This window comes from Vigna radiata, unplaced genomic scaffold (genome assembly GCF_000741045.1).
Source record: "Vigna radiata var. radiata cultivar VC1973A unplaced genomic scaffold, Vradiata_ver6 scaffold_223, whole genome shotgun sequence".
NCBI lineage: Eukaryota > Viridiplantae > Streptophyta > Magnoliopsida > Fabales > Fabaceae > Vigna > Vigna radiata.
The window spans coordinates 51,074-121,702 of NW_014543246.1; the positions used below are offsets into that span (position 1 = coordinate 51,074).

Here is a 70,629-nt window from a genome sequence, read left to right on the forward strand (position 1 = left end):
AAATGGGTCGGGTTTTAGGCATAAAGGTAAGTTGTTGATGATAAATGTGTGATTAACATCTTTCACCCGGTGAGTTGTCTCATTATACCTTTTCATAAAAGCCTTCAAGGTTTCTTCCTTCTCCTTCTTCGTATCAATCAACGTCACTTGCATTAATTCTTGTACTCGGCTGGAAGCATACTGCCTCCCAAAAAAGGACTCCACAATGGCAAAACAGTCCATTTTGTTTGGGGGAAGGGTGTTATACCATGTCAATCCCTCTCCCTTAAGTGATAATGAAAAGGTTCTACACATAATTGGGTCGCTGGACAAGTAAAATGCCATTGCATTAACAAACGTTCTGAGATGATCATCCGAGTCTATGGAACCATCATACTTTTCTAGTACAGGGGGAGGCTTCTCTGGCATAGGGACTTCCATAATCCTTGTTGTGAAAGGAAGTAATCATGTTGACCGTACGATTTGTGGAGGTTTTGGTAAGGGTATGACCTTGTTGTTTTCTCCTTTTCCTTCCCTACCGTCCGGGTTGACATGGATGGATGATTTTTGGTTTCAGCTCGCCCCATGGTCGACCACACTAGGGTGTTCTTCACGTTATGTGTTCCTTTAGGCCGTTGAGGCTAGTGATGCCGAATGCTGCGCAGAATGCTCCCGACGGGCAGCAGCATGCTCCGCTCATAATGTCACAATCTACTCTGCATGCTTCCTCTGCATCTCCAACAATTGTGCTTGCAATTACCTTGCATATCTTTAATTAGCTCTCTTGTACTTTGTTGCTCCTCTATATTTCTTGTGGTCACCATTGGGTTTCCTCTGATACTATCGAGCCACACGATAGGTACCAAAATATTTCTGTATATAATTAAGTGAGACCAAGAGATATCTTTTCATCCTAGTCTTCCTATCCTTCTGACCTTAGAACATTATGCTTCAAGCACTTCAAATCTGGACTAGGTAGAATTTACCTGCAAAAGCACTCTGACACTAAAGTCAATGACTTTGCGTGATAATAGTGATAATATTCAATAGAGAGTAAGTACTCAAAATTAGTTCAAAGCTCTTTACCTTTGCGACTTAGCCTTCTATTTATAAGTTATTTCATGGATCCTAAACTGTCATAAGTCCATCAAAACGATTTTACCTTTATTCTCAGTTTTTACTCATTAACAACTTCCTTAACCTGCAATGAATTTTCAATATCTTTAATCATTTTGTTATTAGTTTATTAATTTGTTTTATTTGCTCAATCCATTTATCCAATAACAAAATCTTAAATACTAATCCAATTATGACTTAACATAATCTCTTTGAAGATCTGATAACAATAATTTAAACATGAACTCAACATTTAACTTACTTAACCATATAAAAAAAAAAAAACAAATCAAACAATTACAAATGTTATCCGTTCCACCTATCCTTGTTATTATACAAAGCTAATTTTGAAGAAGTGCTGATTTATACAAATAGTGGGAATGAAAGCATGCGTAGTACTATGATATATGTCAGACGTGGTTTTATCTAGAGTTTGTGGTTGGAAAACTTGTGGAGATAGCATTAGTTTCAAATTGTAAAGAAAGTGAACCTCTGGTCCTACATTCGTCACTCAACTCATCCTCAAATTAAGCGCTTCTCTTCGTCAGCAGGCAGTCCCTTCAAAGCTGTAGACAGACTTTCACCTGTTTCTGCTTTCCGGTAATGGCCAGAGAAGTTAATGAGAAGTCATCAATTTAAGAGAAATGGTAATAGAATCATGAGTATACGGTCCTATTCTTTAATGCTGTCTGACAGTGAATTCTGATCATTGTGATTGTCTACTTTGTAAAAGATGTGATGTGATTTCGTGGAGATATTTAAAAAAGATGGTTTCCTCGAAGGATGGCGCTCTCTTGATCCATGATATGGAACATAGCTTAGTGGAAATCTAGCTCTCGCTGCACTATCTTTCGTACGCACTACTGTCACTATTATCCAATACTCAAACTCTCTTCTATCAACTTGTAATCGTATCATTGCTTACAACAAACACACCACAACACGTGTCATTACTTTCTTATAAAGTACTTCCAAATTTGCCTATTCAAACTTAGAACTTCTACCGTTTTAAGCTGTACTTCTCTTTCTTTTTTAGAAGACCAGGAATAAAAGTGTTACAATTTTAAGTATAAGTGTGAAACCTAAATTAAATAAAAATTAGGAAAGTAAGTCAATTTATAATTTATTATTTTCTTTTGGATTGGAATTAATATCATGTTATATATAAGTAGTTTTAATTTAACAAATCACATTACACATTCTATTCTCATTTATTTCACTATTTTGTGAGTGACTTGATTGAAATTTTGGTTCATGAAAGACAACAAGAGATATCCATTTAAATTATATTATATAATCTATCTAGTCAAAATCACTTTTTTAATTATACTCTTAAAATTCACTTCCCCCTGTTTTTTTTTTTTAACTTCGTCAATCACATATTTATTTGGCATAGAAAAATAAACTTAAAGTTTCCTATAATTTGATTATATTAGGTTTAGTTATACAACTAAGAATAATTAAAATATAGTATAATAAAACACTTTAATTCGTTAGTTTAGTTTAAATTTTGTTCATAATTAAGATAATTAAACATATTTAATAACTGTCACATGTATTTATTAAAAAAAATAATATATAAGCAATTAAGTTTACAATTATTTAATAAAGCTTATTGTATATTAATATTAGTTTTTTAATAAATAATTACTAAATATCAAACATATCTATTAATAAAATTAACTAAATTAAAGTTAAATTTATAATAAAATTTTTCTTATTTTTATTATACTATAGACGTGTTATAAGGATATTTACTTTAGGGTTAAATATGTTTTTAGTCCCTATATTTTGGGACGATTTTGGTTTTAGTCCCTCTTTCAAACTAAGGTACAATTTAGTCCTTTAACTTTATAAAACTCTGGTTTTAGTCCTCTTTACCAAATTTTTTTAAACTTTATTTGCTGTTTCAAGCACGTTTCATTATAGTATTTAGATTGTTTACACTGTTTGACACATTTTTGCTTCAATATTAAGTGAGAAACGCGTTTTAAACCGCAAATAAAGTTAGAAAAATTTGGTAAAAAGGACTAAAACCAGAGTTTTCTAAAGTTGAAGGACTAAATTGTACCTTAGTTTTAAAGAGGGACTAAAACCAAAATCACCCCAAAGTATAGGGACTAAAAACATATTTAACCCTTTACTTTATAATTAATGTGTACTTTTATTTAAGTTAATGCAATTATGTTTAATGTAAATATATTTTATTCTCAACTTTTAATATAGGCCCATTTTATCCTATTAATGTTGTCATCTTTTCTTTTCTATCTTATTTTTATTAAATTCCAAATAACAATAACACCTTTTAACCATTTTAACTATCAATAAGAGAATGTTTAGATGATATACAACTTAGTCAGTGAGGTGTTATTGTTTATAGTGGATGTGAACTTTACGTTGAACTTGATTTAGAACTTCTATACCTTTTTTAACTAAAAAAATCAAAATAATAAATTATATTAAAATATAGTCAATTATCGTGGAATATTGTCAAATATTTATATATACTCAATTATCTTAACTCATATTTATGATACAATTTATATAGGAAAGTGAGTTTTTAAATTATTTAAAAATAAAACAATCAATTGTCATTTAAAATATTTAATTAAAGTCATTTTAAAAGAATCTATAATTATATCTATATTTCTTTTGTCTACATTTGGTTTTCAAATTTATTCTTTAAACAAAAGTTTTTAAATCTATATATAAAAGAGATTTTCTTTTTTAGTTTCCACGTTTTATAAATTTATTTTTAAATATTTTTTTAAAATTGAAATAATTATTTTATCATTTTATCGTTTATTTAAATTTAATTATGTTTTTATCAATTTAATCATTTTTAAACTTAATATCTTTTAATTATAAAACTATCTATAAAATAAATAAATTCTATTTACATTAAAATTATAAAAATTATTTATATTTAATTATGTAATTATAATTTTATCATTTTTTATTATCATAAAAAAAATTATGTGTTGGATTGTGTTTAGCAGCTTTAATACAAGACTTTGATATTTTAACAAACGAAGTTAAATTTTATTGTTAATACTTATATAAATAGGTACTTTATCAGTAAACACATATAATTATTTTATTGATATTTTAAAAAATAATACAGAATTCCAAATTTTGAAATCTAACCATTTTTTTTTTAATTTTCTAATTAAAAATAGTAAATATTAATAATTAAAGAATAGCTGAGATATTTTTTTTAACTTGAAAGGCATATTATAGTACGGGAGAGTAAGCAGTGAGTGTGATGAAACCAGTGGATGGAATCGGTGGAAGAAGAAAAAAAAAGCGATCTTTGGTACTAACGATGCATCGTGTAAAACGTGTCAGATTTAGGGCACTAATGTCCTTCAATGCAAGATCATCTTAGTGTTGAATGGTGCGGAGTGGAAGAACAGTGAAGACAACATAGAATCGCGTTGGCGCGTGCGAACACGATGATGAGACCAAAGATAGTGTTGTTTGGAGATTCCATAACAGAGCAATCGATCCGAGAGAATGGATGGGGTGTTCCGCTAGCCAATGCCTATTCCCGCAGGGTAACATTTCTTCTCAGTCAAACACTCTCACGTCAGATCCGTTTTCTTAAATTATTAATTTATGTCACAGTTAATGATCTGCATTTTCAGGCTGATGTACTTGTTCGTGGTTATGGTGGATATAACACTAGGTGGGCTATGTTCTTACTCAACCACCTTTTCCCTCTGGTATCTTATTCTCACCTAAATCATGTTTCTTCCTGTTGGTGTGTGCACATTTTCCCCTTTTTAACCTCATTTGATCTTTTCTTTATGCTGACTTTATATTTGATAATGAAAATAACTAAATGGTATTTGAAGTTATGTCTAAGCCACTACACTAAGTTTGTATAACTTAAGGCCAATGTGGGTTGACAAGTGAGTGACTAAGGATGAAATCTTACCTTTCCCATGGCTGTGGATCTCTTGTCACTTTCCCCATTTGATAGACAACCCTAATAGAGAAATCTCCTATCCTCTGGAATTAGTCGAGCAACTACTATGGGTAAAACATGCTACGGTATAACATGATGAGATCAAGTAATTACTTTACTTTTTTTAAATATAGGTTGCTTAATTATGTTTTAAATGCTTTATAAATTTTAGGATTTTGAACTGAGGTCTCATTAAAAGTTTTTGTTCTGTTGAGCGTATACAACTTTTTTATTTTTATTTAAGTATATTACACGGTTTCCCGCAAAATCAAGCAATAGGTATTTAGACAAAAATGAAAGGAAAATTGGGCACCCAATAAGACAAGAATTCTAACAAGGACATCAATTGATAATACCAAAACTTATTTAAGCCAATATAGTTCATTACTTTGTTTTGTCAATAGGGTGTCTGCGAAAACTTGAAGAATGTTAGGTAACAGTTTTTGCATATGAACTTAACTCATATCTTGAAATTTGTAATTGAAAATTAATCTGTTTGAGCATTTAGGGTGATGGGCCAGAGTAGAAAACCAAATTTGATTTGACAGAACTTTTCATAGGTTTACATAACAGTTTTGGAACAGTAAGGGTCCACATCACCAAGCCTCCCCGCCCCAATCCAAAAAAAAGTCTTCTATTGCCTAAAAATAAGGCCTTCGTTTATTTTTGCTAATTATTGTATCGATCTTGTGAATTTTTAGTTGTTTGTATGACTTCATCTCCAGGACTCCACTACACCACCTATTGCTACCACAATCTTCTTTGGTGCTAATGATGCAGCTTTGTTAGGAAGAACCAGTGAAAGGCAACATGTACCTATTGAAGAATTCAAAGACAACCTTAGAAAATTTGTTCGACACTTGAAGGTTACGTTTAGTTGTTTAATAGTTTTAGATTTAAATTTCACCAGTTTCTGAATTATCCATCCAACATGTTAACTCTAATTTTTCTCTGCATTATCTGCAAAATTTTGATTTCATGTAAGCATTGAACTCATCGAATTATTCTGATGATTTTCTATCTTGTGCTTTCAATGGCCTGTGATTTCTTCTAGCTTTGTTGTTTTTTTTCTTATTTTTTTCACTGAGTGGCCTATTGTTGGTTGTTTTAGTACTTTGTATTGGTAAAACGGCTGCGCATAGCAGGACATTTGAGAACTTGTTCAGCAAGCTACTTTTACATGAAAGATTATGTCACAACTTTTACCATGAAACTTATTGAAATAAACCAAGAGCTTATAGGGGATCTTTCCGTTGTCATGAGTCCTCCAAACAAGCTCTGTTAGAAGCTTTCCCATTTTCCTCCCAAGTGCTCATTATATTATCTGTTGTTGATGTAAATGTTATAATTTGTTTCAGGAATGCTCACAAACTATGCAAATTGTGCTCATTACTCCACCTCCAGTCAGCGAGCAAGGACGCCTGGATTATGCAAAGTACTTATGAATTGCTTCTGTTAGATTTAGTATTCATAATCTGCCTCCTTATAGACATCTTATGTGCTATTATGTGCTTGACTATTTATAACACCAAATGGAATTGTTCCTCCTCATTGACTAGTAGATTACTTTTTGGGTAAATCCCTATTTTAGTCCCTGAAGTTCTAAGCGCAGGTTACTTCCTACTTTACAAAAGTCACTGATTTTTATCAAACATTGTGTACTGTAGTACTTAATGTTGGTGGAAAATGATTAAATTGGATGAGACTTGCACGATCAAGAACTAAAATGATCAACATTTACAATCTCTGCGGCTAAAGTGGCGGGTGTACTCCTTTTTTTTTCACAAAATAAATGCAGTAATTGTTACATCCACAGCCATTATAACTGCTAGTGTGCCCTACTCGATATTTTCCAAACATCCATTTGATTATTTATGTTCATGTCATATACACCTGAAGTCCATGCCATTGTAGTCTATAGCTATACCACCCACCTAATCTCACAGTATGCTAGTGACTATCAGTATCTAATCGGGAAAGATTTTGCTGTAGCTAATATGATTAAAGCTTCTGTATTGAAACTGTCACATTACTGTTTATGTTAAAGCTTATGTTAGTTTACAATTTACATTTACATTGGCTTCTAAGTGTTCAACAGAAGTTAACTTCATGTTTGGGATGATTTTGTTGGGTCTTGCAGATCCCAATATGGTGAGAACGCTACCAAAGTGCCTGAAAGAACAAATGAAGTAACTGGTCAATATGCTAATGCCTGTGTTGAGGTCGCAAATGAATTGGGCGTGTGGTATATCAATCTGTGGTCCAAAATGCAAGAAACAGATAACTGGCAAACGAAATTTTTGAGGTTTGTTACTACCTGGCCTAGAAAAATAGTGACTCTGATATAAGTGTGTCCGAGTTTTAGTTAGATCTCAATTGTATCAAGGATTACATTTGTCTCAGATTTCTTCATAAATACTTTTAGGTGAAGAAAATAAAAATAAAAGTAAAGTAATTTTTTTTCCATAAACTACAATTAATTTATATACAAACTAATTTTAACTAATGGAAAAAAAAATTGTTCTTATTTTATTCTCTTAGAAGTGCATGTTGAGAAGTCTTTCTTGAAAGACCCTAAGTCTAAATATGATAATTTGATTCTGTTATCTGGTTAAGGGCGTCATGAATTTACTTTTTAGTCTGTTAAAGGACATGGTAAACTGCTTTCTTATATTTATGTATGAAAATTGATAATTACAAAAGAGAAATACACCCCGTTCAATTCCCTCCAAATGGCTTAATGAATAAAATCAACTCCAATATCTTTCTTGAAAATTATGGGAGATTTTACCTGACATTGATGTTTTTGCTGTGTAAGGGATGGGTTGCATCTGACAACAGAAGGAAATACAGTACTTTACGAAGAAGTGATAAAGGTGTTCAATGAAGCAGGACTTTCTGTTGATAACTTGCCATTTGATTTCCCTCACCACTCAAAAATTGATTCGGAACATCCTGAGAGAGCTTTCCAGGAGGTTTGTGATGTCCCAGTGTGATACTCTGGTCTAGTTTTGCTCTATTGTACTCTGTTCTACTTGATGATCTAAGATTTTCTTCCAGAACTATATTTGAGTCCAATGCTTCAATGGAACCATAATAATGAATATTTCTCCAAATGAGGTTTTGGGATTGATGTAGTTGATCTCATAATGGGATATAATTGTAGTTGTGTTACTTTAATAAATCTATCGTTGTAATAATACTCACGTTGAGATGCTTATGTATGCAAACATTTATAATTTGATTCAGTATTTTTGTTGGGTGATCTTGATCTGGTAATTATGAGTGCTAATACACTAGAAAAAATTTATGGAGATGCAGGAAGAAATTGCCACCTAATACAGTTCTACACCTTAAATTTAAGGTTAATTTGTGATGATTTGAAATTTCGTTTTCGATTAATATAAATAGTCACAAAACATGATATAATTTTTTTTCTTGGGTTTTTAAATAATAAATAAATAAATAACTCTAATTTTTTCCAAGAGCGTGTTCTTCCCCATCTTATTGACTTTTTCCTTAAATTTTGGTTCTTACTCACGGCTTTTGAACCCATCTTAATGTTGAATTCATTGTTTTTCTCTTATGTATCAAAATTACAAACTATAATGCAACAACTTTTTCATAGCACCTACATGCAACAACTTTTTACCCACAAACTAAAATTTTGAACCATGCCACTTTCCCTATTTGGTTTGACAATGAAATGAGATTTCATCAGTTGCAAATTTCACATGCCCACATTCATTTAAGTTCCAATAGACCAGTTCTTCAAATTGAAAACAAAACAAGTATGGTTTTCCACATGTAAAAAGCCACTTATATTTTTACTTTTACATGGGAAAATATGGTTTTGCATATGCTATTATCAGTGTAAAATAAATTGCAAATTAAAAATATAGTAAAGATGACTTTGTTAAAAAACGTTATAGTTGAACAAATTATTAAATTAAATTGTGAACATTTATTTTATCAGTAAGTTATATTAATAGTAAGACAGTAACTGTGCTTTAACCTTTTTTTTTATAAAGAAATATATCCAAAGTTTATCCTTTATTGGCTTTTCTCTAGTTTTATATTTTGAAGCAAAACCTATAGATTTTCATGTTATTTTCACCAAAATACAATATTCTCACATCTAAAATTATGAGTATATTGATGAGTGTTTTGAGATATGTATTATTATATATTGTAGATCACATTATTCACTTACAGGTTTGGGTATTATTTCCTAATTAAAGCATAAGATTATGTTGTAAACATATATAAATATATCTAAAATATGATAATTCTTATAATTTTGATGCGTTAAATCTTGTTTGAAGAATCAAAAGTTATAATTAAGAGAGATTTTATTTGTTGTAGTGAAGTGAATGTTGGAGTACTTCACTACTTTGCATAAAATGAATTTTATTTATTTGTTGTTGGATGAAACGATTTAGATTACTTGATAATGATTTAGTATTCTTTTCTTATCAACTAGTCTCTCATATGTATAAAGATGGGACATATGCTTACTCTCCACAACAAAATTTCTTCTTTTTTATTTTTACTAGTATAAAATAAAGGATAAAACTTTTCTTTATTTACTAAATAAGGACTTATATTCGAATCATTCATCTATTAATTGAGATCAGTATGAAACAAGAAAACTCTTAATACTTAATTTAAATGACTTAAGAGTTTTTAATTTATTTTCTAATATATTAAATTAGTACTGTAATTTAGTTGTTTCTTCAAAATAACTTGTTTTCTTGTAGTTTATAAGTTATAAGTACAATATACACATGCACAAAATGTAAACATGTTTCTGTAATGAAAACTATTTGTGCAAACAATATTAAAAAAGTATTACATTATTATACTCATGTTAAAAAAAAGTATCCACAAAAACGAGAGAAAAAAAAACTTAAAAAAACAGTATCCAATGCTTTAACTCCATTATGAATGAGGATTTAAGAGAAAAAATCAAGAATTAAGAAAATAAATTACAATATAATTGTCTAAGAAAAAGTATACAAATTATATATTTTTTATAAATTATCTATAAAGAAATTTAATGAATATAAAAGAATTAATCACTCTATTAAAAAAAACTACAAATATAAAAAAAATCAATTGATTTAATTAAATGTCATGAATCCTTAAAAGAAATTCAATACAGCATTAAAACACACATTGAGTGTGATATGAATTGATCAAAGAAGTTAGTAGTAAACACGCAATATAAATATCTTCTTTCAGAAAAAAAAATACAATTTTACTTTTGTAAAAGTTTAAAAATATTATCTGAAAGTGCGTTTTACAAATCAAATTACCTAAGTTGATTTTAAGTTTCCAAGTTTTTCTCAAGTTATGTCTTTATAAAAACAAGCTTTTGTCAAAGTATTGTAATCATTTCTAAACCATAAAATATACACGTATTGCTCAAATTATACATTTCAAACACATTTTTAATATATATATATATATATATATATATATATATATATATATATATATATATATATATATCACCGTTATCAATAGTTAAAATTTATTAAAACATTTCAAGTATAATTAATCATACAAAGAATATAATATTTAATGAATTGTAAATAATAGTAATAAGATTGTTAAAAATGTATTAAATAGTATGTTATTATTTTAACTTTAAGTAATGGCACATATTGACTTTCATTTTATTGTAGGAATAAAATAGTTATAAATAAGAACTTCAATATGTGTAAAAGAAAAGAAAAGAAAATAGTAAAAGGTAATGAGTGGTATTGAGTTTAGTATCATATTTTGCATAGGCCTAGGTGTTTATGAATTGTACGAGACTCATTGTTAAATGTTATGTTTTTAATTGATTATATTAAATGATAAATTTTATATGTATTTTAATGTTAGTATTAGCTTATTTTCTTTTGTTTGTGATTGTATGTTTTATTTTCTTTTGTGATGATATCATTTTCACATCAAGAAGGAATGTTTTAGGAATTAGTGATAATAAATAATAAAAGTGGATGTGCTTTGAAACAGCGTCTGTTTCCTTGATTTGATAAATGTATATAATATATAATTTTTGTAGTATAATTCATGATTGCTTCTTTAAAAATGAAGATTTTTTATATAAGGTTTATTGAGAATTTAATTGTGAAATTAATACTATAACTTTGTATTTGTGTATATCCGAATTTCATCTTTATATTGGTCGGTTCCATATTCAATTATGTAATAACGTGAACTGTTATTTTCTCAGTTTAAATGAATGAAAAAATAAATTTGTTTGAAATATTATTACTCTTAACTTTAATATCAAAAACAGCCCTTGGCATGTTCCCTTCTGCACATGACATTTACTCCACATATCATAATCTATGTTACTGAAAAAGATGACAGGAAAATTCATCTTTATATTATCCTTTTATTACTACCTTTATTGTTTCTTTTGTCTGGAAATGAGCAAATCCTTCCAGTATGAGAGCTGAGTCCAAGCTCTCTTATATAATAAAAACTCCAAAACATGAAAAAATGAAATTATTCTACATGGAGATTGTATACTATAATGCAAGCAATAGCTTATATATTACTACTTTCATTAACGTGATGTGACATCATCTCCACCAAATCCAGTTCCTTCTTAACTTCAATCGCCATAGTTGGTGCCATCATCTCAGTGTGATGATGATGAGATTTTTTTCCCTCCACAGTAGGAGCACATTCTACTTTTCCATCAAAATCTTTGTCATCCATAGTAGAACCACTTTGTATATCATCTAGCAGAGAATCAATGCTACACCCCTCTTCAAACAAGTTATCATCCAAACAAAATTCTGGAACCTCGTTAAAATCATACTTTGTCACCAACTGCCCATTGGAACAGAATTGATCACCACACAGGAGCTCAGCTGCTGCTTTGCCGTTATTGTTTGTCTTTGCATTTGCATTTTTAACAGATTTTTTACGATAGTCCATTGGTGGATTTTGGTCTAGGTTCAAACTCTTGATATATTCCTGAAGAAGAGAGCCTCTAGGGTACTTTGAACGACATTTTCTCTTGGAATATTGTCTTCTCTTTGTTGCGTTCCAATGGTTTTTGATGGAGTTCTCAGTTCTTCCAGGCAACTTTTTTGCAATCTCTGCCCACTTATTTCCTATCTCTGCGTGAGCTTGGATCAGTATTTTATCCTCTTCTTCAGTCCATATGTCCTTCTGCAAAATGTCACAAAAACTAGTGTCTTTCTTTTATACAATTAATTTCAAGAGTATAATATATTTAAAAGTATATCAAGTTCTTATGTCGGTTAAGAGGAATAAACATCAACAATTCGTAGTGAGAAGTGTGTCATTATTATTTTTATGACAAATAAATGGAAACCTTAATGTCTGGCCTTAAATGGTTATGCCATCGTTCTCTGCATTGTTTCCCTATTCTCCCAGGCAACGCCTGAGCTATGTGTGACCACTTCCTCACTCCATATTGGTCGACCAGTTGAATCAACAATCTGTTTATGGAAAGCAGTATGTGGTTTTTCCAACAGAAACTGGTCAAATCCATTGTGTGGGGAAAAAAAATATGTAACGAGATTATATAAATAGCCATTAAAAGCAAAGGTTTAAATCCATTATGCACCTGTCTTCATCTGATGTCCATTGCCCCTTCACTATGTTGGATTTCTTCCGAGCTTTGAATGTTCTCCTAGTGCTAGGGGATTCCCTAAGGTTTTTATTCAAACCAACTTTCTTATAAAAATTAGGTGGGGTTATGCATGAGATTTCATCTGGTGCAACAAAATTCAAAGGTTTCGTTTCTAGAGCACTGAAGGGCAGGAATCTCTGGTTTGCCACCACCATATCCAGTTGATTCGTCCGAGGGAGGTTCAAACTATAACCTACATATTGGAAATTGTGCATCAGATGAGCATGTGCACTACCATTGCTCTCAGCAAAAGGCTTGCACTCAAAAACTTCAAAATCAGGAGGTGCAGACTCACAGTTTACATTGTGATCAAAGGGAGTATGTACCCCGAAAATGGGATTGGATGAGGAACCATCATTCACAGGAAAGTGATGAATATGATGAAAATCTTGCAAGAAACCCTGTGAGGAAGGAACTCCAAAAGGAAGCTGATCCCCCATGCTGGGTTTGAGGCAGTTTTCTTGCACATGCATTGGCTGCGAGGCATAGTTTTCTGTGAGGTTACCTTGAATGTCCATGAGCGGAGTAACAGAAACTGCGTTTCAAGCCATCTCCGTTTGTGTTCCTTAATAGGAGAGAGAGATTGAGAATGCATTAATTGCATGGCAATTGATACGAAGCATCAAATGGCCAAGATTGTTTCACACATCTAGATACTTGACCATATGTTACAGTTCAAGTATAATAATATTCTTGCGGTTACTTCATTGCCATGGTTATGGTCAAACCTTCTGTGACTAGATATTATGCAGTTGTATGCAATTAATCCATGAATTCTACAAAGCCCACATTACCATTCGTAATTTGACTCCATTTAGATTATTATTATTATTTTTCATTGTTAATTTCTCTTGTAGGGATAATGTCCAAAAACATTTCAAGCTGTTCTTTTTTCAGGCTTGAAGAGGGACAAGTCCTAAAAAACACAGTTACACTATACAACTATGATCAAGATCTCCTACCAGAAAAGTCCTAGATTGAGAATGTTCTGAAGCATGAATAACAAAGTTATCATGTTCCTAATAACCCTAAACCTTGTTGAATGGCTTGTAAATAAGGGAGCACTTTCACTCCACTGATATTCTGAATTTCCACTCATTTATTAGTTTGATGTTGAAGAATAGGTACATGCTCATTTATTCTGAATTTCCACTCGTTTTTATAAAGAAGAACACTCTACAAAGTTTTAATCGAAACTTATTTTGATGCAAAATAAATTAATTCAAATATAGAATGAACATTTTCTTAGTGAATCTTTTTGGAGAAATAAATCTAGTTAACTTGAAATGTAGTTAATTATAATGATATTTTTTGTGCATAAAATTTACTGCACCTAAATATCGTTAATTTTGAGTTAACACTCCTAACAGTTTTTACCCACCCAATACATAATAGTCGCTTACCTGAAAAAATTCTTGTGAAGTAACTGACCATAGTTAACAACTTCTATTTAATTTAAGGTTTAAACGTTGCAAAACAAGACAGTTAATGGCGAAGGATCTTTCTCATAATAATCAGCTTTAAATAGAAATAAAATCACCAAAGAAAGATCCAGTTTCCCCCAAAAAAAAGTCAAAGTAATTTTTTATTATTAAACATGTGATTTATTGATTTAAGATTATTTCAGCTACATCTTTAGTCCACACTATAAAAAAGTACTTACTTTACATATATTATTTAGTTTGTACTATGTTAATTAGTCCATTCAGTTTTAATTATAAAAAAACGTACTTTTGCAAGAGTAAAATATTTAAATAGAAAGACTGGTACAAATTTGTGAGCTATGGAACCTCAATAAATAAAGATTCTACGCCTAGGGTGTATACACATATATTATTCTAAGGGTTTGAAGGGAATTAAAGACAACATAAAAATGAAGAATATTTTTTTTTCCTAATCTCTAGGAAGTACATTTTCATATTATAGCTTTTTTCCATATTTCATATACCAGAAAACAATGTTAGCAAGTTTTTCATTATTTTACTTGAGAAATAAAGAACATTATTTGCGAATTTTGAACAAGAATAACACTTAGTCCATTATTATTTTCCTATTGGTAAAAATCCATAAGCTACAAATGTTTGTTCAAACTTAAGCTAAATTATGATGGCACTATAGTTAAACATAAAGCTAGGTTAGTTGCTTGTGGCTTTATTCAAAATTTCCAACTTTTTCTCCTGTCAGCCAAAATTTTCACTTTGTGCCTTCTTTTATCTCTTATTGCTTCTCATAATTGGAATTTACCTCAACATGACATTAACAATGCTTTTATAACTGACATCATAGGACATTGTTATATTTGACTTTCTCATGATATGTTACATTGTCGTAAAATTAAGTCAATATGTCTCTGATCCTCACTATGAACATATGGATGATGCCATGTTCTGCTAAGATACCTCAAACACATTAAAGCTACATCTAACAGTAATCTCCATGCATATGTTGATATTGATTTGGGATCGTGTCTTGATAGTAGACGTTCAACTACTGACTTCTGTATTTTCTTAGGAAATTCTTTAATCTCTCGAAAAGTTAAAAGACAAAAGACTGTCAGAAATTTCTCTGCAAGAAGCTAAGTATAGAGCTTTAGCTTCTCATTCTACTAAAATTGTTTGGTTAAGAAATTTATTAACTAATTTTTATATTTCTACATCTTATGCAGTAGTTTATTGTGATAACAAAACTACCATTTACATTGCCACTAATCCTTGGTATCATGAAAGAACAAACGAAAAAGGAGTCTCTCAAACTCATTCATGTTAGCAAGCATCATAACTTATTGATATATTTACAAAAGCTTTAAATAAAATCATCTTCAAGATGTACATTGACAACATTTTGCTTTCATCTTTAGGATCATTTATTAGTTTTAGTTAGGATCAATTAGGTTTTTTCTTATTTTTGCTTTTATATTCAACGAAAGACAATTATCTTTTTCTATCAGATTTGTTTTCCTCTTTCACTTGATTTTTTTTCTCTTGTGATAAGGTTGTATTGGAGTAGTAAAATTAATACTAATAAAGAGGCTTCAAATATTTTAATTTTATGCTTATATATATATATATATATATATATATATATATATATATATATTGAAAAAATAAGTTTTCATCATTTGTTTTTAATTGAATAATTTAATTTATAAAAATAATTCTTGTTTTATTTATCTATTTAATGTATTAATTAACCAATTAGGATTTTAAAAATGCTTTTATATATATATATATATATATATATATATATATATATATATATATATATATATATATATATATATATATATATATATATATATATATATATAAAAACAAGTCTATCGTAGAAATAGTATATGAAATTTTTGCGTCATTTTTATATTTATTGATTATTTCCGTATTTATTGAGGAATGAATATTCTTGTACCTACATTTGTATATGTCCTTATATTGTTTTAAATATTAATTAAATAATTTTCTTTAAAAAACTAAAATTCAAATAAAGAAAATAGATAAAAGTAAAATAATTATAAAAAAGAGTAAAAAATTATTATATTGGAAACTAAAGATAAAAAGACAAATTAAAATAAGTAATGTTTTAGTAGTTTAAAATGTAATCAAATGCGTAGATATCAAGACGGATATAGAATGAATAATTTTCTTACTTAATTTTAAAAAATATTCAATTAATAAAATAACCATTTATTAAAATGGAGATAAATTCAACAATTTTCAACTACTATATCCTAATACGTATTATTTTATACTAAAAACTTAGTACTCGTGTATTGTTCACTTCAGTCTGATACAGAGTAAATTTATAAAACAAAAACTGAATAAACTGAATTCCAGCTAAAGGGTTACAAATCAACTTAGCAATCATTGATAAAAATATACTATCTTTTGTATAACAGTCATATTAATCAGTAGGCCAATCATATCTCAGATATAGAATTCTATTTCAGATTCAAATGAAGTTTCTACATTTTACATTTTTGGAATTCAGTATCAAAAGTATACAATTACTTAAGAGGATGTGATAAAAGTTGAAGCGTTGATAAAATCATCTCACTCAGACATGTACAATAAAATCGGGGACCTAACTAGCAAAAAAACGTGAGGGATCAAGAACCCTCAATTCCTATCTAACCTACTAAGAAATTTTCAGAAATCTAATTACCAGATTTCTCTTGCAACTGATAACTAGATCGTCTTTGACTTGAGTCGCTTCACCCTGGAATACAGGAAAACACCAGCAAGAGCTATAGCAGTGCCTGCAGAGGAAGAGCACGTAAGATATGCAGGGCCATTCTTTTTTAGAACAATAATCTTTTTAGAATGTTGAATAGGTTTCACACTATAAATCATCTTTCCGTGTAGACGGCCTATATAATAACAAATTCTGAATGTTTCTTCTTTATACAGATAGCTTTTTCCTTTTCTTGTTTACAGGTTCAAAAAGTATACAACACTTGTTCAAACTTTTCTAGTTGGAACCACAAAATAGCAATTTTACCAAGTGCGTTAATTGGTGATACTGGAGTTCGGAAGAAGATGACCGAGCTCACGATCACCACAACCCTTTTCACACAATTTCCTACAGAGTGGGTAACAGGTGACACCTTCTGCAGTATCATATACGCAACCTGCATTCAATTCAAAGAAAATTATCCCTACATTATAATACAAGAAAACTATCATAATTTAAAATAATTATTTCATATCAAAATTTCCTTTTCAATATGTAACATTTACTGATGTTTCCATTTAATGGTAAGGAGATGAAATGTTGAAGAAGAAATACAAGTAGCAACAGTTTTGAATAAAAGGTGGACGATTGTGCACAGAAGAGAGGAAAAAACTTACTTGCTGATAGGCATGGTAACATAGCGCAGCTAGAAGAGATCTGATGCACAATTCGTTAACATTTAATCCCTGTCAAGAAAAAATGACACGATGATCAGGTAGCCTCAACACCAAATATATGTAGATTGTGAGAATGTTAAAAGAAATCTTATTTAATTTCAACCATGAAGAATTCAAAATATACTCACAGAAGTTTGCAGGTAAGTAGGGGTAAATTTAACACCCTCTATTAACAAAGTTAGAGGTGCTGATATCAAGAAGGACATAACTGTTATTATTGAGAAGAGAGTTATGTTGTCCATAGATTCCTGACAAGAAAAAAAGAGTACGTTATTTTCTACTACTCATTATCTGCAAAAAAGAGTACGTTGTTTTCGCACAACATATTACCTCCATGTTAACCATAAGCTTTTTGCTAAGAACATTACGAGATTGATTTGTCAAATTGGAAGCCATTGCACTCCAAAATCCAGCCCTGTTAAAAATTCCAATAAAGAAAATTCCACTCAGTGGAACACAATTACATTTTCCTATCACATGGCTGCATTTCTTCCCTTTTGTTGCCCTTTGATGGAATCATAGTTATGAGGTATGCATTACGTGTACTTGAATGCAATTTGCTAATTTTCCAATTATTATTAAAAGACATCCCTTACAAATAATCGGTCACATAAAGCACAGTATGGTTAATAAGAAAATTCAGTGAGAGTACTGATATGTCAACTCTTTCACGTATCATACACTCTATTAACATTGCCTTCTTTCTATCAGGTGTATCACCACTTATTCCGATGTTTCTCTTTATTTTCCACTTTGGGTGTTAACTAGAGATTGGTTTGCACCAATTTTATTTTTGCATTTTGTAACTACGGATGGAATAAAACATGCATGGTAGGAGAGGTTACCAATTGAAAGAGGCCTCGGTAGCAGATGCTAGCGCTACCCCACCAACAACAGGCACAAGGGAACCAACCACCCATGCAGTAGGATTCTGTTGGAAAACAAATGTTAACAAACCAATCAAGATCACCAAAACCAATTCACAATTTTTCAAGAACCAAAAAGATCATAAGTCTTGTTTAAAAGAACCAAATATATGAAACAAAATTATTCAGTTCTAAGTTCTAACCTCTCCAAGAAACATGGCAGAAAGGAGCACTGAAAAAAAAGGCTCCATAGCTTTTATTGTGTGAGTAAAAGACACAGCAACCATCCCAAGACTCATGTTAGTAAAAAGATTCCCTAAAGTGTGAACCACAGCCAGTGGCCATATGGCTGCAAGCTGCAACCAAGAAATCAATCGCAGATAAAGCACAACAATACAGAACATAAACAGAGCAAATAGTAACACAAACATTAACAAACCTGCGCGCCACAGAGTCTTGGCCTCTTGTAGAGATTAAAACCCCACATGAACGCTACGAGGAGAGTCCCAATGGCAAACTGAATCGTGCTAACGGTTAAAGGGAAATGGTAAACTTTCAAGACCTGTTTGTTATAGATGTTGAAGTAGATGTTGAAGAGGATCCAGAACGCAAACAGGGAACCCATTTCCAGAATGTTGAGCAGCCTGTTGCCCCCAGAGAACTCGGCGGCACTGCCCTCCGGGACGGAGGTTGGTCCGGCATGGAGCAAGCGAGGAGAGCGAGCAAGTTTGAAAAAAGAAGGAGAAGAGCGTTGACATGGGAATGAAGAGAAAGAGGAAGAGAAAGTGAGAATGCGGTTGGGTTTGGCAGTGGAAGGAGAGAGAGTGGTGTGAAGTTTGCGGAGAGAAAGCAAAGGGGAGAAAGAAAGAACTATGCTCTGCATTTCGTAGATCGCAAGAACGCAACTCAGGAAACAGAGTCTCACTGGATTCTTTTGGTTCTTTGCTGCTTGAACGCAATGGTTGACCGCGACGTGATGGACCACGTTATAAAGAATGCATTGGGAGTCCGAAAATTAATGCTAATAAATAATTAAATAAATAATAGATGAATAATGAAATAATAGTATTTAAGAAAAATAATTAAAAGTTTTGCATGAATCTGGATTCAAATGTGGGATATTCCATTCTGATATATGTATGGACCATTATCTTATGGTAGCACCCCATTTTTATGATATTATTATTGGCTTTCTCTTTCTGTCTTTGTTAAGAGAAACGTTTCAAATTTGGTCCTCAACATATTCATATTAAATTCTTTGAAAGTGCACACTGACTCACAATACAAAAAGCTGCATACCAATCAAAGAGAAAATAAAATATGCTTTGTTGTTCGTGTATTTTTCCACCAATACCTAGTCGCCTGCTTTAACTGAAAATAAATAAAGACAAAATGAGAGTATCCAACAGGAAAAAGTTATTATAATAAATTAAAAATTACAACTATATTTTCCAAATAAATAAATAAACTTTTATTTCTGTAATTTTCACGGTTTTAAAACTGTAATTTCCATCATTTTAAGTATAAAAATGGATGAAAACTTTTGAAATGAAATAATCCATTAATTTTCAATTGCTGTAATCCTTAAGCTTTGTTATTGGATGCTTATTTCTATCTAATATTATTCATTCTAAAGTGATATAGACTTTTTTTATCAAAAAAGACGTCATAATCCACGTCCTAATGCATAAATTGAAGTTTGATTTTTAATCTCTTGAAAATTCACACCCAAAATATAATTTTTTTTTTCTGATTGTTTAAAAAATTAAAAATTATAATGTATTAGAGTAATTGATTTGAAAAATTTCCTTTAAAAAATGAATTTTAGTTCATGTGAGTGTGTGGGGTATTATATATAACGTAATAGGCTTTATATTTTTTATTTAATATTTAATTATGCGCAAGATGATAAAATTATTATAACTTATTTTAATTCTCAATAGGTGCAACGTCCTCGTGATATCAAAATAGAATTAATATATATATGATGTGATAATAAAAAATTATGAAATTATTATTATTATTATTGATTTTGTTATAATTATTAAATTAAATATAAATAATTTTTACACTTTATTGTAAATGTTTTTTATTTATTTATAGGTATTTTTATAATTAAAAAGTTATTAAATTTAAAATTAGTATAATTAAAAATTATTAAATCATAAAAAAGATTAATTTGAGAAAATAGCTCTTTTAATTAATTTATATATATATATATATATATATATATATATATATATATATATATATATATATATATATATTTGAGATAAATTTGAAAAACATGTATGAAAAAAAAAATATTTTTCTGTAGTATGAATAATATAAACACATCCTTAAAATCATATTATTTATTTTTAATCACTTATTTTGTATGTCTTGTCACTTCTCTTAACATATATTAATTATATAATATATAACTTGTAATGATAAATATTATCAATTACATTTTTCACCTGTACTCAAGATCTTAAAAGTTTATTACAAGAAATCATGATAACTTCGCGCACTTGTTAATAAGAATAATTTCAATTAACTTCTCATCTATGAAGTCCTTAGCATGTGTAATTTGGAAATTAATGGAGTTTTTATACTTCCTTTTGGTTTCATTTTTAATACGTAGTAAATATATCACACAATATATTATTAGGTAATTACAATTTCATTGATACAGTCTTTATTATACACAAAAATATATCTAAACATTTATGTTTATCTAATCATAAAAAATATTTGAAATACCTTAAATCATGCATCAAACTATTAGGAAATATCTTTAGTGTCATTTAAGTGGGTTTTTTAGGATGAGAGATAATTTATTTGGTTTTTTTCTCACTCAAACATTGGATTAGGCCTTTGAGATATTACTCATGGCTAAGAATAACCAAACTCATTTAAATTGTCATTTCACTATACATATGAAGTGCAGAAGAAAATACGAAGGTACAGGAAGAAGCAGCCAATCTTTATTTTGTACTAAATGGCCGAAAGCCCAAAATCAAATTGTTATATAGTCTCTCTACTTATAATTTTAGCTACACCAATAACAATTTTTGAATTTTTCTTTCTGCAGCGTCTGTCTGTCTCTCTTTGCTTTTTATTTATTTAACTTTGTTCATTAATATTAATCTTCTTCCATTCCTTTTATCGCAACAGACTTCTACTTTGTTATCCATAAGGATTTAAAAAATAATATAGTTTTTATTTATTAAATTCAAACGGGTTAACTCAATAATTGTACTCAATTCCAAAGATGGTTGATAACACGTGTCCACTTGCAATGTGAAATTACAATAGTTTGAAAATCGAGAATAAGAAACATGAATATTTTTTATTCCATTTCCTCAAAAGCCCACCACAGAATATCTCGTGATACATATATGCGACACATGTGTTTTTGTTGTCCATTCATAGGAAAATTAGATAGGGGTTCAGATTCTTCAGATTTCAGAATATCCAATAAATCAATAATAACTAGCAAGCAAGTAATATTTACAACATAACGCTTTTTTCATCAATATTAGGTATTTACTAAAGAAATTATAAAGATAATTTCTGACAAGTCCAAAAATACATATCTATTTTTACCAAATAAACAAAAATATAAATTTTGCTTATAATAATAAATATAAATAGAATGGCTAATTCGGAAAGTTACGTTCTAATTTAACTTTTGCCGCGGAAGAGGGTGCTTGCGTTGCAGTAGATACTAGGGAGACGTAGTGTGGTACGATGATTGGAGTGTGATTTTGGGTGGTAGAGGAGTAATAATAATTGGAATATTAGGATTGGTTTGGGTGAGAATTGGAAGCAATAGCATCGATCGAAAAATGCAATCGTTATCGTTAAGTATGAGTCTGAGGAGTGGTAGTGCAGCGAATTTACTGTTGCTGGGTTCGGAGGCGAGAGTGAGAAGAAGAAGCAGAAGTGTGATCGTAGCGTGTGCTTCGGAGGGAGACAGTGGTAGCAGTAGCACCAGCTCCTTTCTTTCTCGGACCCAAACCTACGCTCTTCTTAAGCAACAGTTGCAAGTAGCTGCTAAATCTGAGGTTAGTTCAGTTTAGTTGGTGTATTGTTTTCTAAATCGGAGATGAACATCGTTTTTGCTTCTTTTCTTCAGGACTACAAGGAAGCTGCTAGAATTCGAGATTCGTTGAAGTTGTTTGAGGAAGAGGAGCCTGTGTTGCGTCTGAGGAGACTGTTGAAGGAAGCAATTGCGGAAGAGAGATTCCAGGTGGCTAATCTATTATTTGAATTTTGTTCGGGATCCATCTTGACTTTTTCTAATACACTCTCTACTATTATTAGGTAAATTTCATGCCAGTCTCACCAAATAATTTGGACACACTCTCACGTCAAGTTATTAGAGCATTTCGAGTGTAAGAATTCAAAAGTTAGGCTAATTCAACAGTTAGATTAATTCAAAAGTTAGTCTAATTCAAAAGTTAGGTTAGTTCTCCTCTCACACAAGAACTCCCTTAAATCCCTTATCTTAAGTGTGAAAACTCCTTAATTCCGAGCCTCTTCCCTATTAGTAGGCTAACATAGGATCATCGCCCACTCCATCCCCTTATGGTGTTTGGGAGAGAAACATCAGGGTGATTTTCATTAATGGACCATGAGCAACAATATAATATGCTTGACACCACCTTTAATCTAAAATCTTAAGATAATGTGTGTGAATCTTTTTCGCTTACAGGTAACTTAACTACAAAATACGAGTCTCCAACTTAGACACACTGCCTTTATCCTTACCAGGAATATTTTCAATAAAGGGATCTACAAATCTACAACCCACAAACCGATCAATAGGATTAGCCATCGACTCTTATACAATTTATTGCGTAGTCCAACGGAGAGAAACACTTGGGAAATCATACAACACGGAATGGAGTATTGTTTTGGTGAGGCAGGATGGTGCTTATGTGCAATGAAGAGTTGAATAAGCAAATGATTCATTTCCCTAAAGTGGGACATCTCGCTGGTGTTACCAAAACTCCTGCATTTGTTCTCAATTTTATTGGCCAAAAATACAAGCTGACATAAGACAATGTGTGCGTGGATGCTCCATTTGTCTACAAGCTAAGGTAGATCATGCTTTACCTTTGGGGTTATTAGAACTTTGCCCATTCCACTACATGTGTGGGAAGACATTGTTGTGGACACATTTGCCTCATTCTCATGGGTATTCTACCATCATGGTGGCAGTTGATAGGCTGTCTACATCTGGGCGCTTCATCCCTTTAAAGGTGGACTTTACTAGAAAAATAGTGATTGAATCTTTTGTTACTAGCATAGTTGGACTCTATGGTATTCCTAAATCCGTGGTTTCGGAATGTGATAAAAGTGTTTTTTATTATTTCTTTTTAGTAGAACCTCTTTAAAGCACAAAGTACCACTCCAGCTATGGGTTCTTATAATCCACAAACGGATGGATAATCAGAAGCTTTGAGTAAAACGTCAGAAATGTATGTATGATGTTTTGTCTATTATAATCTAAAGGCTTGGCATTCAATGTTACCTTGGACTCAATTTTGGTATAATTCTTCTATGCATCATAGGCTTGGTTTGTTTCCTTTTAAATCTTTATTTGGCAGAGATCCACCCTCTGTGTGCGCTATGAAGTTCATTCCTATTGGAACCAACGAAACAAATGCAGAGAAGACTAATATCACAGAAGTATATCAGAAAATAAACTTTCTCATTGAAAAAACAAATGAATGGGGTACAATGTTTATATATACCAGAAGGGTATCTACTAACAGACATAACAGAAAAGAAACAGAAAACTGAATTTGAATTACATAATGAATGGGGTACAATGTTTATATATACCAGAAGGGTATATACTAACAGACATAACAGAAAAGAAACAGAAAACTGAATTTGAATTACATGGCAGCCATTACTCTCCCTTAATTCAAATCCTTGAGTGACACAATTCCAATCTTTTCCCGCATGACTTCAAATTTGTCAGCAGCTAGAGGTTTTGTAAACAAGTCTGCAAGTTGTTCTGTAGCTTTGCAGTAACANAGTTCAATCCTTTCTTTATTCACAATGTCTCTCAAAAAATGAAACCTCACCTCTATATGTTTGCTTCTTCCATGACTTACTGGGTTTCGTGCAAGGTTGATGGCTGAGGTGTTGTCCATCTTCAACTTCACTGGTTTTTCCAATATCATCTGCAACTCTCTCAACAGCTCTTCAAGCCAAACTCTTTGACAGGCAGCGTAACACCCTGAGACATATTCTGCTTCACAGCTAGATAGAGCCACAACAGATTGCTTCTTAGATGACCATGAGACTGGTGCACCATCCATGAAGTAGATGAACCCTGATGTACTCTTTCTCTCAACTGTATCACCTCCATAATCAGAATCGCAGTACCCTGTGAGCTCTAAGCAATTTTCCTGACTTCCATATGGGAACAAAATTCCATAATTTGAGGTGCCCCGTATGTATCTTAAGATGCGTTTCACAGATTCCATATGACTCTTCCTCGGCTGACTCATAAATCTGCTAACTAAGCCCACTCCAAACATTAAATCAGGTCTGCTGTTGCATAAGAACCTAAGGGATCCAATAATCTGTTTGAATCTTGTTTCATCCACCTCTTCTTCAGCTTCATCTTTTCCAAGTTTTACATTTGCTTCCAACGGGGTTCGTGCAGCGTTACACTCATGCATCTTGAAACGTTCGAGCAACTCCTTTGCATACTTCTGTTGATGCATAACGAGTCCTCTGCTTGAGCGTGTGAACTCCATTCCAAGAAAGTAGCTGAGTTCTCCTAAGTCAGTCATTTCGAAGTCCGACTTCATCAATTCTTTAAATCTGTCTATGTCCTTCAGCTGCGATCCTGTTACAAGTAAATCATCTACATACAAACAAACAATAAGCAAATTACCTCCTGTAGTCTGCTTCACATAGACCCCATGTTCGACTTTGCATTTCTCGAATCCATGATGAATAAGCGATGCGTTGATCCTTCTGTTCCAGGCTCTTGGTGCCTGACGCAGGCCATACAATGCCTTATGCAATCTGTATACTTTTCCTTCTCTGTTCTTTTCTTCGAAACCTGGGGGTTGCTGCACATAGACTTCTTCTTCTAGTGTGCCATGGAGAAAAGCAGATTTCACGTCCATCTGAAAAATTTGCCATCTTCGTGCACATGCAACTGCTATAACAAGTCGGATGGTTTCCAACCTTGCAACCGGTGCAAACACCTCGTCAAAGTCGATACCTTTTCTCTGCAAAAAACCCCTTGCCACAAGTCGCGCTTTGTATTTTGATACGCTTCCGTCAGGATTCAACTTCCTTTTGAATACCCATTTGACACTTATACTTCGTTTGCCACGTGGAAGATCCACCAACTTCCATGTGTTGTTCCTCTCAATCGACTGAAGCTCCTCTATCATAGCATTTCTCCATTCAGATTGCTTTAAGGCAGCGTTTACATCTACTGGTTCTGCTCCTGCCATTAAAGCGATGTGAATTACTCTTCCTTCTTCATCAAACGCAGCATCTGAGTACACTTCATAATCCTCAAGTCTGGATGATCTCACAATTTTCCTCTTTGGTCGTGGATTTCCATTACTATGGTCAACAGAGACACCCTCTGTCCTTGGAACAACTTCAGTTTCTTCATGTTCGAGATCATCAGTGGGCTCACGAACCAAAAACTTCTTTGAATCTGTATGCATGTGATTCCAATCCCAAGATTCTTTCTCTAGCACGATCACATCTCTGCTGATGATCATCTTCTGCCTCATTGGATCGTAGAGCTTGTAAGCACCAGTTGGATGGTAGCCAACAAACACCATTGGCTCACTTTTGCTTTCAAGTTTGGTTCTCTTCTGATCTGCAACATGAACAAATGCTAATGAACCAAAAACTTTTAAATGTTTTACCGAAGGTGTCGATCCTGTCCAAACTGCCAGAGGAACTTTTCCTTCTATCCGTTTGGTTGGACACCTGTTGAGGAGATAGACAGCTGTCGTCACAGCTTCAGCCCACAGGTTTTGTGGCAAGTTCTTCTCCTTAAGAAGACATCTGGCCATGTTCATTATAGTTCGGTTTCTCCTTTCTACAAGTGCGTTATGTTGAGGCGTGTATGGTGCTGTTACTTCGTGTGTAATGCCTTTCTCTTGACAGAATGCTTCAAACGCATGTGAGGTGAATTCTCCTCCACCATCAGTTCGTAAAATCTTCAAGACCTTGCCACTTTCTCTTTCAACATTAGCCACATATTTCTTGAAGACGTCAAGTGCCTCACCTTTTGTTTTAATCACAAGCAGCCAGCACATCCTGCTAAATTCATCTACAAAGACGATGAAATATCTATTTCCAGCCAACGACAATGTTTCCAGTGGTCCACAAATATCAGCATGTACCACGTTCAAGCATTCCTTCGATCTTGTCTCAACTTGTGTTTGGAACGTTTTCCTTGATTGTTTGCCTGTCAAACAAGTTTTACAAGCATCAATAGGCAAAGAAATATGTGACATACCTGACACCATGGACTTTTCTCTAAGTTTCTGCAAATTTCTGAAGTTTAAATGACCAAAGCGCAAGTGCCATGTCCAACTCTCGTCATTCTTCAGAACTGATAGGCATTGTGTATTTTCTGCTGCATCAAAACGCACTTGAAACGTTCTATTCTTTGAAAGATTACTGGTTAAGACTAATCTTCCCTTTCTATCATATAGTTTCACCTGATTCTGATTACCCATGACCACTGTGAATCCTTTTTCAATTAATTGTCCTACACTAAGAAGATTACATTTCATTTCAGGTACGTACAACACGCTGGAAATCACTGCTTGTGAGCCACTTCTTTTATTGATAACCACATCTCCCGTGCCTTCAACCCTCAAAGTGCTGTCATCAGCAAATTTTACTTTGCTTTTCTTTGTGTCATCGAAGTTTACAAGCCACCCTTTATTGCATGTCATGTGATTCGAGCAACCTGAATCAAGATACCATGTGTTATTCACCGGTTTCTCACATTCCATGGTTGTCATCACCATCAGCGTTAGTGTCTCTTCATCCGATTCTTCCTGTACAATAAGAGCTTCTTTCTCTTTGCTTTGAGTTTTCTTTTGACTAGCCTTTTCTGGGAAGCATTCAGAGGCAAAATGTCCATATCTATGACAGTTGAAGCACTCGATATTTCTTTTGTCTTTCTTCTTTGACCCTTTCTTGAAACTTTTCTTTCCTGTTGAGCTAGTTTTATCATCTGGTCCCTCTGTATCTACACCACTGCCATCTTCTGTATCAGCATCACTGCCATCTTTCTTCCACTTTCCTTTTCTCAGTTTTCCTTCTCGCTTCTTAGGCTTCTTTTTCTCCTCGCTTTTAATATGCTTGACCTTGAGTGCATGATCGTCGCGTCTTACGGAATTCCTGTCTCGTATCTTCATCTCGCGTGCCTCCAATGAGCTTTGAAGCTCTTCTATCTTGAGTTTTCCAACATCTTTAGACTCTTCGATGGCCACAACAACGTAATCAAACGACGACGGTAACGATCTCATTATCTTTTCATTGATCGCAGCATCTGAGACAACTTCACCACATGCTTTCATCTGATTTGCAATCGTTAATACCTGGCTGAAGAAGTCACTCACCCTTTCACCTTCTTCCATAACCAAATGCTCATACTGCCTCTTCAAGGCTTGAAGTCTTACCTTATTGACTTTTTCACCTCCAGCGTAACATCGTACCAGAATGCTCCATGCTTCTTTAGCTGTGGTTGCATTTTGGATTTTTTCAAAATGAGCATCATCCACGCAATGATGAATGAGCAATAATGCCTTGTCATCTTTCATCTTTGACTCTTTGCCAGAGATATCTGCTTCTGATCCTTCAACAACATCGCTGACCCCTTGTACTCGAAACACCACCCTCATCTGGGTGCTCCAGCGATTCCAATTCTTATCTGAAAGAATCGGAAATTGTACCGAAGATACATCAGTCATTTCTGCCAACTTCTTGATCAAAGAACAGTCTTCTTGCCTTTTGTTAAGTTGCTACGACCACCCTTCTCAACCACAGCAGGTTCTCTTGTGAAGAGCAAACACACACGCCCCAGGTTCTATAACCTTGGCTCTGGATACCACTATTGGAACCAACGAAACAAATGCAGAGAAGACTAATATCACAGAAGTATATCAGAAAATAAACTTTCTCATTGAAAAAACAAATGAATGGGGTACAATGTTTATATATACCAGAAGGGTATNTACTAACAGACATAACAGAAAAGAAACAGAAAACTGAATTTGAATTACATGGCAGCCATTAATTCCAAGGATCTTATTGTTGTCTAGGAGATTCTGCATGCCAGAGATAAGCTGTTACAACAAATGAAAGATAATTTAATAAAGGCTCAGAATTATATGAGACAGCAGGCAGATAAAAGGGGAGAAATGCAATTAGAGATGGGTTATTTAGCATTGGTAAAGCTTTAACCATATACATAGCATTCAGTGGTGTTATGCCGCATGTGGGCTACTTCGATCCATTCCCAATTTCGGCACACATAGCATCTGTAGCTTATAATCTCCATCTACCTAATACTGCCAGGATTAATCCTGGTTTTCACATTTCCTTATTGAAGTTTCTACAAACATCCTCTCAACCATATGTTATTTTACCTCTTACCACAAATGAGTTGGGGCCTCCAGTTAAGGTTTTAAATTTGTCATACTATAATTCGTAATTTGCAACAAATGCACTAGGTTCTCATTCAATGAGAGCAAACTGATAAAGATTACAAAGGTCTTTGAGTTTCTTATGGTTGGAAATCCAAGTATACATCTAAGTCTCACATTGGATAAATATTATAAAATTGAGCATCATATAAGGTAGAAGACCCATAAACTCACTACCTTGAAGTCAGGTTAATGTTAGTAAAAAGTGGGTACTCATGGTTGGAAATGTTTTTGTTTGAGGAGGGTGTACCAATGTGGAAGGAATTCACCTTTGAGGAAGAGATTATTAGGAATCCAAATATGAGTCTAAGTCTTACATTTAGTATATATGAGAAGGTTGAGCACCATATAAAATAGAAGACCCATAAATTCATTGTCTTAAGATTTTGAGTTGGAAGTGATATCAATCCCTTATATGGGTTGAGTTCAGGTTTCATTGGTATTGTATCTCTCCGGTGAATTCTTTCCTTGGTAGACTCATTACTTACAAGGTCGATTTTAATAGAAGGGGTATTACAACATGCAACCAAAAAGGAACTGTGGAAGGCCATAAATTAAAATAAATAACACTTGGCAAACAATGTCGAGAATGTGGTAAGCGAAGAAGCAAGAGAGCTCGGGAGAGGAATGCATTTTTGATATATTTGTGGTTTATATTTCATATAAACAAAACTATTGTTTCACAATAAGTCACATAAGAGAACATGACATCATACGACAATCCAAAAATTTAAAGACAAATAAGTGTGTTTTTCTCACTTTATATGTAATTAAGTTTGTCTCTTTTAACATAATGTGGAACTCTAACGTTTGTGTTTTCTTTTGGTTCGATTATAATTTTGGAACATAATTTTAAACTATTTTTTGATGATTTTAAGATGTAAGCATAATTTCATTAGATGTACATAAATGGATATCGTAATGTTCAACTAATGTTGAAAGAGAAAATCGTAATCATTGTAAAAATAACGTGAAAGTGTACATTCTTTTCCAATTGGTTTCAAATTGTTATATTGTTAGGTCTGTAACCCAGTTTTCCAAAATTCAATAAACACGGTTTCTTTCAATATTCAGTTCCACCATTAAATGGCGTAATATGTACATATCTTAACTTTCATATCCCTACATTCATTGTTCTTTCTAATCCTCTATCAGATCAGTTCTTCTCACATCTTTCACCTTGAATTTACAAAACGTGACTTATACTTTTATGTGTATTTGTTAGTTTTATACTTGGGCACCTTTTCCTCTGTCTTTCCAGGATGCTGCTAGTTATCGTGATGAGCTAAAAAAAATTGCCCCACACTCTCTTTTAAAATGCTGCAGTGATGCTACAACATTGGTATGATCCCTATTTCGGTTACATACTTTTGTCTCCTAAACAGTTCTTTATTCTTTAGCTAAATTCGAAATACGTTTAAAAAGCTACTTCCCTTTTTTAATCAGGTTTTTTAAGTTGATTGTATTGGTAGAATAATTAGTTAGATACCATGTGTTCAGAAATGGAAATGTTGAGTATCTCTGTTGGAATAATTTGTATTTGATGATTTCTCCATAAGTTTCACAATACCAGTTAGGTGTCTGTTAATGAGAAAGTTAGTCAGTAAGGTTAGTGGGCTGAGATAGTTTGAATAAATTAGGCAAGTTTCCTATAAATAAATATAAAAAAAGCAGACTTTGAGAGAGAGACTAATCTTATCATTTGAAAGGAAATTAGGGCGTGTGAACACAAGAAGGTGCACACCGGGGAAGATCTGCAGTGCTGTAAATGGAGAAGATTCTGTGTTCTTTGTAGTAAAATAAAACACTAGGTTTCTATCAGACCTTTTACTATTCCTGTTGTCGTGGCTTTTGTAATATGCAATGAATTCATGAGAAACAGGGTACTTTACGCACACACCAAAACTAATTGAAATTATTAACATTTAATTGTGATTTATTCAGGGAATCAGGGTGCAAGTTAGGAGTGTATATATAGAGGGCAGAAGTCAGCCTTCGAAGGGGTTATACTTCTTCGCATATAGAATAAGAATTACCAATAACTCAGACCACCCTGTTCAACTTCTTAGAAGGCATTGGATTATAACTGATGCTAACGGGAAGACGGAAAATGTCTGGTGAGTTAATCATTCTTCTCTTTTCGCATGTTATTCTTCCATAGTTGTTTTTTACTTTAAACTCATGAGGCACATAGTTCATGGCAAAACAGAGTTACTTTGATACCGGTAACCCACTTAATAAAAAAGAACGTTGTTGTTGAAACTCAAGGGGATTTAAATCCAAAATAACTTCTGTACTTTCTTTTCCACGACAGGGGAATTGGAGTTGTTGGTGAACAGCCGTTAATACTTCCTGGAAATAGTTTTGAATACTCTTCAGCCTGCCCACTGAGCACACCAAATGGAAGAATGGTAAGATTTACTTTTGTTGCAATTTCCTGGGATAATCAGAAGCCTAAGATATTTGAATACTTTAGGTATTATGCAATCAAATATAGTACAATAGTTTTGATCCACACGTATTACAATTGTGCAATTTTTGTCGTCCGTTTCCCGTGGCCTAAATTGGATTTTCTTGATAGTGCATTCCTACAATCTTGGTCTTTCCGTCAATCTTTTATTAAATATTGAACAGATATTTTAGATGTTACACTAAATGTAAACGTGTTAATTGGTGTGTTATCTAACACATGGTGATGTGAGTATTTATACTTTTGGTTTCTCTGTGATCATTCATGATTGCAATTTCAGAAAGATCAAGAGTATAATCATGATACATAAAATGTGTCAAGGGTTGACAACAAGCCAATTGAGTGTTGTCACGTTGTGTAGCTACACTTATTAAATATTTAACAAAAAAGGACAGAAAATCCAAAATTATAATTTCTAGGGACAAAAAGTGTAAATAAATTTAAATAAGGAGAAAAGCACCTGATTTCCTCATTCCTTTTATTTACGTATTCTCTCAAGAGTGATTTGGTTCAATCAAATATATATATTGCGCTAAATTGTCAACAGCCTAGAACTGGGTTTCAATACACATACATGGCATTAAGTTTGAATGGATGCAACGTTGCCATGTTTTCAAACCGAGCAACTTCATTAGTTGCATAATCAACGAGCTTTCCGTGGAAAAAAAAAAAAAAAAGAAGCAAAATTAGAAGCCTTATTTTGACATTGCTTCAGTCAGGGAGATTGGTTCATGGATGCATCCTATTTTTCAATGTTTCAAAGAATACTTTTAATATTACTACAGATTGAGTTGGTATCATGATTTTAGCATGCAACACTTTTAGTTTCTTCATCAGAATGGAAATCAGTGGAAAAATGTAACTTAAGCCCTAAATGATTTAGATTTGTTGTTTGCATTTGCTTGTTTTATTCAAGATGCATTTCCACTTTCAAGGATTTCCAGATGCTTCATCATCACATCGCAAATAAAACCAGGGTTTTGTATCATAATGCAGGAAGGTGACTATGAAATGATCCATGTTGAAAGAGTAGGCTCACGATCATTCAATGTGACCATAGCCCCGTTTTCTCTCTCTCTTCTTGGAGATGATGAAGGTTGTAATATTTGAAACTGAACTACAGCATCACCTTCTGCAACATGTAAATATTTGTCATTCTCATCGCCAGTCCAAAGTATTCAAGCAGTCTATTTGCTTTACTAAATGCAAAATATTTTATGGTTACGAATAAAATTATCAGCACACATTTGTATTTAATTGAATCGATGTGCAAAAAACTCAAGAAATCATTGTCATATAAACTAATTACAGACTTTCTAAATATATTTTCATTAGTTTAATGTCAGAATAAACTAATATGCTCTTGAAAATTTAATTCCGAAAACTAAATTTCAATCGACAATGGGAATTTATATTTTGAAAATAAAAATTATGAGAAATTCGATTGAAGATAATTTTTAAACTTGATAAATGGTAGATTTAGATAAAGTAGATGATAAAAGAAAAAAAAAATCCCGCAACTTAGAAGCTGACCCAACGAGACCCAATTATTCAAGGGATTCTTTTTACTGAATTATTCATTGTATTAGTTAATTGAATTAGGTTTCTGTTTTTTCCAAAGTCAAACAAACAATTTTTTATGAAGACAATTGTATGAACATTCAAAACAAAAACACTACTCTATCTAAAAGACGGAAAATGTCTGGTGAGTTAAAGCAACAGTGAAAAACAAAAAGAATAGATTAATGAAAGGAGAAATTAGGAGATGAGTTTTTACCTTAACTTTATCTTTAAACCTTTCCCTTTTCCTTTTCCTTTAACTATGATAAGAGAGTTTTGCTGTCATATGAGCTTATTAGGTAAGTTTATAGCGAGCTTGTCTTAGAAACGTCAAAACACTACTCAATTTATGTAGTTCAGAATTTGATTTCATTTTTTAACTTGGTTAAACTCGCTATTAATGTTGATCATATTTGCATTTTGGGAATTAAGTTGGGTGGGAAGATCAATTCTCAGATCAATCAAACTAAACCAATGTAACACTTTGACTAATAAATAAGTTTATGGAGAAAGGTAAAAGAACTACTTAAATTATTTGTGTTATTCACAATCAAGTTTGTGTGCTCACAAGTGTCATTGGAGTGTGGATCAGCTACTTTGGAATAAATCTTGACTTTGATAGATGATTTTAATTTCTTTTCTTTTCTTTAATTTTTTAAATATTAGATTCTGCATGGAGAATTAAATTTATTTGTTAGTATTAAAAGTAATAAACTTATTTTTTTTATGTATTTTTGCGAGGTTAATAGATATTTTTTCATGTTAATATTTTATTTCTATATTTAATGTTTATTGTGACTTAAATAGCCATAGTTTGATTGTGGGAATTGAAATATTCAAAAATGTCTTTTCAACCTATAAGATAAAATTAGAATTAAAAAAATTGTAAAATGCATAAGAATAAAATATAGTCTTAAGAATTATAAATATTCCATGTTAAATTTTTATTACACATTAATAAAATATAAAAAATCATTTATAAATTTTATTGTCTAATTAAATTATAAATTATTTGATGAATATTATACAAATCTTTAAAAAAACAATATCCAAACTTTCATCCAAAAACCAAAAAAAAAAAAAAAACTTGACGTCAAACCAGCCAAAAAAAAAAATACTTGACCGAAGGTCACAATTAGCGTAATGCATATTCCAATAAATATAATATTGTATATAAGTAATAAAATATTTTTGCATAATAGACTATAAATCTAAATTTAACTCAAATATTAGAAAAACCTATATTTATCACTAATTTTAATCATAAAAAGCTACATTAAAAAAATATTTTTTTGTTATCTATTTTAGTTATTTAAAATAAATATTAATAGTTAATCAAACATACAAAGACCTAGGTTCATCAACAATCATCAAGTCAAACTCTAATATAAATATAATTTAGTAACAATAATGTTATAAGAAATAAAATAATTTTGCATAAAATTATAAACTATAAATCGAAATTTTACTCGTATATTCAAAAAACCTATATTTATCACAACTTTAATCATAAAAAGCTACATTAAAAATATTTTTTATTAACTATTTTTTTTATTTGAAATAAATATTAATAGTTAATCAAACATACAAAGATTAAGAATTAAAAAAAAAAATAGTAAACGATGACCTAGGTTCATCAACAATTAAGTCGGATTCCAAGATAAATATAATTTAATAACTATTATGTTATAAGTAATAAAATAATTTTACATAATATTATAAACTATAAATCTAAATTTACCTCATATATTCAAAAAAGACTATATTTTTCACTAATTTTAATCATAAAAAAGTACATTAAAAATAATTTTTTATTATGTATTTAATTATTTAAAATAGATATTAATAGTTAATTAAACATACAAAGACCAAGGATAAAAAAACCATGATTTAAGTTCGACAATCACCAAGTCGAATCCAAGATAGATATATCTCAATAATTATGTTCTCGTTAAAAGTAAATTTACATCGATATAAATTATTAAATCCAAAATATATCTATATATTTAATTTAATAATATTTACTTATCATACATTTCAATTATAATTTAACTTATATATTAGTTTTTATTATAATTTTTCATTATAAAATAGTAGTATTTATAAACTATGCATAGACTGAATCATCATTAATTAATTAAACACAAAATAAAGACTTGACGTGAATCCGAGGACAACCAACACCACATAGAATACGAGATAGACAAATCTCAATCATTAATGTTACAATCTATGTATACAATATAGTAATATTATAGATTGTGGAATTACTAATTTTTTTTTCATTCTTCATTTTTCGTACATCTCCCTTCTGGATAACTTAACCTGGAAAATTACTAACATAATTTTTAATCAATTTTCTATATCTCTCCAACAATCGTATCTTTTTTTCATATTATATATAACATAATAAAATATATGTATTTTTATATATACTAATTTAAATAAGGGTGTATAAATAATTTAACCCTATTATTTCATATTAAAACTATTTTAAGTATACTGTGTTTATTCTTGACATAAATGAAAATAGCTGATATAAACATAATCCAATATAGTCAATTTCACCAATGTAATCCTTACTCGTGTATCTTATAGAGAAAGAAAACAGAGAAAAGTGGTTAAGAAAAAAATGAGATAAACAAGTGTAAAAGAGAGAGAGAATAAAAATAAGATTGTAACTGCAAGGTTGTCTGATTTTAAAACAATTGATTCATTCTTAAAAAAAAAAAAAAAAAGTAGTCTTTTGTCCTTTCAACAATCTCACATTTTTTTTTCTTGATTACACAAAAAATCTGAACGTGAAACAAAGCACAAAATCTAATATGCATTGCTTATCTTATGATAACATATTGATTGTAAGCATCATCATATTTTTTTTCCAACTTTTTTTAAAAATAGAAAATGTATCATCATTTTATTAATATGTTTAAATTTATATTTACAAAAATATTTAAAACAAACCAATAATAAATTATCAAATATCTTGTCAAAAAATAATTATTAAAAAAAAATTTTCCTACTTTTAATAACACGCATATTTTGGTGGCTAGAGAAGAAGTCCACATGCATATTCAAAACTTGAACCAAACTTATAACAAAAAAGAAAAAAAACTTCAAAACCAAACCTTTACCAGAACTCTATCTGCCAGTTGTCAAGCTTTTGAACCATACATTACTTATAAAACATTTTTTCATTATATTATTTATTTTAGTTTATATTTTTCTTTTTCTTATTGTATTATAGAAAAAGAACTATAGAGATTTATTGTTCAAATAGAAGTTGTATGATTGGAAACACACGTCAAAACAGAGTGGCTGCTTTTAAATTCTTCTTGCATCATTCGGAGTCAACCACCTTATTCGTTTCAAACCGGTCTTTGATTACCAATATGTTCCTAACAATGTGGACCTAATAAAACATTCTCCATTTCAATCATACCAATCACTTTTAGTATCATTACCACCAAACCATGTTCCAACCTATTTTCATGTATGACAAATTATTACATACCTGTAGTTGTACGTTATTTTTCAACTTTTCATTTTAGAATTCAACTCACACTATTCGTAAGATGATAGAGTATTTTTCACTTTCCTTCGGGTCTCATTCTCCTCAACATTTATCCTCTTTTTATCTCTTCACTTTAACAAATGTTTTTCATCCTTGTAAATAACTAAAACTACTTTAATAAATATAGAGATCAGAAACATATTAATTTCTGAAAAATGAAAAATATATTTTACCTTTTTTAGTCGTGTCATCCCTTTTTCTCGTGGTTTCGCTTTATTTCTTTTTTAGCAAGTCATGACTCATGCGAGGCAAAACCATTCTTGGGATACATGAAGAATCTTGGCTCCAAGCATTTCAATACAAAATCCAAATACAATTATACCCTCTCTCTGGTCCCTTTCCTCTGTCTTTCTCTCTGTCATTAAAAAAAGAAATATTATATGATTATTAACCCAAGAAGGGTTCACAGAAACATGTTTGTCTTTTGGCTCATCAACACTAGTTTAAAATTTGCATGGAATACGGTGGTCAAGGCTGCAACTAGATTCTGGTTAGATAACAACAGTAAAGTTGATAGAACAAGCTTGTGCTCCAAGCACACCACACAACACCATTCTTTTCTTTTCTCTCTCTCTCTGTACAGTCCACAACCTTTAATAGTTTTCTATATGCAAAAGCAAAGAAGCAAAGCATCTCTTCTCGCTCCTCCACATTGTTTTGCTTTCCCTTGCAAGTTTCAATTCAACCTTTTCTTTTTGCTTACAGTTCTTAGCTGCTTCTTTTTTTCCTTTATAGACTGATCCACATACAATTAACATTGTCGGTGTTCTATCTTTTTGTGTGAAATCCATCCAAAGCCTGAAATCTCCACCTTATCCGATGATTAAACATTTAGTTAATGTAGCTAAAATGGGTCAAGAGACTTCAACCTTTTAGTTTTCTCTGGCCCAAAACTTTTGCAGCTGTTCCTAGTTTGAAATGCATGAAAAATCACTATCATGTGTACTTTCTCGTTAGGCCCCACTTTTGATCACAGAGAACAAGTTTAATAGCTTCCTATTCTCTTAAGGTCATTGTTATATTTTATTTTTGTTCTTCAATAGCATTGGGGGGATTTTTCTAAGGAGAAGCAGAACAACCCCATCTCCCTCTCCACTTACCTGTGAGATAACCTCAAGTAACGAAATGAGGCTCCTGACAGGCTCTCCAAAAGGCACGTGGGAACCCATCATCACTGCGGATACAACCACACAGAGTTACTGGTTGAATTGGAGGGTCTTGGTTTGTGTCATTTGGGTTCTGCTTTCAGCTATCTTTTCTTCATTGATTATATTGAAGTACGAAGTTTCATGGAAGGCAACACGAAATGATAACAAGGAAGGCCAGAAAGAAACCGCAACAAGAAATGGTGACCAGAAAGAAACATCCTCGACTTTGTATGAGGATGAAATTTGGAGGCCTTGTTTGAAAGGAATTCACCCTGTCTGGTTACTGGGGTTTAGAGTTTTTGCATTTGTTGTGCTTTTGGTGCTTCTCATACTGACAGCTACTGCTGACGGAGGAAGCATTTTCTACTTTTACACTCAGTGAGTTTTCGTTTTCCATTTCGAATTTCTTCATATGAAATTTGAATGCTGTTAAAATGAATTAATGCGTATTAATTTTTTTTCTATGTTAAGAACCATCCTAAGTTGTTGGTATGGAACATGAAAGCAGATTTCTGTGACTGGACCACAAATTTGAAAGCTAATTAAACTTTAAACAGAGTTAATCAATCTCGAATAAAAAATGAAGCTGTTAGTTTGTTTTGCTAAATGAAGGCATTAGTAGCAGTTCAATCAGTCCTCTTCTCTTTGAATTAAACAGGCTCATACAATCCCCTTTTTTGATCATGGGTTTGTGTGTGTCTAAGATAACTAGTGTTTTTATCCGATATAATCTTCCATTTGAAGCTGCTTCCTGTTTTTCTCTTCTGGCTTTTGATTATTAATTTTTCCTTCTGTTGTTTTTTGTTGCTATGAAACAGGTGGACTTTTGCTGCAGTCACCATTTACTTTGGGGTAAATACTTTTATGATGGGTCTCATATAATTTTTCTTTCTATTTCATGTATATAATCTAGTGCATAATCTGGCTATATACTGACATTGTATGTTTGATTTTGTAGCTGGGATCTTTGCTCTCCATGCATGGTTGTTACCAGCATCTTAAGAAAGCCAGTGGTGACAAGGTTGGAAATATTGATGGAGATGCAGAGCAAGGAATTTCTGATGCTCCTACAACCCCCCAGTGTTCTAATCCATCAAACAATGACAAAGGATTAGGAACTCCACAAGAACATCTTGTTCGCCAACCTGCGGGCATCTGGGGTTATATCTTTCAAATAATATTCCAGGTAAACTTGGTCAACATCACTGATTTAGATAAATGATGAACAAAACTTAAGTAAATCTTTATCTTTTTTCCTTTCATCAACATTTATAATCTGGGACAGCACTGTTTTTGCCATTGGCTACATAAATTGTCTTTTCTTTTTCTTTTATGAACAGATAATTGCAGGTGCTGTAATGCTCACAGATTGTGTGTTTTGGTTCATAATTGTTCCGTTTCTAACAATCAAAGATTACCACATAAATTTGGTAAGCCATGTGCGACTCAATAGATTATATTTGTTAATCTTCTTTTATAACATAAGCATACATATATAGTTGTATTATACCTGTTCCTTTTCTTACCAAAAAAGAGACATCAGAGCTAAATCATAAGTCAAATTTGTAATGTGGCAGCTAATAATCAGTATGCACACCATCAATGCTGTTTTCCTGCTAGGTGACACGGCTTTAAATTCCTTGGTGAGTTTCTAGATTTGATTCTAGCTAATTGTCCACTTTCACTGCATATATATGTATTCAAATCCTTACCCTTCATTTTGTTCTCTCCAGAGGTTCCCTTGGTTTCGAATAGGATACTTTTTCATGTGGACGATTACATACGTGATTTTCCAGTGGATTGTTCATGCCATAGTTAAACTCTGGTAACAACCCTCATCATTATTTTAATCACTGAATCACTAAAGAAACATCTTATACATAATTTCCTGATTATACTTTTTTTCTGGAAAAAAAAATAGGTGGCCATATCCATTTCTTGATTTGTCCTCCTCGTATGCTCCACTGTGGTATACATTATTTATTTTCTTCTGGTTTTGTGCATCTTTTTATTTCTTCTGGTTTTGGGTTGATATGATGTTTTTTCTGATACCTGTGATTGATTTTCAGTTACTTTTCGATGGCATTATTGCATATTCCGTGCTATGGCATATTCGCTTTGATAATGAAGCTGAAACACAGCGTGTTGTCTACGCGGTACCCTGACTCGTACCTATGTGTGAGATGAGTTCAATTTTCAGAACATAAATTTTGTGGTAGAAAAAAAGGAAGAGATTTAGTTGTAAGATAATAGTAAAAAGGTTTGTAAGTTGATGTTAAGTATATAAGTGTTTTGGCTCTTTTTGAATTGAATGGTTTAGCAGCAAAGAGAGTTTTGAGCGTTACTTTGTGTTGACACTTCTCCAAAGATCAACATTGTAATGTATTTATTTTAATTATCAAAATATTATTATTTTTTATTGAAATGACATCAATAAAAAATATTATTGGAAATTATGTAAATAAAACGAAAGAAATTACTTTCCATAGGATCTCTTTAAACTTAGAAAATCTATTAGGCATTTTATTCAGAAGAAAATAAGTTTTTATTTATGTTAGTTTTTCTCATTTTCTTGTTTTTTTTACCCAATAAATATATCATTTACTGATAAAAATAATTAAGCGCCCGTATATGCAATTGTATTGTAGATGCTCTTACGTGTCATCGTTTTTTGATTTTATTTATTGTTTTTAATTATAATTTAAATCATCTTTTGCTAGTTTCAGTCATAAATGTTTTTATTAAAATGTCATTTTATATTATTCAAGTGAAATAACTTTTAACACTTTCCCATGGATTTTTAAAATTTATTAAAACTATAAAATCGTTATCAATTTTCATTAAATCACAACTAAACTGCATTAGAGAAGATATACAACTCACAATTTAATTATTTTTAATACATTTCATTCAACATTAAAAATTAATCAAAAGAGCGTGTTCCTTATATTTTTCTTGAAACTTTTTTTATTAGGCAGGTTAAAAAGTATAATTAAGTATTATTTCAATTTTTAGTTATTCACGTTGATCCTTGAAGTATTTTTTTTATCAAATCATTTATTATAACTAAGATAAATATTATTTTAATAAGATATTTTTGTTTAAACCCGAAAATTTTTTCGACTCTCAATTATTTTTGACAATACTATTTTCATAAACTGTTTAAAATTTAATTAAGTATTATTTTCACAAATCAATTCTAGGTTATACAAATATAAGTCTGATTAATAAAAAGATCATATATTCTTACTGATAAAAAGTAGCATCTTTGGATGTTTTTAATGGTTTGATTTACTTTAGCAGTTTTTAATGGTTTGATTTTGAACTCACATAAATGTCATCTTCATTTCACCATATTGAATAGACTTCATACAACATTAATTTTTATTCTCTTATGTATGTAACTCTTAGTTGAAATATTTATCTTTCTACGTAATTTTTAATTTTCAAAGTGATAAAAATCCTCTCTTTAGTGGATAAATATATAACAGAAGTTATAATTCATTAACATAAATAATAAAAGGGAACAATGGTGAATAAACTCATAGATGAATGAGGAAAATAGAAATAACACTTAAAATTTAAAAAAAACTGAACAATAGTTAAAGGTTGGATACAATTTACAGAAACTAGACCGAACGGTCTGGGTACAGTTCATTGACCGTACGGTTAACCCAAAAGGATTAGGTAGACCGAATGGTTTTACAAAATATCAACCGGACGGTTATCTATGCTAAATGAGAAATAAAATCTAATCTAAGGACCGGACGGTCCTACACCGCTCTCAGGCACGGCTTCCACAGGTTGCTCGGCGTGCACAACATCCTCCAAGGTATTCTCTAAGGTACCCTCTGCTCACACCCAAAAGGATGATCATTGCGGTGAAGAGAATAACCGAACGGCCAAATACCGAACGGTAACATAAGTAAAAACAGAACAGATAAGGGTAAGCTTATGTAAATTTAATTAATCATCTCCAACATACATGTAAACATGCAAACCGAAACAACATAACAACATTTTATACATACAATTACTATTCAGGCATGCTATGTTCATTTAACATGACCGACCACTTAGACCCTGTCCGGACTGTATGAACCACGTAGCTCGACGTCCCTAGCACCCGGTGTGGTGTAGTAGCTGCCTGAACTATCAACTGTCACCCGAGGTTAGTCCTACAACGATCATCTGGTCTTATGACCGCGAACCTTCTGCCATTCCCACACATGAGTAACCTTCCTCTACACGAGAAAGCGTCATCACAGAATATCAAGATCAGGACGACAGCAGAGTCTGACCATGTTCATACTTTACCAACCATCACCAAATCATGAGACATTCCTCCATTGGAATTCCCTTACTTAACCAAATTCAACCAATACACATTATCACGTTCACAATAGAAAGATGTTAAGAAAATGACCGGACGGTCAAGGACAGAATAAGAGACCGAATGAAACAAGAAGGTTTAATAGTTGACCGGACGATCCGGCAGGGAATAAGACCGGACGCCAAAGAATGAACTATATAAACTAGACGTTTTAAGAATTTAAGTACCGGTATAAGACCAAGCACTACATAATCGAAGGCTAGTCTGTGACCGACACTTCTCAAACCGGACGGACTCAACAATATTGAACTCACAGTAAAACCGAATAGACTAACCAATGAAAACCGGACGGAATTCAATAAGAAACTCTTCAAAGAAATCAAAGGAACTTTAACCAATGAAACCGGACGGAAAATCAATAAAAACTCACTAGACCAAACAATCATTAATTGACCGGACGGTTGAAAGGGAAAGACCGAATGCTTGGTTTATGACCGAACGTTCTTTAAGTGAATAATAATATGAAACCAAATGCTTCATAAATTAAGTATCAGTCTAAGGCCGAACACTTGTAAGACCGAACGCTTGGTTTATGACCGACGTTCTTAAGTGAATAATAATAATAATACTAAGTGAAACTGAATGGAATTTAATAAAGCTCACTAGACCGGACAATCCTTAATTGACCGGACAGTTAAAAAGGGGAGGACCGAATGGTCCTAATGACCTTTGATCACAAATTCAGATTTTCTCTAAGTTTCATACATTTTCTAAGTTCCTAACCAATATCAAGCCATTCATACAACATCATACAATATTTCAACATACTAATTAAATCAATCCACATACATTAAATATTAAATCATGCATACCACCATACAAAGAAATTATAATTAAATTTTATAAGCTTTCCTTACCTATAATTCTAGCTAGTACTTCTAGGGTTCTTTGGCAACAACTACTTCTTAATATTTCCAAGGTCTAGAGTCAAATTACAAGATAATAGATTTTTAGAAAATGGTTTGATTAACACATGCAAGCTGAAAATGTGCGTGCATGCAAGAGGCCAAAGGAACTTCAAGGATCAGGAACACTTACCGGTTTAGAATGAGGTTTTGATCGGTGCAAGTTGAAGAGCTTGACGTCGAGAACGATTAATCTGAAAGGAACTAGGTGATCGGTGAAGGGAGGGTGGTTAGAGATCTAGAGAGAAGAATTAGAGAGTTTAGAGAGAGAGGAGAATTGAGCTTTTTGAAAGTTGAAGTTTGAGGAAGAAGAAAGGTTGCATAAGGAAATGGCGTCAGATTTCAAAACTCACCTTAAATACCGCCTCCACCAATAACGATCGGCTCACTCTGCTCGCCACTTGGCTTCCACTTCTGGAAGTTCACACTCTCTCTGCTGTCACACGGATCACGAAGAAAGAGGTATTAAATACTGGCAGAAGCTGGTCTCCCACTTATAAGAAAAAAGTGGAAGACATGACAAGTGTACCCCAATAAAGAGAGAGAGGTATTACAAATACTACGTGATAATTTATTTGAACACAAATCTTTTGACACAAAATGATAAAACATTCAATAAAACAATACAGGATGTTTAACTTTTACTGGATTGTTCTAAAATGCTATCTTTTTATAAATTATCTTATGATATTTAATACTACAAATTAACTTATATAATAATGTTTTTTCATTTACTAATTAAGTTTATCATAACAAAGTAATATGATTTATAAAAATGTTAATAATTTTGTATGTAACTTATGCAGACTATTATGAATTGATTTTTATTTATATAATTTTGAAATGTAACTATTTAAAAAAGAAAAAAATTAAAAGATTAAATATAGAAGTGGAAAAAGTAAGTATTTTAAAGGAATTTAATTTGGTGGTTAAAGAGGAATGGTTTTATATTCTTATTATTACTTAATTGCATAATTGATAATAATGTATAATAGTTTGTATAGATCCTTCCCTTTTTTTATACATACATCTAAATCTAAACATAACATACTCAAAATTAGTCGAATTCCAATTTGGGTTTAAAAAGTAATTTCCAACAGTTAATCGAATTTATTTATTTATTAGGTCAAGAAAACGCACATTTTCAGTCCTGTCAAATTTTCGTTATGCTAAAACCCTAAACTAAACCCTTTTGTCACCAGAGAACAGAGAGACAGTGCACCCAACAATGGTGAACGCGAGTGACGCTGGCGTCGAAGCCCTACGGCGCCTGAAAGCGACGGATACACATTTATGGTTGGCGCCGAACGTGGAGCTGTCGGAAGCTGCTCGTACGGCGTCCCAATACTTATTTTCTACCCTAAAACCATTTTCCCCTAAAACGCCATTGGATCAACTCCTCGTGGAAGGTTTCGACGCTGAACAGATATGGCAACAAATCGACCTCCAATCACAGCCTCTGTTATCCACCCTGCGCCGCCGATTGAAGCAGTTGGCTGAAAATCCTGAAGAGATTTCCCAGCTGAAGGTTCTTTCGGAAAGTGGGAACAAGGTGGAGGAAAAGAGTAGAGACGAGTGGGAGGGAGATAGTGACGGTTTTGATGAGGAGTTGGATGAGGAAGAGGAAGAGGAAGGAGACGAGGACGAAGAAGAGCAGGGAGAAGAAGAAGGAATGGAAGAGGATATAGAAGATGAAGTGGAAGACGAAGAGGATAATGAAGAAGGCGGTGGTATTGAGGATAAATTCTTGAAAATAGATGAATTGGCGAAGTACTTAGATAAGGAGGAAGAGGATTTTCAGAATGGTGAGGCAGACAGAGAAAGCGAGGAGGAAGATGATGATGAGGAAAGTGACGAGGTGGGTTTGCTCTTTGCCTACTGTGGTTTTCATTAGTTGGTTTTGGGGTTTCTGAACATGATCATGACTTGGGACAGTTGTTTTAGGTAGTTCTTGCCAATTGGTATCATTGTTAGGGTTTGTGTGAGGTATACGTTGGTTTTTTTTTGTTTACGGTCTTGTTAGTTCTTGCCAATACGGTCTTGTTTGTTTTTGTTGAATTTTTCTTAATAGTGATATATGTTGGTTTTTTAGTGCTTTTATTTTCTTCTAACTTGGCTGTGAAATCCGTATTGATAATGTTCAGTGCTTGTTAAGTTGTTATTTGCTTGTTTATTAATCATTTAGTTTGTGACCCATTCTGATTATATTTATCTAGGATGATGATTTTGGGTCTGGTGACGAAGATGATGCAGACGAAGAAGCAGAGGACATGGAAAATGCAAGGTGTTTATTATTGTCCTCTCACTATAAAAAAGGGACCTTCATCCATTTTAAGATTGCAACTCAAGTTATTGGTTATATCCATTGTCACTAGTCCACAATTTCACTTATTGGTCAATGAAGTGCACAAGTAAAAGCTTTAAATTGCTGCACTTCTGCTTGACGATCTATGTTCCACATATATCTATAGATATCACATATGTATGTCTTGTTCTTGGGTAAAACTTTGTGGTGAGATGCAAAGCATTATAGCCAGGAGGTCTAGCCTTGTGATAGTACTTGTAGAATTGTGATTTTAATGGTTAACACTTGTCACGTGACAACCTGATATGCAATGCCTTAACTAATTTTATTTCATTATTTTGATATTATTTCCAAACATGGGAGAGGGAGGGGAGGGACTAGCCTCGTTATAGAAAAATCAAGCCACTGGCTCTTAATTGGACAAAGAAATGTATATTAGGCTAGTTCTTTTGATATTATAGATATAGATGTGAAAGCTTGTTTCTCTTTTTCCTATTTCTGGTATTTATCTGTATGAGTCCCACACCGAGAACACGCATAGTAAGTGAAGTTTCTCACTGTCGCCCATGTCATCAGTGTTGTGTTTTCTTCTATTCATCACATATTTAATAAAAGAATGTTGATTAGTTAGTTAGACTGCTGCTGTTAGCTAGGATTTTATGGTTGTTGGGTAGTTACCTATTGTTAGAGATATTATATTTAGTTTATATTGTGTTTATGTTAATTAGGGAAATATATTCCCTATATGTTTATTAGGGAAACATTGTTCTTATTTTATTTTATTTTATTCTTACATATTCATTTGTATTTGGGCTTAGCCCATATTTCTTCTATTATAAATAGAGAACCCTATGTGTGTATTTAACACAAGGGATTAATTTCAATATATAATTTTCACTATATTTAACATGGTATCAGAGCAGGTTTTCTGATCTTTTTCTACTTTGTCTTTGTTGGTGCCACAGTCACCGACAACCCCCCTCTAAAAGTTTCTTTTTCAATCTGTGCCTTTATACTTCAATGGACAATCTCTGGTTTCTGTCTTGCATCTGTCCGGTGTTGCTGTCTGCCACTGCCCGTTGCCGCTCGCCACCATCCTGCCGTCGTCTCTGACCACCGTCTTCGGCAACCGTCTCCGGCCGTCGTCTCCGGCCACCGTCTCCGGCAACGCCGTCGGCACCTTCTCCGGCCACCGTCTCCGGCCGTCGTCTCTGGCCACCGTCTCCGGCAACCGTCTCCGACAACCGTCTCCAGCCGTCGTCTCCGGCCACCGTCTCTGGCCACCGTCTTTGGCCACCGTCTCCGGCCATCGTCTCCGACCACCATCTCCGACCACCATCTCTGGCCACTGCCGCCGACACCGTCTCCGACCACCGTCTCTGGTTGTCGTCTCCGTCACTTGTGCCACCGATGCACCAACACCTAGTCCTACCTCTACTGCTTCCGCTATCTTCTTCTCTATTCTGAAAGGTCTTCAAGGACAGTCAGTGGTTAATACCAAGAAATTTCAACACTAAAATTATGGGTTGAAACAATTTCACCAATCCTTTGTCAAATCTGTCAGATTTTTTTTTGGGTGCTTTGATAAGAGCTCATTATGATCTTCCACTTTCACGATCTGTCATCGGCGCGCCGTCATTTCCGTTGTTCGTCGTGAGGGGGGAGTATGTTTCTAGCCAGGTTTTAGGCTTTCAGACTCCACTAGTCAATGATGGCAGTCCTTGCAGTTTTATCGCTTCTAGCCACTACAGGCCCCATCATGATGGCAGTCCCTGTATACAGGCCCCATCAGTCAGTGATGGCAGTCCCTGTATACAGGCCCCATCATGATGGCAGTCCCTGTATACAGGCCCCATCAGTCAGTGATGGCAGTCCCTGTATATAGGCCCCATCAGTCAGTGATGGCAATCCCTGTATACAGGCCCCATCAGTCAGTGATGGCAGTCCTTGTAGTTTTGTCGCTTTTAGCCACTACAGGCCCCATCAGTCACTGATGACAGTCCCTGTAGTTTTGATGCAAGCCCCGTCCTTACTTGATGACAATCTAGTCCCTGGAGTTTGTCATTGTTCTCCTTTGTCAAAGTCATCCCACTTGAAGTTTCACGGTGCTATTTGAAGTTTCGCAGTTGTCCACTACTGTCCATAAATTGCTGTTAGTTGTTCGTTGACATGTGATTGGGCATCTGTTTGCCGCACACTCTTGAAGACAGATCATATATTTCAAATTGAGTTTATTTATTCCAAGCTTGGTCCATACAATCTGTATGCTCTAGCTTGAGGGGGAGTGTTAGAGATATTATATTTAGTTTATATTGTGTTTATGTTAATTAGGGAAATATAGTCCCTATATGTTTATTAGGGAAACATTGTTCTTATTTTATTTTATTCTTACATATTCATTTGTATTTGGGCTTAGCCCATATTTCTTCTATTATAAATAGAGAACCCTATGTGTGTATTTAACACAAAGGATTAATTCCAATATATAATTTTCACTATATTTAACACCTATAAATAAGGTAGGACCATTGACAGACTGAATGATAATAAGAGCTGTGCAGTGTCCAGTTCTTTGGTCTCTCTGTTTCTCTTCTCTTTCAATCTATCATCTTCATCCTTTTTTCTTCTCCCCTCTCCTCTTTCCCACCAGAAACGTGAAATTCCTATTTGTAGCTGAAGGTCTTGGTGTATTCTCTATCTTTGGGACTTTAAGGACATGGGTCTCCTCTGCATTAAATCTTCACCATCAATTTAACTCAGTAGTTATTTGTTTTGCTGTCATTGTTTCCCTGCGTGGTCATATACACCCTTTTTTCTTTCCCGTCAATTTCCTTCCTTAATCTACTAATTGAAATATGTATTGATTAATAATACATGCACGTTGCATGCTAATAATATCTTGGAGGTGAAAGTTGGAAAGCATACTGGCCGTAAGTTGCACATTTTAGGTATCATGAAATTAACACACAAAGTTATGAATTGATGGAGGGAAACGTAAATAGTAGGAATATGATCCAAGCTTGGTTGATGAAATGGATGGGTGCTTTGGGTTTTGCTGCATAGGCATAAGACCAGCTATGCTTTATGATACTGAATTTTCAGAGTGTTAACGTAGCCTAACTGTATGCCATTTATGCTTAAGGCTTTTCTAGGATCAAATACATTTTCTATTTTTTTTTTCAATAGTAATTCCTTTAGTTTTGGATTCCCTCTATAGTTTTCTCTGGCCAAATGAATTTAGCCAAGTGATCTTTCCTCTCTCTGGGAGATTTACACTTTTTACCACTAATTATTATGTGGTTTGTTTGTTTTGGTGTATTTTCTTTATTATTATGTTCTCAGCTCTCACCATTCATGTTATGCAATTGTCTGGATACTTACCTTAGATGTTTTTTTACCATGTCTGTATTTGGGGTTCATTTTTTTCACCTGTTGCCATCAGGTATGAAGACTTCTTTGGAGGTAAAAAGGAAAGGGGCTCAAAAAGAAAAGCTCAAGTACTTCAGGAATCAAAATATTCTGAAGACGAGGATGACATGGAATTTGACAATGAGGTATCTCTCTCTCTCTCTCTCTCTCTCTCTCTCTCTTGCTATATATATATATATATGTTTACTATTTAATTTGTAAACAGTTTTCTTAATTTCTTATTCTATTTTATTACTCATGTGTAGGTAAAAGGGTCTGCATCTGCCCACGAAAAGCAGCTGGAAAAAATTCAATCCAAGATAGAGCAGATGGAGAAAGCTAACATAGAGCCAAAAACATGGACTATGCAGGGTGAGGTAATACATTAGCCCCTTATTCATTTTTTTAATCTGATTACTTTTTGGGTTGGATTTGCTGGCTATTTTGCTAATCTGGTATTTTGATTATTGATTGATGATTTTGTTACAGGTAACTGCTGCAAAGAGACCCAAAAATAGTGCATTGGAAGTTGATCTAGACTTTGAGCACAATGTGAGGCCTACTCCTGTAATCACTGAGGAAGTTACAGCTTCTATCGAGGATATGATCAAGAATAGGATTATTGAGGTAACTTAATATGCTGAACTGACTTGGTTTGGACGTCTACTATAGTTCATCATGTCTTTTACTTGAGTGGGAGATGATACTGTTAGAATAAATGACCTTTAATAGGGTTTATTATTAGGTGCTATGTACTTTTTGTTGATCCTTGTTTCTAGAAATGTCTTCTGGAATTCTCTTATATTCATTGTATTTGATGATACTGCAGATGTCACCTTTTTTGAACATTCTCCCTTCTTCCCTACATCTACTTAAGATTCTAATTCTATTCAGAATGTTCTACCTATTCCATTAATTGAGTCTTCTACTGTTGTAATCCAAAATATCATTCAAAATCCTACTGAACCATCATCACCACCTATTATTACCCATCAACGCACGAACCAAATGGCTAGCCCAATATCCCAAGGCGAGTCCTCTTTAGAAGGTCATTCTCCATCATCACCTGATACCACAACTCCTATTCATGATGACTCAAGTTGGCCCATTGGCATTAGGAAAGGTACTCGATCTACCTGAGATCCTCACCCTATTTACAATTTTTAGTTACCACAAAGTATCTCCTTCCTATTTCTTTTTTGTTGTCTCTTCTAAATGGCGACAAGCCATGATTGTTGAAATGTAGGCTATTGAACATGACAAAAAATGAGAGTTAGTTCTTCCTTCCGGGAAAAAGACAATAGGTTGTTGTTGGGTCTATGCCATTAAAGTTGGACCTAATGGCGAAGTTGATTGCCTTGAAGCTCGATTGGTAGCTAAAGGATATACTCAGATTTATGGGTTTGACTACAATGATACGGTTTTATCCAATGGCCAAAATGACTACTGTCAGACTCTTCCTTGCCATTGAAGCCATTTGACATTGGCCCCTTCATCAACTAGACATTAAAAATGTGTTTTTGCATGGTGATCTTGAAGAGGAAGTATACATGGAGTAATCTCTTGGGTTTGTTGCTCAAGGCGAGTCTAGTTTGGTTTGTAAGCTACGCCGCTCTCTACGGTCTCAAGCAATCACCATGTGTTTGGTTTGGAAAGTTGAACAACATTGATCAATCCTTTGGTCTGAAACGTAACGAAGTAGATCACTCTGCTTCCTATTGCCATACCTATCTAGAAAAATGTGTCTGTAATAGTGTATGTTGACGATATAGTTATCATAGGAAATGATGTCAAAATCTCCCCGTTAAAGGATCATCTATGCAATCATTTTTAGACCAAGGATCTTGAAAATCTCAAATATTTTTTGAGCATAGAAGTAGTTCAATCAAAGGAAGGAGTGGTACTTTCACAACAAAAATAAGCTCTTGAGATCTTGAAAGAAACGAGTATGATTGATTTTAAACCAGTAGATTGTTCCAAGGATCTAAATCTAAAATTAATATAGGGAGAAACTTTCTCTGATCCAGAAAGATATAGAAGACTAATTGGAATACTTATTTATCTCAATATTACTAGATCAAACTTGTCCTATGTAGTTGTTGTTGTGAGTTAATTTATGCAAAAACCATGTATTGATCACTTGAATGTTGTCACTTGTATTCTAAGATATTTCAAGAAGGCTCCAAGACAAGGGTTATTTTATGAAGATAAAGGGAATACTCAAATTATTAGATATTGTAATGCTGATTGGGCTAGTTCTCTTATGGATAGACACTTTACTACATGATATAGTGTTTTGCTTGGAGGAAATCTTGTCTCTTTAAAAAGTAAGAAGAAAAATGTTGTCGCCCGATCATCTATTGAAGTTGAGTATAGAGCAATGGCATCTCTTGCTTGTGAACTTATATGGGTAAAATATTTCTTACAAACAAGGTTATCAAACTCACGAGTTAACTCGTTAACTAAGACGAGTTTGCGTTCCTAGTCCTAACTTTTGAGTTAACTCGGAAGCAAACTCGACTTTCAAGTAAACTCGGTGGAATCATTTAGAATCGTGATTTTGAAGCGATTTTGCGAGTTTAGGGTGCCGTTGCGTTTTGTTTGCTCCCGTTAGTGGTCCCAGTTAGTTGGCTTTCTTTTGTGCTCGCCATTTGCTTGGTTTGTGTTCGCCTGGCTTGTGGTCGTGCTCCGTTAGCATGGTTCACACTCACCATTTCACTCGCCGTCTTCGCCGTAGCCGCTTCTTGCTTTCACTTCCTTTGAGCTCTATGTGTGGTGAGTGAAGCTTTTTTATTTTAACATTACAACCCTAAATGGCACTGTTTGTGCTTTTATTAAAGAAATGAAATCCACTACATTGTACTTTTATATCTGCAGTGTTTGTATTTTTTATTTTAGCATGTAAATATTTAATACTAAAGTTCTCTTCTGTAACTTATTATTTTGAATCATTGGGACTCCTCATGCTAAACTGTTGGGCCAATATTAAGTTTAACAACATGTTTTTTTATGTGAAGTATACACTATAATCAATTAAAATTATAATAAAAGAAGGGTTAAATATGTTTTTAGTCCTTATACTTTGGAGCGATTTTGGTTTTAGTCCCTCTTTCAAACTATGGTACAATTTAGTCCTTCAACTTTAGAAAACTCTGGTTTTAGTATTTTTTACCAATTTTTTTTAACTTTATTTGCTGTTTCAAACGCGTTTCTCAGTTAACATTGAAGCAAAAATGTGTCAAATAGTGTAAACAATCCAAATGCTACAATGAAACGTGCTTGAAACAAAAAATAAAGTTAAAAAAATTTGGTAAAAAGGACTAAAACCAGAGTTTTCTAAAGTTGAAGGACTAAATTGTACCATAGTATGAAAGAGGGACTAAAACCAAAATCGCCCCAAAGTATAGGGACTAAAAACATATTTAACCCATAAAAGAATAATAGTATTAAAAAAATTAAAAATATATAATATGATAAACTAATAATTATAATACTGTAAAAAGTAAAGAAAATTATTTATAACATTATAAATATTAAATTATTGTTATTTATAAATATTTTTATATCAAGTAAACTCGTAATTAAACTCGTTCTATTCTGAGTTTTCGATCCAAGTTTATGAAGCTTCCACAAGTTTTTATGTAAACTCTCGAGTATGATAACCTTACAATAATTAGACTTTTGTATCATTCCATCGATGAAGATGTAATGTGATAATCAAGATGCATTCACATTGCTTATGATCCGAGAGAACTAAGCACATTAAAGTACATTGCTATTTTATCAAAGAAAAACTGTTGTCCAAAGAAATCTGCAGTTTGTTGGATCAAATGATCATCTTGCACATGTATTAACAAAATCATTGAAAGGCTTGAATTGAATTTTTTGCTCCAAGCTTGGTACATACGATTTGTATGCTCTAGTTTGAGAAGGAGTGTTAGAATAAATGACCTTTAATAGGGTTTATTATTAGGTGCTATGTACTCTATGCGGATCATAGTTCCTAGAAATCTGTTATGTTCATTGTATATGATATATCTAAAGATATTATAAATATAAACTCTTGAGCGGGGTTTACATACTCTCTTAGAATCACTCTAAATCTCTATTCTTATTTCAAGTGATACATAAATGGCAACATGTACCATTTTGGTAAAAAGTTGGATGTGTGAAGCTGCTGATTATATAATTACTACCAAGTAATACATGAGATGAAACTGCATTACACTACGTTTTTTCTAATATACACTTGTGTTTTATATAGGGGCTTTTTAATGATGTGCAAAGGCTTCCTAAATTGCCATCTAAAGCGCCTCGGGAAGTTAAAGAGTTGGTAAGGCTTATTTCACTGAAATAGATTTAATGTTCAGTCAACATTTTGTCTAGCTCTACTGTATGTAACTAACTTGTACAAGTAATTTCATTTTTGTTACGAATTCAGGATGACAGTAAAAGCAAGCAAGGTCTTGCAGAAATTTACGAGGTTTGTATTTCAAGTATATTTTCTGCAGCATTTGAAATTTACGAGGTTTGTACATTTCATCCTTTCTTGTGATATACCTTAAATGTATTTTTTTTTAATTGTTGACAGCAAGAATATATTCAGAAGACAGACCCCACATCTGCTCCATTGTCATTCAAAGATGAACAAAAGAATGAGGTGCAAATCTTGACTGTTTTACTTTGTTTCTGTTTATTGTGCTATTTAATCTCTTTCTCAATTATTATTTGCTTCATTTTCTCGTGCATTATACAAAGTTGGCTAATCGTACCAGGTTGTGTAACCCCCCTTTATATATTTCATTATTATGCATTAATCTTCCACCTTGTACTCGTTATTAGGCTACCATGCTGTTCAAGAGACTCTGTCTGAAGCTGGATGCCCTATCTCATTTTAACTTTGCCCCAAAACCTGTATGACACCAACGTTCTTATTATCTCTTGATAGACTATTTGTACTTAACTTGAAATTTTTTCTTATTTTGCCTTGGTTTGAAATGGACAGGTCATAGAGGACATGTCTATTCAAGTTAATGTGCCTGCTCTGGCAATGGAAGAAGTAAACAGCTATTCTTTAGTTTTTTTTTGCTTATGTTTCTAACATTTATCAGTCACTGACAATGTATTATGCCTTCCATGGGTAGATTGCTCCTGTGGCTGTTTCAGATGCTGCTATGTTGGCTCCTGAGGAGGTGTTTGATGGCAAGGGTGATATCAAGGAAGAAGTAGAGCTTACTCAGGCAGAAAGGAAGAGAAGGAGAGCTAACAAGAAAAGAAAATTTAAAGGTATCATAGGTTGTGTAATAAAAATATCTTCCTTGTCACTGACAACATAGTGATTATGGTTTTCAATACATATTACCTGTCTTTTTACGAATTTTCACACCATATGGGTATGACTTTTCTAGGAGGAAAGTTGCCCATCATTTTGTTGATCAGAAGCAAAAAAATATCTTCATATTTTTTTCATTATTAATTAACAAACTTTGTGGTTACAGAAGAGGCAGTAAAAAAGACAAAAAAGAAGGCGCAAGAAGGTGCTATTCATAGCCAAGTTAATGGTAATTTTTTTATCTGGCTTTTTAATACTAGGTTTAGAAATGTTAATTTCTTTGCCAGCAAAGTCAATTTCTTGTCAGTAACCTCATTATTTTAAGGAATTAAAACCATAACTATGCAATGCCTGTTCTATTCTGAATTCTGAAATGCTATTATCCTATTTTCCCAGGAGTTGGATATATAACCTTTTCTTTTTTAATCTTGGCTGGCTTTTTGTAAAGATTTGGTAGAACACACATCATGTGTGGAGCATTTTTTCTTTCTCTCATGATTCCCTACCAAATCCTGTGGAATATGAAAGTTTTAGGTAGTCATGGTTATATATTCAGCAGGGATAGGTTGAACCAGTTTTAGTCGAGTCTCAATTAATTCCAAATTAAGCCTGGTCTGATCAATGTTTTACTGAAACCGGTGGTTCCTGAATATAGACTCCGCCCTTGTGTGGGTACAATTCCTTGTATTTTAGTCTAAGATACGATGACTAGTTGTCTACACATTAAGGTGTGGTCGCTTCCATCTGTGGATAAGTAGTCCGATTTAGTCCAAAGAAAATTTCCGAAAGACGTGGTAGCTTCTTACCTTAAATCTTCTCCCTATATCTTTGCAGGGTAAGGAACAAAGCGAAATTTTGTATTGTTTATAGAAGCTGCACACCTAACAATAAGTTGAAGATGGAGCTCGTGGCAAAACATGAGTAAAATAGATGTGGAAGAAGATTTTTGGAGTCAATCATGATATATGAACGATGCCATTCAAACCCGTGCTGCAGTGGCAGATGAGAGTATCTTGAAATGCGTATAGTTTTCCTGTTTTTGCTGTTCCCTAAATTCTAAGTTAATATTAGATCAATGGTCACTGTTTATTTGCTTTCCCTGTTATTGTTTAAAGTTTGTTGTAGCGCTATTGGTATGCATAGCTGATATGTTGTATTGTTCCGCACCCCTTGCTATGGCTTACTGTTGGAGCTTTTTGCTTTTGATATTTCCGCTTGTAAAGCTTTTTGACCGGCAAATATTTTTTGATTCTCTTGAATTCCTTGTATAGCACTGCTATCAAGGGATGAGCATTAGTCGAGTTTATTTCAAGACACCATTGCGCAGTAAAATAAGAAAATCGTAGAGTTTCAAAGAATACAAAGAATAACGTTTGGTTACAAAGAAATTGGAAAGGAATTTGAAAGACTCGCCTTCCAATAAATGAAAGTCTGTACAGAGATGTAAGGGTAGCGGTAGAAATGACACGGAAGAAGAAAACATGTAAAATGAAGAGCAAATAAACAACATCTTCATAATATATTTGAAGGATACAACCTTCTCCTGGGCAGCCTTCAAAAACCAACAATGAATACAATCGGATGCACTGTAAACGATGAATAATAATACACTGTCTGTACAAGTTCACTCATATTACCACTTTTTCTTTTTTTCTTGATTTTGAACGACTAGAAAGCACTTTAAAAATATGCTTACTACTTTTAAATCTTGAGTAACAGGTTCAACTAAATTATTGAATTAGCACTTCTTCCGATATAACGCAAAAATTACCCCTCTTCGAAAATAAAATGGTCGAGCCTGCTGACCATGAGGGGCGTGACACCTAACAATAGTATTTCATTTACTTAAATTTCCTTCAAGCCTCTCAATTGCAGCACTAACCCCACTCTTAACTTCTTTCTGACCTGAAGGTGGATGTGCTTCATTAGCCATTTGTACCAACTTCAGATGGATCCATCCTGCCAAAGAATTAGCGGGAAATTTTTTTCAACAAATAGCCGCACATAAATCAGACAAGCAAGGTATATCATTCAACAATTGAATAATAAATTTGCTTCCTCTCCTTTTATTCACAAAAATAGTCAACATTACCAAGAGGAAAGCAAAATGCTGCTCCCAGCACCGACCCTAGCGCCATATTCCTTGCTCGCCAACGGAGTGATCCAGGCACTAAAACAAAACAAGACAGAACATATCAACACATTAGTTTTTTGGTCTGACCATTTTGTATTATCTAAAAGATTTTCAACCTAAATAACGTACGATAAAAATATAGAACAGTTAGCTGTTCTCATCATCTTCCCAAGTAACAACACATCGAGTACAGTAAGTGTATGATTTCTTACTGATTAAACCAAAAGCTGAAGCAGTGGCTGATCCAGCTCCGACAACATTAAAAACATCATGAACACCCCTCTTCTCTGCAAGCAGATTTTGCATGCAGTAAAATGCAGCAGTAAACATTCCAAGGCGTATCCCTCCCACTATCGAGCCCCGTGTAACTCTAATGAATCGTTTCTCCATTGCATCTCTCATCAATCGATATTGCTCGCGTTTATCTTCAGTGCTCCCAAGTTTCAACATAACTTCGGCATCCTTGCTCTAGAAACAAATGTGAAATTCCTTGAGATTGCCACAGTTAATTGGGATAATCTAGACTGGCAATATTTGCAGCAACATGTTCGACAAGAAAAAAAAAACTAGGATTGGCTATACAAAAAGATAAATGTCAGTAGCGTGTTTGCAAAGAACATTCTTTCCATAGGTGAGACTGGTTTTTATTGCATTTAGATGAAAATTTAAATCAACTTGATATCGCTAACAAACTTCATTGGGGGTATCTTCAACATACGCCCTTCAAACCAATAACTAAACATCTCAAGTGGACATCTTCATGTGGTTCGATAGCAGTGTAATAGATGATGATCTAATAATCCCACCAATATATTTTCATTTTAGTCATATTTCTAAACAATGTAGAATCTCTAACAATTGTCATCAATCTTCTTTCGGTCAACAGTCAGGATAAGCACTATCTGTTCAGTCTTCTTCATAAAGACATTTTGAAATGATAGTTAATCTCCTTATCTCAACAACAATACAGTGCACAGAAAATGACTAAAATGTGCAGCTCATGCACAGAGCAAAAATAATTAATAGGTTTAGATATATTTTTAGTCCCTATAAATAAAGATATGTTCAGTTCAGGCCCTTCAAAAATAGTCACCTTTTGATTTTTCATTTCTGAAAACGTGTGATCGTTGTGCTTCAAATTACATAAACTCTTTTTTGTCCCTTGTTTAGGGAAAAAGGAACAGTAAAATATACATGAACATTTATTTCTTGAAGGTCTAAAAGTGAACATTGCCCTATTTGCAAATAGTAAAAAATATAATTAGGCATTCTGATATACTTGTGTTCTTACCCGGCTCAGTAAGGCCCTTTAAGCCCCTTTCCTATGCAACAATCCAACCTACACCTATTTGGACCATATTTAATATTATAACTAAATTCTAATAGTTTGGTTTCTTGGTTATTATTTATCACTCTTGTTACTATTTATTATATCATTATTATACAATCCATGTAAGTAATATTGTAATAAGAACATAGACCTATAACTCATGTTGATCCTATAAATAGGACTAGTATTTCCCAAGGGATACTAGTATTAAATACTAGTATTTGTCAAGTTTCTTTTTGATTTCCTCCAAAGATTCGACTTCCAAGAACATCCCCAGTTCTTCCATAATTGATTGGGCTTCAGTCATAAAGGATACTATATCATGGTCTGTCATTTTGAGAGATGGAAGCTTAATTGTTGAATCATAGCGATGTTGGATATCATTGACATAAATGTTTTAAGTTTTCTTCCAAAAAAAGTGACATGTTTTGAATGTTCTAAGGGACACAATTGAAAATTTGTTTGTTTCCACTGTCCAACTTTTTTAGCAGGCATATGACTTCCATCTTGCTCAAAGTGGTCATGATGACCTTGGTCAAGAAACTACATTTCAACGACAACAGACCAAGATGGATAATTTTTCTTATTCGGCTTCTGAAAACTAATGAAGGAATTTCCAGAGTATGAAATAACCTTGTCAGTAGCCATCTTTGATCAAGGGAACAAAAAAAAAGTGAGGAGATGCTAAAGCAGCAAGGGAAAATGAAAACCGTAGGGTGACTTCCAGAAGGTTGGCTTCTGGACTTCACTGAAATGAAGTTTCAAGGGTCAGACCAGAGTGGGGTCGAGCGACAACTATGGAGGTAGAGCGGTGACGTTCGAACGAGTGGAAGGCGACGCATCAGCACGCGCTTGGTTGCAACTGACAGTGATGGCAACGCATGGCAGCAAACCAGCCCTCAACACCGGTGAGCATGGTTATCAAACTTGCGAGTTAACTCGTTAACTCGGACGAGTTTGTGTTTCCACCTAGTTTCCGAGTTAACTCAGAAGCAAACTCGATTTTCGAGTAAACTTGGTGGGATGGTTTAGAATCGAGATTTTGGGGCGATTTTGTGAGTTTGAAATGGGGAGAAATGAAAAAAGGGGAAGTCGTTTTGATTTTAGGATTTAATGAACTTATTAGGCTCCAACACTGTTTTTCTTCATTTTCATTGTGCTTTTCTCCACCATTGGGTTTGTTGTCGAGCATCTTTGCTTATGGCCTTTTCCTTTGCCATTGCTGTCACGTTCCGTTAGGTCGTCGTCGCATTTCGTGGTGCCAGACAATGTTGTTTTTATTTTATTTTAGTATGGAAAAAAATATTTAATATTAAATTAGTCCTCTGTTGCTCAAAGATTGTAAGTGGAGATATATTTAGATTTAAACAACATCTTGCTAGAACCAGGGATGATTCTGAACCTTGGGCTTCTGTTTCGGATGAAATAAAAAATTTGATGATAAAAATAGTTGTTGAAGCTAAGAATGCTTTATTAAAGAAAAGAAAGTTAAATATCGGTGAAGAAATTGAGAGTGTTGTTGAAGGAGGACATAGGGTATTCGGTTTTAAAGGAAATCAAAAAGTTGCTACTACTAGCAAGGGGGAGTCAAAGCAACTATAAATCAAATGATGAAAAAAGGACACAAAGAAGAAGTTGATGCTCAAGTGACTGGACTCTTTTACACCAGTGCCATTCCTTTTAATGTAATTAGAAATCCAGCATTTGCAAAGATGTGTGAAATGATTGGCAAGTATGGAGTTGGATACAAACAACCGTCTTATCATGACATTAGAGAGAAGCTCTTGAAACAAGCTATGAATAAAACAAATGCAATCCTTGAAGATTATAAGGTAGAGTGGAAGAGAACTGGATGCACAATTATGTTTGATGGTGGACAGATAAAAAAAGACGTTATATTTGCAACTTCTTGGTGAATAGTCCTAAAGGGATGATTTTTCTTTAATCACTTGACACTTTAGACATATAAAAAACAACTGATAAATCAAAATGTTAGATGATGTTGTCGAGTTTGTTGGAGAAGAAAGTGTTGTTCAAGTTGTCATTGATAATGCTGCAAATTTCAAGGAAGTTGGAGAGTTGTTGATGCAAAAGAAGGAAAAATTGTATTGGACTCCATGTCTAGCACATTGCATTAATTTGATATTTGAAGATTTTGAAAAAAATTTAAAGGCCCATGAATTGACAATTAAGAAGGAAAGAAAGATTACCACTCACATTTATGGAAGATCAATGTTGATTTCCTTGTTGAAAAAGTTCACTAAAGGTAGAGACTTGATAAGACCGGGTGTGACTAGATTTGCCATGGCTTATTTAACTCTTGCTTGTTTTCATGAATGGAAGGCATCATTGTTGACCATGTTTAGCTCTGAGAAGTGGAAGACAAGCAAGTTTGGAACTTCACAAGGGGAGAGAAAAGTAGAATATGTGGTATTAGATAGCCGGGTTTGGAAGAATGTCTCCACATGCCTGAAAGTTGTTGCCTCTCTTATGGTGGTCTTAAGATTAGTGGACTCGGATGTAAAACCCGCAATGAGTTTCACTTGTGAAGAGATGGATTGTGTAAAAGAGAAGATTAAGTCCAACTTTAACAATATCAAAAAGAGGTAAATTTTTAAACTTTTACTCAATCAAAGTTTAATTACTTATGTGTGAAATTATTTCTGATATAGCATAATTGATGTAGTTATGAAGAGGTTTGGAGAATAGTTGTTGCTCGAATGGATAATCAACTTCATAGGCCTTTGCATGCAACCGCCTATTATCTTAACCCCCATTTCCACTATGAACCTAACTTTAGATGTGATGATGGTGGAGAGGTGAAAGAAGGATTATATATGTGCATGAGAAGATTGGTACCAGATATGGCAAAAAGAAGAAAAATTAATTTACAAATTGTTGAAGAAGAAAAATTAATTTACAAATGGTTGAATTTCATTATGCTAGAGGACCTTTTGGAATGAAAAGCAAAGGAGTGCAGGAAAGAGTTAAATCCTAAGGAATGGTGGGACATTTTTGGAGATGGAACTCTGGAGTTCAAGAGATTTCCTATTCGAATTCTAAGCTTGACTTGTAGTTCTTCTGCATGTGAGCGTAATTGAAGCTCGTTTTAAATGGTAATTTAAATTATTTGTAATTTATATTTTTCTTTATTATGTTTATATCTTCACTAAAAATATTATATTTCATTTTAGGTTCATACAAAGAGAAGGAATCGTTTGCATAAAAAAAGATGAATGATTTAGTTTATGTGATGTATAACTTCAAGTTGAAAAGTAGACAAATTCGAATCCATTTGATGACATTGAATCGGGTAATGAATGGATAACTGAAGAGGCAAATGATGTTGAGATTGAGTAAGTTAAAGGTGAAAATGATGGTGAAAATGTTCGCTTAGATGGAGAAACAACAAATCTTGCTTATGATAACATAACATTTGGAGACAACGAGGATGGACAACATTCATCAGTTAGAATTGGATGAAGATGATGACGGAGATGATGATGCCATTATTAGAGGATTAGACATAGAGACTTCGATATTTCAATTTATGTTTTACAATATTTCTATGAACAATATTTCTATGAACTTATGTATTTGAGTTTATATAATTTTCTTGACTTATTTGAATTAGGATGTTATTTATATTTTTTTCATGCAAAGTAAACTCTTACTTAAGAGTTTACTGGACCCTAAATAGTTTATGTAAACTCTCGAGTTTAACAATCTTGCTTGTGAGTTTGGTCGTGCTTGGAATGGCAATCCAGATACAGTGGTCGCCGAACGAAACGGTAAAGGTGCATGATGACAGACAGTGGTTGACTAGTGCCAACAGAACACGAGATAAAAACTAGAACGAGATCAACTTGCTTTGATACCAACTTGAGAAATATAATTTTAGAAGGCTACTAGGACTCTTCTCATGTTCTACTATTTATATTGATAAAAAAATTATTATAGTAGGAAGCAAGGTTGTCAAACTAGAGAGTTTACATAAACTTGTGAGAGCCCAGTGAACTTGACTCGTAAACTCGTAAGAATGGGTTTACTTTACATGAAAAAAAATTATATGAATAACATCCTAATTCAAATAAGTCCACAAAATTATATAACTTAAAAAAATAAGTTCATAGAAATATTATTCATAGAAATATTGTAAATCATAAATTAAAATGTAAAGTGTCTATGTCTAATCCTCTAAGAATGGTCTCATCATTTCCGTCATCATCTTCATCCAACTCTTCACTTGATGAAAGGTGTGTCTTCTCATTGTCCCCAAAAGTTATGTTATCAAGATCAAAAGCATCTAGAGCTGATTCTATTGTTGCTCCATCCAAGTGAATATTTTCACCATCATTTTCACCTTTAGCTTGCTAATCTCAACAACATTATCGGCCTCTTCAGTTATCCATTCATCATATGATTCAATGTCATCAAATGGAAGAACAACAATTTTTCAAATTTGTATACTTTTCAACTTCAAGTTATACATCAAATAAACTAAATCATTCATTTTTTTCTGATGTAAATGATTCCTTCTCTTTGTATGAACCTAAAATGAAATATCAAATTTTTGGTAAAGATATAAACCTAATAAAAAAAATTATAAATTAGCAATAATTTGAATTACCATTTCAAATGAACTCCAATTACGCTCACAACCCGAAGAATTACAAGTCAAGTTTAGAATTCAAATAGCAAACTTCTTCAACTCCGGAATTCCATCCCCAAACATCTCACACATTCCTCAAGATTTAATGCTTTCCTTTGCATCTTCCATTCCAAAAAGTCTTCTAGCAAAATGAAATTCAACACTTTGCAAATTAATTTTTCTTCTTCGTGCCAAGTCCGAGACCAATTCACTCATGCACATATACAATCCTTCTTTACCCTCTCCATCATCATCATATCTAAAGTTCATCATATCTAAAGTTAGGTTCATAGTGGAAATGGGGTTCAGAAAATAGGTAGTTGCATGCAAAAGCCCATGAAGTTGATTATCCCTTCGAGCATCAATTATTCTCCAAACCTCTTCGTAACTACATATAATTACCAAACCAATCATGCTATATTAGAAATAATTTCACACATAAGTAATTAAACTTTGAATGAGTAAAAGTTTGAAATTTTACCTCTTCTTAATATTGTTAAAATTGGACCTAGTCTTCTCTTTTGCACAATGCATCTCTTCATAAGTGAAACTCATTGCGGGTTTTACATCTGAGTCCACCAGTCTTAAGACCACCATAAGAGAGACATGTGGAGACATTCTTCCAAAACCTACTATCTAATACCACGTGTTCTACTCTTCTTCCCTCTTGTGAAGTTCCAAACTTGCTTGTCTTCCATTCCTCAAAGCTAAACATGGTCAACAATGATGCCTTCAATTCACGAAGACAAGCAAAAGTTGAATAAGTCGTGGCAAATCTATTCACACCCGATCTTATCAGATCTCTACCATTAGTGAGCTTTTTCAACAAGGAAATCAACATTGATCTTCCCTAAATGTAAGTGGTAATCGTTCTTCCGTTCTTAATTTTCAATTCATGGACCTTCAAATTCTTTTCAAAATCCTTAAAGATCAAATTAATGCAGTCTGTTGCACATGGAATCCAGTACAATTTTTCTCTTTTTTGCACCAACAACTCTTCAGCTGCCTTGAAATTTGCAGACAACTTGAACTATGTTTTCTTCTCCAATAAACTAAACAATGTCATCTAACATTTTGAATACTTATCAACTGTTTTGTAATGTCTAAGGTGTCAAGTGAATAAAGAAAAATCGTCCCTTTAGAACTATTGACGAAGAAGTTGCAAATAGAAACTCTTTTTTTGTCTATCCAACCATCAGACACAATGGTACAACCAATTCTCTTCCACTCCTCCATATATTTCTCAAGAATTATATATGTTCGCAACTTGTTTCAAGAGCTTCTCTCTAATATCATGATAAGATTGTGGTTTGTAGCCAACTCCATACTTACCAATCATTTTACACATCTTTGCAAATGTTGGATTTCTAATTACATTGAAAGGAATGACACTAGTGTAAAAGGCTTCAGCCACTTGAGCGTTAACTTCTTTCAATCCTCTTTTCATCATTTGATTTATATATGCTTGGACTCCCACCTTGCTAGTAGTGGCAACTTTTCGTTTTCCTTTAAAACTGAAGACCATATTCCTCCTTTAACACTCTTACTTTCCTCACGGTCTTCATCAATGACATTTAACTTTCTTGTCCTTACTAAAGCATCCTTAGCTTCTACAACTATTTTTATCATCAATTTTTTTATTTCTTCCGAAACAATAGCACAAGGCTCAGAATACTCCTTGGTTCCAACAAAATGATGTTTAAATCTAAATATGCCTCCACTCAATCTTTAAGCAATAGTTACATTTAACTTTTCTTCCATTACCATTAATATCAAACCTATGTTTCTATCCAATATCAGACCGATTTCCCGAAACATTTTTACTTATATTTTTAACCAATGAAGATGCACTTGGATTAGCATCTATTGAATTTGATGCGTTTCCAAACATAATGGTATAAGTTTTTTCACTACAAAACATAAAAAATAAGCACTGCAACATAGGGCTTTGTTTAGAACTTAAAAACAATGCAGCCCTTTACTTTTCAGAAATAAAATCACTTACACACACATACAAAAGTTTGTGAGATGAGGTGGAATCAAAGGCACACGGAAAATACTTTCTTCAGTGCAGAGAATAAAATTTCACTTACACGTACACCACACAAAGGATTGTGAGATGATGACTGAGTGCAAAACAGAGGCATAAGCATTGCTGACATCAAGATGGTGGGCGACAACAAGCGAAGGCACGAGTGAGGGCGCGAGCAATGGTGCACGAGGGCGCGAGCGACAACAAGAGGGTGTGAGTGACGACAAATGAGGGCACGAGTGACGATGCAAGCAAGGGTGCAAGAAGGGGCAAAACATAGACGCTAGCAAGAATGAGAGCAGAGCCTAGACGAATCGCAAGAGAGGAACAAAGAAGACAAGTTTCGTCACTGACCCTAAATTAGAAAACTTAATTTGGTGAGCCATAAAAACGATTTTGTTTTGCATTTAAAAGAATCTTCACAAACTCGCCAAATCGAAAGCAAGCTCGCGATTTTAGACGAGCCTACTGATTCTACTATCAAGTTTACTGATTCTACACTAAATTTTAGTTTGCTTCCGAGTTAACTTGGAAGCACTGAGTGAACACGTAAACTAGACTAAGTTAACGAGTTAACTTGCGAGTTTGGTAACCATGGTAGGGAGATGGAAAGTCAAAAAGATGTCCTAGACAGTTAGATACAATAAAATAGAGATAACCCACACACTACTCCCTACTTTTGTCCTTTTGGACTTCACAGATCATAAATAGACTTAGTACTTATTCCAACACTTTCCAAGCTAAATTAACATATGAATAAGTTAGTTTTTAGAGAAGTTAATAGGAGAGTTTTATAAATTAGTTTATTTATAAACTAATTTTAGCATATGGAAGCTAATTCCATTTTTCCTTCAAATATTTTTCTCCTATAAGAGCTTATGGACTAAACCCAAATGAAAATTCACACTAGAAGACATGAATAATTATAAAATTTAGACATATATGTTTCTATAAGCTAGTGTTACCTAATGGAAAGTTATTTCATTTTTCCTTCTTATTTTCGTTTCTTATAAGTGCTATGACAAATTTATCTAAATAGTGCCTTAACCCAAGTGTGCCTTATCCAAACACTAGATGACAAGAACAATTAGAAAATCTTCAAACATGATTGGAAAAATGTACTGACCTAGTTAACCTTTCTAAGAAAAAGAGTAGCTTCAAACTAAAAGCAAATGCAGAGGGGAGGGACAGATGCAATGAAAGGACAGCACAGCAAATGAGCAAATACAACTTAACAGTTTATAATCAATAGTTTTAACAACTTGCAAAATCAAAAACAATTCATGTCGTCCTTAGCCAAGGGTACACAGGATTAAGAGAAAAAAAAAATTATAGCAGATCACTTGTTTATTATGGTTTATGGCAATTCCTTTGACATCTTTATAGTATCGACGTAATGGGTTTGCACCTACATTCTTATGTACCATTCTGGAAAATTCTTAATGAACAGTTCTGCTTTAGTTATCTTTGTTTCTGTTATAGAATAGATAACATAAAATATTGTTTTAATAAATTGTATTCATTTTGTCTTCTGCTTTATTATATATTCTTCTTCTACCGAAGACCCAAGAACTTTCACAAGGAATATTAATTCTTGGGAACCACAATTTAAATAAATAACTATGAAATATTTGACTGAACATGGACATGTCTAACTGTAAGAAAACCAAATCAAACTCACACCAAATTATCCTTTCATTGTTTAAAGAAAATTATCTTCACTTGTACGTCTTATCTTTTATTTCAATGACCTTTTCTGAGTTGAGCATACTACACTCTAAAATGTAATATGAAACAGGGTTTTGAAACATATTTTTACTTATATACTTACAACAGAAGCAGCTGCCTCCTTGCTACCACCATATAACATGCCTGCAAATACTCCAATGACAGTCGCTGTGCCCCAGTTAACTGTTCCAGCCAGTCTTGGAGAATTCTGATTAAGACAAGTATTAGAATAGCAAAAAAGTTAAGTGAATTCAGTATGGTGAAGTCCAGCACACATTTGAAAGCAACATTTTAAAAAATCCAGGAGGAAAACAGAATGTTTTCTCATTAAATGAGCGCAAGGTCTATAATATAAAATTCAATTCAATACATCATGAATTATATGATATGGACAAATTTCTGAAAATACACTCATTAACTTAATCAATTGGTAGATACAGTTAGATAACCAGCATTCTTAACTTTTATCGTCAAACAGTTATGAGAATTGAGAAGCCTCCGAACAAACCTACGGAAGTCTAAAAGTGATTTTCGTTATATTTTGAAACTTGGTCATGATATCCACGCCTCTCCACCTCATAAATCATAACAGATACCTAATTTATTTTTTCTGAGAGCAATTTAAATTCATCACTACACTTCTAAGGTCAGACTAAAAAATACCTAGAAATGGGAAAAGCAAAATATTATCAATTTCAACATTGCAAGTCTAGATTAGACATATTTTCTGTAGTTCTATATTGACAGATAATGGAATTCTATTAAGTAAATCATTCTTATACTCGTCTATATTAGCAAGTGAACAGGCTTGATAATGGAATTCTTTTTCTGTTCTAGTCAGCCGCCAATTGAGCTCAGAACGAACCAAGTCGTTGCAGCTACCGAATGTAAAAGTTTCGCCACTATCCTACGAAGGGAAAATTCTAGGGTTCGTTATTCAAATCAGTCGCACACTACTATCCATTCACACACCACACAATGCAACAGAATTCTTAGCCAAACGAAAAACAAAACCAAAGAAAAAGAGTAACATAGAAGAGTTTTGTACTCCTGGAACTGTGGATTCGGCGGTATCAGGGACTTCCATGATCGGAGGCACGGCAAAATCAAACGTATGGAAATGGAAATAATACAAACTGTCTGATCAGCGAAAGAAAATTCGAAAACAAAAGGGCAAAAGAGAATTCGAAAACAAAAGGGCGAAAGGGGAAAGGTAAATCGATCTCCAAATAAATTGATTCGGTGTGTGCGGAAGGTAGCGGAATCCAACGATTGCACCTTTGTGAAAACCTTAATTTTAGGTACTAACTGAGACTAACGCTGGGTTGAACCACTGCACTATTCCTTTTATTTTCTTTTTGTTTTTTTAATTAAACAGTACTTCAACTTTTTAATCTAACCGTAGTCGAAAACTAATTTACCAAAATTTTACATTAGGGGTTTGAAGAATATTTTTTATTGCGTTTATCTTCTTACATACATATTTTAAGTATTTCACAAATAAAAAATATGATTAATAATATAGTTTATTAGAAATAAAAATAATTTATTAGTAATAATATAATCTATTTTAATACTTGTTTCTATAAAAATAAACTAGTTGTCAAAAAATTGTTAATACAAGAAAAATAACAGAAAAAAATACAATGATTACTGTAGAACTTTTTCAATATCTAATATTATTATTACTCTTTTATACTAACTCCGTATTTTATTTTACAATTTTATAGTTTTATAATTTATAATTTATAATTAGTTTGATATAATTTGCCTCTTTAATTTTGGTTACTTGGTTCAATTTTTTCTTTTTTATTATTTTTTGGTTTAGTTTGGTTTTTAATTTTTTAAAAATGTTTAATTTAGTCTATTTCGTTATGTTTGACTAAATACATATTAGATAGGGTGATATGTTATTATGAAATGTAAAAATGGTAAAAATGTCATAGGATCATAATTTGTAAGGGAGAAAATGTGACAATTGGAAAGAAGAAAACATAATTTGTGTGCAATGTCCTTTTAAGGGAGTGAATATAATTTGTCCTGGTGGTCTTTGGAGGTTGTCTTCTATCTTTGTGTATTATGTCTAAATGTTGTATTATGTTAAGAGGTCATTTTTCTCCATCTTGATCGTGTAACTCATGACAAATGCAAAATTAAAGCTTTTACTTTCACGATGATGATTCAAGGAGGTTTGTTGGAGCATTCACTTGTAATTGTAGAGAGTTTGTTGTGATGAGAACGATTATAATGGTTAAAAATGGTGGGAGACAATTTTTGGGTTGCCCTAACCACAAATACAAAGTTAAACATATAGAGTTTTTGTTATGATTTGTTTTTGCTGTTATGATTTGCAACTAACATGGTCATGTTTTGTTGTCATTAAATGAAACTTTGATTAGATGTAATTATTTCAAATGATGAACTGAAGATGGTGGTGACGAAATGGATGCTACGAGACAAAGGAGGAAGATATATAATTTAAAGAAAGAAGTTAAAGGTTTAGAGAAAGTAGATGAGATTCCATAGGATTTGTTTGTTTGTTGGGTGTAGTTAACATTATTTTGGTCTTTTTATTGATGAAAATTTCATGATTAGGTGTATTAAGTATAGTACGTAGATTAAGTGTTCAAGGTTGCAAGATTTAACTTTCTATGATGGAAAGTTTAAGCTCTATTATGTAATGATATGAAATGAATGTAAAGTTTCAATTATTGAAAAGTTTAAGTTATTAACATTTGTAATATTGCGTATTAATTTTTCTGTTGTTTGGAGTACAAATATGATTGTGAGATGTGTCATTGATAACATAATATTATATAAACAAAAGATTTTACTTGATATTTTTATTAGAAAAGACATCCATTTACAATGAACATTGTTTTGGATGTTTAAACATATGAAAGCTAAAAAAAGGTATGAGTCATAAACAACAAAATGTTACAAAATACATAAGAAAGACCCTTAACAAAGGGTGCATGTACAAAAAAATCACAATTCAAGTCATTGCTTCCAAACATGTTCTCTTATGTTGAGGTTTCTGTCTTTTATTGGGTTTGCCTTATCTTGAATGATGAATGAGATTTGTGTATGCTACTTGGGATGCTTCGGTTGGTTAAGTTGTTTGTGTTGGTGTTTGGTTTGATTGTTCAGTTGCTTGATTTGTTTGTGTTAGTGCTTTGTTTGGTTGTTCAACTACCTGAGTTGCATGTGTTGATGTTTGGTTTGATTGTTCAACTGCTTAAATTGTTTGTGTTGGTGTTTGGTGTGAATGTTTAGTTGCTTGAGTTGTTGGGGCCTAATATGATTGTTTAGGTGGCTCATGAGCTCTAAGTGGATGACTTGTTCATGATGCTGCCTACTCAGTTGTTTTAGTTGTTTAAGGTAATTTTACTTGGTCTTTGGCTTGATCTGACTCAGCTATTGGTGTTGCTTTTGATTGAGGGAGTTGGGGATAAGTCTTTCTATTGTAGCCAACTTCTTTGCATATTTTCACATTTTTTTTGGCATACCACATTTTGTTAATTTTTTTCATTCTTTTCCAACTCCCAAACTTCAAGTCTTTTTTCCTTTTTTGGTCTTCCACATAAAATTCTTTTAGGAGGCAAAACACCAAGGAATTATGTAACATCCCACAATTGGTGACCATTGGTAGGGTATATGATTGATTGATATGTCTCTTCATATGTTGAGATTCTAAACGAGTAAGGGATAAAGTCTTCTTCATTTAAATTGAGAAAATTTCATTATATTTAATGAGTGATATGTGTATGTGTAGAGGCAAAATCATTTTTTCAAGAATTAACACAACTCCATTCATTATGTCCTCCTCTGTTTTGATTATTGTGGTTGTCATTCTTCTTATTCCATGAAGGGTAGCCATGTTTGGAGTAGCATTGATCCACAATATGGTTCATCTTGTGAAAATAGGAGCATTGCTTTCCATGATTGAGATTTCTTCCTCTTCTTATTCCTTGTTCACGTGAGCTAACATCACACCCTTGAGATTTCCAGCTTTGTTCTTGTTTCAAATGATTTTTGTTTTGTCAATGGTGTTGGCCAAGATCTTTGTTTTCTCATTCTTATTGGTGATGCCGGTAATTTGTCTTTCTTATCTTTCTTGTTGCATTATGAGGGAGAAGACCCGATTGATATTGGAAAGGTGCTCCATTAAAAGAATTTGTGTTCTCACAGTGTTATAAGTATCATTTATAAGGCCTTTCAAAAAAGCAAACGTTCTATTTCTCTGTATATGACAAAGATCTTAGACAGATCAAAACTATAAGGAACATCACAAGTGCAACATGGTATAAGTCTAAGAGACTCTAATTCTTCCCAAAGAATTTTTCAATCATTAAAGAATTGACTTACATTCTTTTCTCCATGTTTAATCGAATGAATGTCCTGAAGTAAATCTAAAATCTTGAAGTA

At 33.0% G+C, this 70,629-nt stretch overlaps 7 protein-coding genes and 1 long non-coding RNA gene across 9 annotated transcripts; 4 read left to right on the plus strand and 4 right to left on the minus strand.

Moving 5' to 3' along the window:
• Nucleotides 1-4,351: 4,351 nt before the first annotated feature.
• On the plus strand, nt 4,352-8,313 carry LOC106753292 (GDSL esterase/lipase At5g62930). Its single transcript, XM_014635086.2, has 6 exons — nt 4,352-4,652; nt 4,743-4,820; nt 5,791-5,931; nt 6,424-6,500; nt 7,206-7,370; nt 7,884-8,313. The coding sequence occupies exons 1-6, from the start codon at nt 4,551-4,553 to the stop codon at nt 8,059-8,061; spliced, it is 741 nt and encodes a 246-aa protein (XP_014490572.1). The 5' UTR covers nt 4,352-4,550; the 3' UTR covers nt 8,062-8,313.
• A 3,316-nt stretch (nt 8,314-11,629) lies between these two features.
• Nucleotides 11,630-13,267, minus strand: LOC106753280 (transcription factor MYB98-like). Its single transcript, XM_014635074.1, has 3 exons — nt 12,684-13,267; nt 12,429-12,555; nt 11,630-12,262 (listed from the first exon to the last, which is right to left on the minus strand). The coding sequence occupies exons 1-3, from the start codon at nt 13,265-13,267 to the stop codon at nt 11,630-11,632; spliced, it is 1,344 nt and encodes a 447-aa protein (XP_014490560.1).
• Nucleotides 13,268-16,662: 3,395 nt separating this feature from the next.
• Nucleotides 16,663-19,510, minus strand: LOC106753311 (triose phosphate/phosphate translocator, non-green plastid, chloroplastic). The gene is made up of 8 exons (XM_014635107.2): nt 18,959-19,510; nt 18,723-18,875; nt 18,499-18,584; nt 17,984-18,068; nt 17,782-17,901; nt 17,594-17,662; nt 17,244-17,373; nt 16,663-17,001 (listed from the first exon to the last, which is right to left on the minus strand). The coding sequence occupies exons 1-8, from the start codon at nt 19,400-19,402 to the stop codon at nt 16,931-16,933; spliced, it is 1,158 nt and encodes a 385-aa protein (XP_014490593.1). The 5' UTR covers nt 19,403-19,510; the 3' UTR covers nt 16,663-16,930.
• Nucleotides 19,511-22,155: 2,645 nt separating this feature from the next.
• On the plus strand, nt 22,156-32,990 carry LOC106753315 (polymerase delta-interacting protein 2). 2 transcript variants are annotated; one of them, XM_014635112.2, is made up of 6 exons: nt 22,156-22,571; nt 22,643-22,756; nt 30,457-30,573; nt 31,176-31,348; nt 31,546-31,642; nt 32,698-32,990. In XM_014635112.2, the coding sequence occupies exons 1-6, from the start codon at nt 22,353-22,355 to the stop codon at nt 32,809-32,811; spliced, it is 834 nt and encodes a 277-aa protein (XP_014490598.1). In that variant the 5' UTR covers nt 22,156-22,352; the 3' UTR covers nt 32,812-32,990. The 2 variants fall into 2 exon arrangements, with proteins under 2 accessions (XP_014490598.1, XP_014490599.1); XM_014635113.2 differs by having other exon boundaries at nt 22,160-22,571; nt 30,493-30,573.
• A 4,367-nt stretch (nt 32,991-37,357) lies between these two features.
• Nucleotides 37,358-40,292, plus strand: LOC106753308. Its single transcript, XM_014635103.2, has 8 exons — nt 37,358-38,361; nt 38,802-38,835; nt 38,942-39,169; nt 39,324-39,413; nt 39,561-39,626; nt 39,717-39,808; nt 39,905-39,952; nt 40,053-40,292. The coding sequence occupies exons 1-8, from the start codon at nt 37,961-37,963 to the stop codon at nt 40,168-40,170; spliced, it is 1,077 nt and encodes a 358-aa protein (XP_014490589.1). The 5' UTR covers nt 37,358-37,960; the 3' UTR covers nt 40,171-40,292.
• A 4,126-nt stretch (nt 40,293-44,418) lies between these two features.
• LOC106753316 (U3 small nucleolar ribonucleoprotein protein MPP10) lies at nt 44,419-55,585 on the plus strand. The gene is made up of 13 exons (XM_014635114.2): nt 44,419-45,139; nt 45,498-45,565; nt 49,029-49,140; nt 49,261-49,371; nt 49,484-49,621; nt 53,259-53,327; nt 53,436-53,477; nt 53,586-53,654; nt 53,837-53,908; nt 54,000-54,053; nt 54,139-54,280; nt 54,493-54,555; nt 55,161-55,585. The coding sequence occupies exons 1-13, from the start codon at nt 44,510-44,512 to the stop codon at nt 55,163-55,165; spliced, it is 1,575 nt and encodes a 524-aa protein (XP_014490600.1). The 5' UTR covers nt 44,419-44,509; the 3' UTR covers nt 55,166-55,585.
• Nucleotides 55,586-55,808: 223 nt separating this feature from the next.
• Nucleotides 55,809-67,538, minus strand: LOC106753317. The gene is made up of 5 exons (XM_014635115.2): nt 67,250-67,538; nt 66,305-66,409; nt 56,673-56,928; nt 56,419-56,496; nt 55,809-56,285 (listed from the first exon to the last, which is right to left on the minus strand). Exons 1-5 carry the CDS (start codon nt 67,286-67,288, stop codon nt 56,164-56,166), a joined length of 600 nt encoding a protein of 199 aa, XP_014490601.1. The 5' UTR covers nt 67,289-67,538; the 3' UTR covers nt 55,809-56,163.
• LOC111241048 lies at nt 62,091-66,292 on the minus strand. Its single transcript, XR_002666765.1, has 2 exons — nt 62,923-66,292; nt 62,091-62,829 (listed from the first exon to the last, which is right to left on the minus strand). It is a non-coding gene; the product is annotated as an uncharacterized LOC111241048 (long non-coding RNA).
• Nucleotides 67,539-70,629: the final 3,091 nt, after the last annotated feature.

What these genes read in the sequence shown, in the direction of transcription:
- LOC106753292 (XM_014635086.2), top strand. Translation starts at nt 4,551, where the DNA reads ATGATGAGACCAAAGATAGTGTTGTTTGGAGATTCCATAACAGAGCAA. An exon ending in TCAACCACCTTTTCCCTCTG is followed by an intron (nt 4,821 to 5,790) that starts GTATCTTATTCT and finishes CTTCATCTCCAG; the next exon opens with GACTCCACTACACCACCTAT. An exon ending in TGGCAAACGAAATTTTTGAG is followed by an intron (nt 7,371 to 7,883) that starts GTTTGTTACTAC and finishes TTGCTGTGTAAG; the next exon opens with GGATGGGTTGCATCTGACAA.
- LOC106753311 (XM_014635107.2), bottom strand. Translation starts at nt 19,402, where the DNA reads ATGCAGAGCATAGTTCTTTCTTTCTCCCCTTTGCTTTCTCTCCGCAAA. An exon ending in CTACTTACCTGCAAACTTCT is followed by an intron (nt 17,663 to 17,781) that starts GTGAGTATATTT and finishes TTTTCTTGACAG; the next exon opens with GGATTAAATGTTAACGAATT. An exon ending in GTTACCATGCCTATCAGCAA is followed by an intron (nt 17,374 to 17,593) that starts GTAAGTTTTTTC and finishes AATTGAATGCAG; the next exon opens with GTTGCGTATATGATACTGCA.
- LOC106753317 (XM_014635115.2), bottom strand. Translation starts at nt 67,288, where the DNA reads ATGGAAGTCCCTGATACCGCCGAATCCACAGTTCCAGGA. An exon ending in TTCAGCTTTTGGTTTAATCA is followed by an intron (nt 56,497 to 56,672) that starts GTAAGAAATCAT and finishes GTTTTGTTTTAG; the next exon opens with TGCCTGGATCACTCCGTTGG. An exon ending in AGCATTTTGCTTTCCTCTTG is followed by an intron (nt 56,286 to 56,418) that starts GTAATGTTGACT and finishes ATTCTTTGGCAG; the next exon opens with GATGGATCCATCTGAAGTTG.
- LOC106753315 (XM_014635112.2), top strand. Translation starts at nt 22,353, where the DNA reads ATGCAATCGTTATCGTTAAGTATGAGTCTGAGGAGTGGTAGTGCAGCG. An exon ending in GCAGTGATGCTACAACATTG is followed by an intron (nt 30,574 to 31,175) that starts GTATGATCCCTA and finishes TGATTTATTCAG; the next exon opens with GGAATCAGGGTGCAAGTTAG. An exon ending in GGGAAGACGGAAAATGTCTG is followed by an intron (nt 31,349 to 31,545) that starts GTGAGTTAATCA and finishes TTTCCACGACAG; the next exon opens with GGGAATTGGAGTTGTTGGTG.
- LOC106753316 (XM_014635114.2), top strand. Translation starts at nt 44,510, where the DNA reads ATGGTGAACGCGAGTGACGCTGGCGTCGAAGCCCTACGGCGCCTGAAA. An exon ending in GAGGACATGGAAAATGCAAG is followed by an intron (nt 45,566 to 49,028) that starts GTGTTTATTATT and finishes TGTTGCCATCAG; the next exon opens with GTATGAAGACTTCTTTGGAG. An exon ending in CATGGACTATGCAGGGTGAG is followed by an intron (nt 49,372 to 49,483) that starts GTAATACATTAG and finishes ATTTTGTTACAG; the next exon opens with GTAACTGCTGCAAAGAGACC.
- LOC106753280 (XM_014635074.1), bottom strand. Translation starts at nt 13,267, where the DNA reads ATGGACATTCAAGGTAACCTCACAGAAAACTATGCCTCGCAGCCAATG. An exon ending in TGGACATCAGATGAAGACAG is followed by an intron (nt 12,556 to 12,683) that starts GTGCATAATGGA and finishes TTCCATAAACAG; the next exon opens with ATTGTTGATTCAACTGGTCG. An exon ending in ATTTAAGGCCAGACATTAAG is followed by an intron (nt 12,263 to 12,428) that starts GTTTCCATTTAT and finishes GACATTTTGCAG; the next exon opens with AAGGACATATGGACTGAAGA.
- LOC106753308 (XM_014635103.2), top strand. Translation starts at nt 37,961, where the DNA reads ATGAGGCTCCTGACAGGCTCTCCAAAAGGCACGTGGGAACCCATCATC. An exon ending in CATGCCATAGTTAAACTCTG is followed by an intron (nt 39,809 to 39,904) that starts GTAACAACCCTC and finishes AAAAAAAAATAG; the next exon opens with GTGGCCATATCCATTTCTTG. An exon ending in TCCTCGTATGCTCCACTGTG is followed by an intron (nt 39,953 to 40,052) that starts GTATACATTATT and finishes ATTGATTTTCAG; the next exon opens with TTACTTTTCGATGGCATTAT.